The 72089-nt window shown below is 35.5% G+C and overlaps 2 protein-coding genes across 2 annotated transcripts; both read left to right on the top strand.

Moving 5' to 3' along the window:
- The first annotated feature begins 49248 nt into the window (after positions 1 to 49248).
- Positions 49249 to 50403, top strand: LOC145957379 (uncharacterized). Its single transcript, XM_083073624.1, has one exon. The coding sequence runs from the start codon at positions 49249 to 49251 to the stop codon at positions 50401 to 50403; it is 1155 nt and encodes a 384-aa protein (XP_082929750.1).
- A 15438-nt stretch (positions 50404 to 65841) lies between these two features.
- LOC109802004 (F-box/kelch-repeat protein At3g23880) lies at positions 65842 to 67035 on the top strand. The gene has a single exon (XM_020363192.1). The coding sequence runs from the start codon at positions 65842 to 65844 to the stop codon at positions 67033 to 67035; it is 1194 nt and encodes a 397-aa protein (XP_020218781.1).
- Positions 67036 to 72089: the final 5054 nt, after the last annotated feature.

Here is a 72089-nt window from a genome sequence, read left to right as displayed (position 1 = left end):
AAAAAGTTGAATATGAGACAAAGGAGATGGTTGGAATTCCTCAAAGATTATGATTTCCAGTTGAGTTACCATCCTGATAAGGCTAATGTTGTAGCTGATGCTTTAAGTAGAAAATCTTTGAAAGTGTCTTCTTTGATGATTATAGAGCTGCATATGATTGAGGAGTTTAGAGATATGAGCTTAGTGTGTGAGCTAACCCCTAAAGGTATTAAGTTGGGAGCCTTGAGAGTGATTAATAGCTTGATAGATGAGATTAGAGAAGGTCAAAAGGTAGATCCTTTCTTATTAAGTCAAGTAGAGAAGTTGAATCAAGGTGCAGAGAATGAGTTTAGAGTTAGAGTGGATGGAGTGTTGAGATTTAAGAATAGGTTGTGTGTTCTTAGTGTGCCTAAGCTTAAGAGAGAAATCCTAGAAGAAGGTCATAGGAATAACCTTAGTATCCATCCAGGAGTCACCAAGATGTACCAAGACCTTAGGAAGATGTTTTGGTGGCCTAAGATGAAGAAGGAAGTTGAATAATTTTTGTATGCATGCTTAGTTTATCAGAAAGCTAGGGTAGAACATCACAAACCTTCAGGTTTGTTGCAACCCTTAGATATGTACCTATTAGGAAATGAGATAGTATCTCTGTGGATTTTGTTGTTGGATTACCTAGGACAGTGAAGAATCTAGATGCTATATGGGTCATAGATTGACTAAGTCTGCCCATTTTTTTCCATTAATATTAGGTACCCCTTGGAGAGGTTAACCAAGCACTACATAGAGGAGATGGTGAGGTTGCATGGAGTTCCTACTAGTATAGTTTCTGATAGAGATCCTAGGTTCACCTCTAGATTTTGGGAGAGTTTGTATAAGGGTTTGGGTACTAATTAGCTTAGGTTGAGTTCAGCCTACCATCCCCAAACATAAGGCCAAATTGAGAGAACCATACAATCTTTAGAGGACTTGTTGAGGGCTTGCATCTTAGAGCATGGGGGTAGTTGGGACAATTTTCTACCTTTGATAAAATTTACCTACAATAATAGCTACCATTCTAGTATTAGGATGGCACCCTGTGAGACTTTGTATGGTAGAAGATGTGGGACACCCTTATGTTGGGTAGAGCTTGGAGAGAATGCTATATTAAGACCTAAGATAGTTCAACAAACTACTGAAAAGGTTAGAATGATCCAAGAGAGGATGAGAGCAACCCAGAGTAGGCAAAAAAGCTATAGTGACAAGAGAAGAAAAGACCTTGAGTTTAAAGAAAGCCATCATGTATTCCTTAAAGACACTCCTTGTACTAGAGTAGGTAGAGCACTCAAATCCCATAAGCTTACTCCACGTTTCATCAATCCTTATCAAATTCTTAAGAGAATCGGTAATGTAGCCTATTTCTTTACCTCTATCTCTTTCAAACCTCTATAATGTCTTTCATGTTTTCGAACACAGAAAGTATGTCCATGACCCTTCCAAAATCATTGAGTCCGACAACATTTAGTTGAAGGATAATCTTACCTATGAAATAGTCCCTTTGAGGATTGATAACAAGAAGGTGAACACTTGAGAGGGAAGGAAAACCCTTTGCTTAAGGTCGTTTGGGGAGGGAACATTGAAGAAAATGCTACATAGGAATTAGAGAGCAAGATGTATGAAGTCTATTCATTCTTGTTTTCAGGTAAATTTTGGGGATGAAATTTCTAAAAGGGGGGGGGGGGTGGGGAGGAGTTGTAACAACCCGGATTTTGTATCTTATAATAAATAGTATTTTAGAAAATATTTTCATGTTTAATGTATTTATTTTAGAGTTTTGTATATTATTTAATTAGTTATATGAGCTCTATTTTAATTATGAGCCACAATTTGTAATTATGTTTTGTTTAATTAGTGGAGCAAGAGTTATTTTTATGAAATGTATTTTATTATTAATAATTATGTTTAAGTTATCTGATAAAAAGCAAAAGGCATGTTTAATATGATTATTATTATTTATGAGAAGGGGAGGAAGGGCATGTTAGTCTTTTTATTATTATTATTATTATTATTTATTTTATCAAAAGAAGTTATTAGGGGGTTTTTCTATTTAACGCTCCCACTTTTCATTTCTTATTATGTGCTTTGTACTCTATGCTCTAAAGAACAAGAAGAACCAGGAGAAGGAGAACAACCAAATTCTACCTATGCTTCATCTTCTACTCACCAAGGTAAGATGGGGGAGTGAGAAGCCTCACTTGGGGGTATGGGAATTGTAACACCCCGAATTTTTCTACTAATACTATGAATAATTATTATTTATTTTTGTATTTATGAAGATTATTACCTTATAATTATTTTGATTAATTAAATGGGTTTGATTGAATTTTTAAAGGTTTTTAATAATAATCATTTATGAAAAATATTTTGTATAATATTATTAATTATGATATTTTGTTATAATTATTATTTGAAGAAAATCATGTTTTAAATTGTATTGATATTTTATTTTAATTTGATATATATATATATATATATATATATATATATGTTATTTATTTATTCATTAATTAACAATCCTGGATTTTCATAGCTCTGGAACGGGCCGTTCCACTTTGGGAACGAGCCGTTTCGGATGTGTTTTTAAAGGAAAAAGTCTTGACTCAGAACGGGCCATTCTGGGTTTGGAACGGACCGTTCTGACAGAGATTTTTGTACATGTTTTATGTGCCCAGAACGGGCCGTTCCGGATTCAGAAAGGGCCGTTCTGGCCGCGACCTGATGCTTATAAATAGAGCGTTTTGCACTCTTTAAAATTCATTTCTTCATTTTCTAATTTTTTTCTTCCTTCCTCTCTGAAGACGAAGGGGAACCTAGAGGGGGCGACCAACAAGATTCGGCTCCTGCTTATCGAGGTAAGGGGGGAGTGAGAAATCTTGCTCTGGGTGTGGGAATATATGTTGGGTAGTGGGATTGGCCACCAATCCTATGTTTGCTGTATTTTTGTATGCTCACGTATGAGGGGTTTCTCTCAATTGTATCTGTTTTGCTTATTATTTTTCTTATATGCAATTAATTGTATGATTTGAGATCTCTATGGGTTCCTGTGGAAAACCCTATGAGAAATAGGCAAAATATGAATATTTTCTGTTTTGATTTCTGATTGCTCTTTTGTATTCCCTGTTAAATGTAATGTGTAAGTATGTGATTAATTTTGAGAATAAATATGTTTTGATATGATTTAGAGTGCTCCATGGGTTCCTGCGGGAAACCCTATGAGAAATAGGCAAAATATGAATATTTTCTGTTTTGATTTCTGATTGTTCTGTTATATTCCTTGTTTGATGAGATATAAAAATATGTATTTAATTTTATAAATAAACGAGTTTTGATACAAATTAAAGTGCTCTGTGGAGGCTTTGTGAATATGATGAGATAATGTGAAATGTGATTGAGATATGAGATATGAAATGTGATAATGAAATATGATGACGAAATGTGATAATGTGAAATGACCATGGGAAATGATAATGTGATATGAGAATGCATAGAGTCTTGATTGACATGCATCATTTGCATAAGTGTTTTAAGGGTACGATATGGAATACACCGCCAGAGAAGGCCCCCTAGTGTAAAAGCTTTAGGGATTAGTCCTTGGGGATAGCTCGGTTTGGAAGTCCCAGTCTCGCCCATTGTGTGCATGGGATGTATCTTGCGCGGCTTAGCTATCCCGATGAGACTCTAGTAGTATATCCTTCTAGTGAGAGTGCGCAGAGGGTGTGACCCGGCATGTACTCCTAGACTACTCTTCGTGTATTGCTAACGGCAATATGCCATGTGATATTTTACTGGTGCCACATGCATTATAATATGTAGTCCGTGTCCATACTTATGCATTTTTAATGTTATATGATAAAGTGATGGTTTATGTCTTGGATGAGTGTGATGTTCTTATTAACTTATCTATGTTATACTTGTTTTGTTTGTGTTTGGCTATTCGACATACATTTCTACACTATGAGCCAAAGTGAGATGTTTCTCACTCTCTTTTCTCGTGTTGTTTTACTTTGACTATTATACAGGTGATCATCAGCGTGAGGCTGAGGATGTTGGTGATGAAGCTTAGGCTTCTATGTTGGGTTTTGCTCTTATAGGACATGTGACATCGGGACATAGATAGGATTAGTTTAAGATAGTCAGATTAGCTCCTAATCCCTTGCTTGACCCATGCCCTTAGGAACAGACACTTTTTAAATATTTTCTATTTTTATTTTTGATTTTTCTACTATGTTCCATGATGTTTGCTGAGTGTGAATATGTGTTCAATTTTGAAAATAGATAAATTTTGATATGAATTAAAGTGCTTTACGGGTTCCTATGGGAGACATTATGAGGTAAAATTTGGGACATGATCTTTGGTTAAGATTTGAGGTGTTCTTATGTAAAATTGTGCATGCATTCGTGTTTAGGTGATGTTTGAATTGATTTCACTTATTAAATTGAGTAATTATCTTCCTAGTAGTGTAAATTGTAAGAATTCGCAAAGTGAACAAGTGTAGGACCCCACTTGAGTGTCGAGCGCAAATTCATAAGCATGGGAACGAATTTCCTAGGGACTCTCACGTCGGGCGCGTGTTGAGTCCCATCGAGCAAGGGTCCCATGGAGGGCCTACATTGGGCACGTGGAGAGCTACATAGCGGCCTTCTTAGCTTTAGGTGCGACACTTAATTAATTGGGCACGCTCGAGTTTCACCGGCCGTGCTGCTCTACTTTTGGTGTGACGTTGAGTGTGCTGGCTACAAGTTGGGGCACGCCAAGCGCATCCCCTATGATGTTTTGCATGTTTTAAGCTATGTTTGAAGGTGTTAATGGTGTGAGAACTGTGTTATTATTGTGTTAATGCAAGTGATGTGTGTTTATGAGCATGATTAAGATGAGAATCTCTTATATGTGACCTTGTGACTATGAGTATGATAGTGTGATATGAGAACAAGTGACATGATGAGATATGACAAATGAAATATTAAGCCCATGAACATGTGAATGTGTAACATGCATCATATATATGCATCTATGTGACAGGGTACGATATGGAGTACACAGTTAGGGAAGGCCCTACAGCAGAAACATCTCAAAGGAGTCCTAGGGGAATAGTGCAGTTTGGAAGGTCCATTTCTGCCAATTTATATCCATGGGACATATCTTGTGTGGCTTCGCTATCCCAATGAGACCCTAGCAATACATTCTTCTAGTTGAGAGTGTGCAATTGAGCCGACATCACTACAAAAACACTCATTACCGACGGACATTTTCCCATGGATAAATATCCTTCTGAAAAATGACATTACTGATAGATTTTTTCGACGAATATGTGTCCGTTTGAAAGATAAATGATTCCAACGGATATTACCCACAAATTTTTCTATCTGAAATTTCAAATGGATGTTACCCACGGATTTTTTCCGTGGGAAAATTATGATGTTTCAGACAGATATTTCCCACGGATTATCTGTCTCAAACGTTGTTCCTAGAAAATGCAAAAAAAATCGTCGGTAACTTTAAAAAATTTAATGATAAAAGATTAAAAAATTAAATTCTTAAATACTTAACTAATTTTCTCATGCTAATTAATTTTCCATACCAACTATTATATATATATAATTTATAATTAAATGATAGTATAAAATAATAATTTACAATCAATATATTTTAATATTATATAGTTAATTTTATTTAAATTGAGAAATATATAACTAATGAAATGATATTGATGCATGATAGTCTAAAGATAAAAGATAATTTCTTAACATTTATAATAATTTTACTAATTTTGAATTATGTTGCTTTTAATAAAACAAGATTATTATTTAATACAATTTTAAAATGATTTTTTAAAAATATTACCCCGATTTTAGAAGGCTCAAAGCCCAATAAGGGTGATTTAGTAGTCTAGAACGGGTCGTTCCCAAACTGGAACGGACCGTTCCAAAACTACTAAAAAGGCCTATAAATCATAGTTAGGAACTGGTCATTCCAAACATGGCCTTATGAGTTAAAACTCAACTCCAGAACAGGTCATTTTGGTTTAAGAATGGGTCATTCTAGATGCGAATTTAACACATGACGAATGAGTTCAGAACAGACCGTTCTGGATCTGAAACGGGTCGTTCTGGCCACTTTTAACGTCATAAATAGCATACTCAAACACTGCTCTGGGACACGCTCTCTGAAGACCAAGGAGAACCAAGAGATGGAGATCAACCAGATTATGCTCTAGCTTCATCTTCTGCTTATCCAGGTAAAGGGGAAGTGAGAAATCTCACTCGGGGGTGTGGGAATAACTGTTGGGTAACAAGATTGGCCCTCAATCCCTTACCTTATAGGAACTAGCACTTTATGAAAGTTTTCTATTTTTCTTTCTGATTGTTCTATTGCATTCCTTGTGTGATTCTGAGTGTGAATATGCGTTCAATTTCAAGAATAGATATGTTTTGATATAGATTACAGTGCTCTATGGGTTCCTATGAGAAACCCTATGAGAAACAGACAAATTGTGAATGTTTTTTGTTTTGCCTTCTGAGTTTTCTGTTGTGTTCCTTGATGTTTTCTGAGTGTAAATATGTGTTTAATTTTGAAAATAGACAAGTTTTGATATGAATTAGAGTGCTCTGTGGGTTCCTATGGGAAACCTTATGAAGTGAAATTAGGGATATGAGCTTTGGATGAATTTTGAGGCATTATATATAAAATTGATAATGGATTTGTGTTTTGGGTAACATTTGGAGTGTTATGACCTTTATGCTTTGTATGTTATGAATTGCGAATTGATATATATGCCTATGAGAAATTCCTTGTATAAGACTATGTGAATATGATGAGACAATGTGAAAAGTGAATATGAGATATGAGACATGATGATATGTGACAATGAGACATGATGATAAATGACAATAAGACATGATGATATGATGAGGAGGTTAGAAATTTAAGTGTGATGTGTGAACTTACCCTTAGGAGCATTAGATTGAGTATGTTGAAATGACTAGTAAATTAATATATGAGACTAGAGAAGCCTAGGAGTTAGATCCTTTCTTAGTGAACCAAGTGGATAAGATTAGTAGGAGTATAGATAACCCTTTCCAAGTAGGAGTTGATGTTTTCTTAAAATTCAAGAATAAAATTTGGGTGCTTAGTAATCTTGAATTTACGAAGATGATCTTAGAAGAAGGACATACGAGTACTTTTAGTATTCACTCGAGAGCTACTAAGACGTATCTGGACCTTAGGAAGATATTTTGGTGGCCTAAGATGAAGAGAGAAGTAGAGGAGTTTGTGTACTCGTGTTTAGTATACCATAAGTCTAAGTTAGAACTTAGATGTCCCAGTTTGGAAGTGAGATGAAAAGTATCAATGGACTTAGTTGTAGGTTTGTCTAAGATGCTTAAGAAATTTGATTCTATTTGGTTATGGAGGATAGATTCACCAAGGTTGCTCACCTTATCCTTATTGATATTATATATAACTTAGGAAGATTGATAGAGTTGTACATTTGTGAGGTAGTGTGGTTATATAGATTTTCCTACTACTACAGTTTCCAATAGGGAACTAAGGAGAGCATGACTTACGAATTTGAGAGCTAGATGCGAAAGTAAACGATGTTGTTCTTAGCAGGTAAATTTTGAGGATGAAATTTCAAAAAAAGGGAGGGGGGAATTGTAACACCCTGATTTTTCATACTGTATATAGATAAGTTTTGATACGAAATAGACAAATTTTGAACAATTATGTGTTTTGGCTTCTGAGTATTCTATTGTGTTCCTTCATAAATGCTAAGCATGAACATGTGTTTAATTTTGAAATTAAATATGTTTGATAACAAGATTGGCCCCCAATCCTTTGCCTGCCAATGGAAATAGGCACTTTATGAATGTTTTCTATTTTGCTTTTTGACTGTTTTGTTGCGTTCCTTATATGATTCTGAGTATAAATATGTGCTTAATTTTGAAAATAGATAAGTTTGATAGTAGGATTGACCTCCAATTCTTTGCCTAACTATGGAAACAAACACTTTATGAATGTTTTCTATTTTACTTTTTGACTGTTCTATTGGATTCCTTGTATGATTTTGAGTATGAATATATGATTAATTTTGAAAATAGATAAGATTTTATATGAATTAGAGTGCTTTGTGGGTTCTCGTGGGAAACCCTATGAGGAATAATTAAGGACATGATCTTTTGACGAAAACCTTTATGTGCGTGACCTTATGGGATGATTATATAGATGTGAAATGTGACAAGTGAAATGAGATATGATGGGACATGATAATTGAGAAGTTGAGTAAGTGAAATAGTGAATGTGTGACATGCATCATGTGCATATATGACTCTAGGTGTGCCGCTTAGGCCGCATGCGAGTGATGTATTGAAATATTCCAAGTGTGCCACTTGGGCTGCATGTTAGTGATGAAATAATTTATTCTAGATGTGCTGCTTAGGCCGCATGCCAGTGATGTATTGAGCTATTCTAGGTGTACCTTGAGTCACCAGAGATGTATTGAGCTAGTCCAAGTGTACCTTGGGTCACTAGTGATGTATTTATGAATGAACATGCCCCAGGTATGTTGTTGTAGCAGCATACCAGTGATGAGAAATTTGCAACTTTCATATGGCACCACATGCGTGCATTTATGAGTCGAGTCCATGACATTATTGCATAATAAGTGAATCTGTATGTATTCTAATGCATCTATAACTTGAGCATTATGCTTGGTTATGTGTAACTTGTGTGGTATTTGTTATGATTGTGTGTGTTGCCTAACATTTATTTCTACATGTGAACCAGAGTGAGAAGTTTCTCACTCTCTTGTTGCTCTATGTGTATTTTTATGGTGTTGTAGGTGATCATCAACATGAGGATGTTGGTGATGAGGTTTAAGTCTCATTGTGGGGTGTGCTCTGATAGGAAATGTGATATTAGGGTTTAGTTAGGATTGATTTAGAATGCTACTATTGTTTAAATTTCTTAGAAGACCTTGGTTTTATTCGTTTGTAATTTTCGCATTAAACTATGATTTATGATTTATGAATGTGAGCTCTATACCCTTATGTGGTTAGAGACGGATTTTATTTATGAAAGATTTTATTTATCTCTATTTATTGTATAATTATGTATGTGGGGTAAAGGGTGTCACAGGGGGAGCAATCAGGTGTGAGGCTTGGGGATGGTAAAGAGTCTTTTGGTAGCTGCTCTGAGTAATGGCTAAAGCTCTGATAGGACATGTGACACTGGGGAATTAGTTAGGATTTGATTTATGTTATTTAATTTGAATAGTTTAATTTTAATTCCTTTGTAATTTAATATTTTTCCTAAGTCTAGTTTAAGTTAAAATGTGATTCTCTATATACCTATATTTTGAGCTTATCTATTATATTTTAAGTTATTCAATTATTCAATATATTATGTTATATGGCATGAAGGGTAAAGGGTGTCACATACTCGCAAGAGAAAAGCTTGTGTAGGTTATAAGCATGAAATATTCAATTATCCATTTTGAAATAATATATAGACCAAATGTTTGTTGCTAAAAATGATTCTTCTATTTGTGTTGAAGTTACATTGCTTTGTTGAGAGTACTTTCAAAACCTAAAACAAATATAATTTCCTAAATTGATTCATTAGGAATTTTAGACTTGGAATTTCTTCGGTTGTCATAGTGGTGATACATTATTTTTTATGGGATATCTACTATTAAGAGCACCTACTAATTCATGATATAAATTGGAGATCCCATCGATCGATTCCTAAACTTTTAAAACTAAATTTTGTATAAAAATAAATGTTGTAGGACTTCTTATTTAAAATAAATGCAATTAGCTAGTGTTAGTTTTACTTACCAAAAAATTAATCTGAATTATCTAATGGGTCGTAATTATTTGTGTTCTCGTATCTAGTTACGCAATAGAAATTATGATTTAAAGAAGGTTTTATATACAATTTTTTTTATTTTATTAAAAAATTAAATATTGGAAATATAAGTCTTTATGTTTAAACTTTTATTTAAAAAAAAATATTTTTAAAAATATTATTGTGTATGACAAACTACAAGTTATCAACTAATCCTCCTCCCAAGCAAACCTGTAACACCTTATTTTTCAAAAAGGTATTTATTATTATTATTATTATTATAGAGGAAAAATATTTTATATAGTATATGTATTTATTTTATTTAATTCTTTTGGGGAAAGAGAAGCGGGTCAGAAGAGAAGGAAGATGGGTTGGGTTGACCCATCCTAATGAATTATTTTAAGAAAGAGGTTAGGCAGAGTTAATTCTATCTGCCTTATTTAGAGTTTGAAGGGTTAAGAAAGAAAGAGAGGAGAAACAAAGTGCTTTAAGGAAGAGTGCTCAGGAGGTGCTCAGGAACAATCTCAAATTGCATCAAGAGTATCCTAATTAACGCAACCAGGTACGAGGGAAAATGGATTATTAGTATGCAAAGTTATATGAGAGAATTGGGTAGAGGAGGAATCCCTAAGGATTATGGGTAATTTTATAATTATTTCTGTTTGAGGAATTGATGATGCCATTAAATTTGTCATGCATTGAGGATTGGGAATATGCTAACAATTTGTAAAAATGATGATGTGAGAGAGAGAACGAAATTGTAGAAAAGTGCCTGTGAGTTAGGTTTTGGAAAAATTGGGAGTTTTACTATTTGAGTTAAGATTCTATGAAATTAATGATTCAATAAGATTTTATATTTATTTATAAATGTGATTGTTATATTATTTGGTAAAACTGATGATATAGATGATAATTGGATTCATTGAGATGTGCTCTCTAAGTTAGGGTTCTTGTAAATTGATGAACATCCTTAATTATATGAAATGATGAGTAACTGGGAGATTTTTCCTTATGGACGTACCTTAGTAATTTTTTGGTATCTTTATGTGTGATTAACCAAATCAACTTTCATTTGTTGGGTTAGAAAGTAGACACTTGGGGATATAATTTATAGACTCTGGAATCGTGTAAAAATATTAAGAATTGATTGAGTTATGCGAGTTATAAGTTCAGTCTCCATTCAAGGTGACCTTAACGACATTTTTAGGATTTATGTTCTTCACAAACTTTTTAGCTTTTGGTTTTATATTTTTAATGGCTTTGGAATCACTCAAAAAGGATGTATATAACTCTAGATATGGCTGTTTTAGTGAACAGGGATCAAGCTGTCAGCGTGGATTATATTTATTTCGGTTTTTGACATTTTTAGCTAAGTATATGATCTTTTTTATAATTTCTTGTCTTCAAAATAATTGTATATTATCCTCTTATGTTTCTTTTGAGATAGTTTTGAGCTTCTTTGGATGAGTATAACTCTCTGTGTGTTATTTTCTTTGACAGTTGTCAAAGGGAGACGCATGTTGTTTGATGTTCTAAGTTGTTATCATGTGAATTGAAAAGTTGTTTAAAGTAGTATGATACTATGTTGTAGAGTTAGTTCATATATATGTAATGATGATATGTGGACTCATGGTGAATTGCTTGAGGGGTATGTGAACCATTGTTTTTATGGACTTATCTATATTGTGTAGGTGATGTGGAATTGAGTTCTGGACTGGGGTGTGATGTCTTGGCACAAAGGCATACATATTGTATCTACCGTTTTAGTATTGAATTGATAGCATGATGTGGTGAATGGTATGTTATGGCTTAATTGATCAATTAATAATGATGTGAGTATGTTGGCATGAAATGAGATGTTGTGTTGAATGTGAATGTGATATGATTGTAGTTCCTCACACTTATGTCGGCGTGACATGACCTTGGGCAAGAGATGCTACAGGGGTGGCGTGAGTATGGAATAGTGTAAGGCAATTAACACGTATGTCGACGTGGCACGACCTTGGGTAAAAGATGCTACAAGGGTGGCGTGAGCATGACATAGTATTAATTGCAAGATTTGTGTGTGGCAGTTAGTACTTATGTTGGTGTGGCACGACCTTAGGCACGAGATGCTATAGGGATGGCGTGACCTTAACATAGTACAGACTATATTTGTCATGGATTGGTGTGATTGAGAATTGTGATGTAAAGATGATGCAATATTTATAGAATAATGATATATAGAAATAGTTGTAAATATTCCATAATGTAATGAGTTATGATGAGATTACATTGTGGTGTCTCTTTATGTTCTTTACATATAGATGTTTTCTTTTCTCACCATACAATTTGTAGATGGTTTAGATGAGAAAAATTTGGCTATGAGTGGCATCTAGAATGCCAACAGTTGAGTTGTGGATGTGCTCTGATATTGTGACATTGGGGTAGAGGATTTTTAGGACATGGATTTTTTATATGTATTTGAATTTATATTTATATTTTTTAAAACAATTTATAAACTCCTATGTTTTATTGTCCAAGTTTTATTTTCAATTATTTTAGACATTGAAGAACAGTTATGAAGGTTTTTATATGGACCCTTTTACCAATGTTGAAAAATGTATTTCTTTAGTTTATTTACATTATTACAATATATGTGTTGGGGTAGTAAGGGTGTCACAAAACCAATTTTTCTTCCACTTAAAATCCCAAATCCAATTCTCAACTTTCCATTTTCCTATATTTGCTACCTTAATCCTTCACACTTAATCCTCCTTGTGATTTTGGTTTGCAAATCCTTTTCCTCATAACCCATGGGATTTTCCTCCTACCTTCCTCCCCCCACAAGAAATCTCTTTGCAAAGATACTATTTTCTTAACCACACGTCTAGGTATCTTGAAAAAGAAAGATAATATAGAGGTAGTTCCAACAATACAAGATTAATTAGACAGATTCTATGAACCATGGATATTCCACCCAACTAGCTTTTTCTAAATTTTTTTATGACCAGTTTCCATGTGTCCTTCGTCATCGAATTAACCCTTATTAGAATTCCTAGATATAAGAATGGTAAAGCCATTAGTTTACAATTCAAGATACTTGTAACAACTTTTCCAAGTCTTCTTTGTCAACCCCAATTACGCTAAATTTTCTCTTCAAGAAGTTAACTTTTAGGTTGGATGCAAGTTCAAAGTAGTGCACTAGGAACTTAATGATATTCACATTGTTATGGTTGGCCTCACCCGAAAAAACTATATCATCAGCATATTGTTGGAGAGAAACCTCAACCTAATTTTTCCCACCTTGTATCCAAAATATAGATTATTCTCTATTTCCATCATCATCATTCCGCTTAGACCTTATGCCACAACAACAAAAAGAAAGGGGGCAAAGGGGTTTCCTTGTCTAAGATCCTTTTGCACATCAAATTCTGGCATTAGACTACCATTAACAAGCACGAAGACAAAATCAGTAATCAAGCATTTGTACATCCAATCCCTCTATTGTTTGCAAAAACCTAGTCTCTGAAGCATGTATAATAGGAAATCCCATAGAACAAAATTATACACTTTTTCATAGTCCACCTTAAAAAAATATGCATTTCTTTTTTCCTCTTTTCACCTCATCCAAAGCCTCATTCATAGCCAATAATACTTGGAATGACCTTTTATGGTCCATGAAAAAATTTTAGCTAGGATCTTATAGATTCATCCCACTAATGATATTTCCCTAAAGTCATTTAACCCCACAGGATCCATTAATTTTGGCACCAAAGTGATGAATGAGGAATTGCATCCTTTTCATAGTTTCCCATTTACAAAACCTCAGTCATGCACCTTCTTATGTCTCTTTTTACTAAGTCCCAAAATGATTTTATAAAATTGAAATTGTACCCATCTAGCCCTATCACATTCCCAAACAACTTCTTGGGTTTGATTTTAATCAAATTGTGAAATGAGAACATTATTTTGGGTTAGTGTAGTTTGTTGGAAATAAATCCCATCTAGCCTAGTGTTAAGTCAGACGAAGACGAAAGAAATTCCTAGCAAGGTTTTGAATGAGACAAATATAATACGTATTGTTATTTTTAACAAGTGTGTTAGTGTTCTCAATGTAATAACGTTATTAAAAGAAGAATCGAAGAAGAAAAGAAGCATGTAAAAGCAGAGCATGCATGTGTCAGAAAAAAGTGCATTACTTTTTTTAGAAAAGGATAACGGCTATATTGTTGCATGACCAGAAAAAGACAAATAATTTCTAGGTCTTAGATAAAGTCAAAAACTGCTGGCAATAAGATAGAGAAGAATACACGCAATGTCTAAGAACAGGAAGCAACATTTAATGCAAGACCAAATGCATTAAATGAAAGGATCAAACTAGTCATGAACGACTATATTAGCTTCAACGAACATATGAAACAGGCAGATTCACAAGACTATATATAGTTCTCAACATCAAACCTTAAAAGGTTGGTTGTTTGGCCTGAAATGGTGCAAGTGTGAAGAAGAGTGATATCCAACCCATGATGCAATGAAACTAGAGACAGTGCGTATAAAGTCAAAAGTACATTAATGTGTTCGTCTCAATAAACTACAGAATCTCAAATATGTACATCTTAGCATCAAACTGTAGTGAGTGTAGAAACATATGTATCCTCTCCTTGAGAGTAACCCAAACACTCAAACCAAACCTGTCCCGCCAACATTGTAAAGCCTGAAAAAGCTAGGAAAAGAATACTTGTAAAGCCCGGAGGGGCTTGTTAAAGAATACTCACTGCTAGCCAGAAGTGGCTGATAAGATAATACTAGCGCTGGTGAGTGAAGATAGTAGGCCAAGAGTGGTTGAGAATACTTGGAGAACCAGAAGTGGTTTAAGAATACTAGCGCTGGTGAGTGAAGCTGGCGAGCCAGGAGTGGTCGAGAATACTTGGAGAACCAGAAGTGGTTTAAGAATACTAGTGCTGGTGAGTGAAGCTGGCGGGCCAGGAGTGGTCGAGAATACTTGGAGAACCAAAAGTGGTTTAAGAATACTAGCGCTGGTGAGTGAAGCTAGCGAGTCAGGAGTGGTACGTCAAGAATACTTGGAGAACCAGAAGTGGTTTAAGAATACTAGCATTGGTGAGTGAAGCCAATGAGCCAGGAGTGGTCAAGAATACTCAGGTCCAGGAGTGGACGACAGTACTCAAATGTTCTTCATCTTGATATCTAGTGGAACCCTTCAGTTGAAGGAGACTGGATGTAGCTTAGTTGAGCGAACCAATATAAAAATGATTGCACTGTTTTATCTATACTTTAGACGCAAATTCTTCTTAATTGACAAATCATGTTGAAAACTTCGTCTACTATCAATTCTTCTGTTAAACTACTTTTAAGACGAAGACGCAAATTTCATTTAACAAATATATTACATTGAAAAGCTTTATCTACTGCTTATTCTTAAATGAAACTATCTTGAAAAGGAAAATGCAAGAGCTTCAATCATTATTGTTATATGAAATATTTTCCTTCAGTAGACGATAAATCTTTTCAGATGCAATGACCCTGTATGTTAAGCAAAATCTGCATAATTGTCTGGTATTTAAAAGTACATTGGACGAAGAACGTTACTCTTGCGAAAAGTTTCGAAAAATTCTCCTTGTTCACGCACACACATATTCAACCCCCCTTCTATGTGTTTTTCGTGTCTAACTTCACCTAGGTCTTTGCCACTTATCCTCTTGAAATCTTTGTTCAAAAAATTGCTTGACTTCTTCCTTTACCTATCTTGGATCATCTACCCAAATTCCTGCAATGTTCAAACCCCTTAAGCTATTCTTCCTACATTTTCAATTAATTACAATATGGAAATACTTGATGTTAGAATCACCCTCTAAAAGCCACCTTATCCAAGATTTTTTTCTTATGGACTTATTTCTCAATTTCAACTGCCAAAATTGTACTTGTGCATCCCTTTTAGCCAATTGTTCTTCCTCTAATAAATTGTCCCCTTTCCTCCTTCCTATCAACTTCATTTATTTTTTACTCTACTATTTTGAGTTATAACTGAATATAGTCAAACTATCGAACATTCTAGCCTTGCACTTAACCCTCACTACAAGAAAAATGCAAATTATTTACAGATAATTTTTGGTGGAAACAAATCTATTGGAAAATTTATATTTTGACGAATTTTACCAATGAAAAAAATGTAGGAAAAATTATATTACCAGCGGATAATTTCTAACGGATACAAATTTGTCAGAAAATTTATATTTATGAATTTATCGATAGGTACAAATTTGTCGGAAAACTTATGTTTCTGACACATACAAATCTGTTCGAAAATTTCTATTTTCGATGGGAAAAAAATTTGTAGCGAAAGTTATATTACTGATGGAGTATTTTCGATGAATTTATATTTGTCGAAAATGTAATAATTTTTTATGAAAATTTTCTACAAATACTTAAGTCAAAATTTTTCGACAGAATGTTAAATGGATAATGGTTTCTAAAAAATTTGATCTGTCAAAAATGTTTAATAATCTATCAGAAATTACATTCATCATAAATCTTTAATATTCCGTTTGGTAACAATAAAGATGATTAAAATTGACAATAATATATTAAAAAACATTAATAAAATTTTAAATATCATATATTATGATATAATTAGATAAGATTTTAAATTACTATTTTATTAATGATTGATAATTATAAAATAAAACAAGGATAAATACATTTTTTGAATTTTATATCTTAGATTTAAGATAAATAAATATATTAATTTAATTAATAATTTATTTAAAATGTTAAAATTTAATTTATAACTATGTAATAAATAAATATTTATAATTTTATAAAATATATTATCATTATAAATTATAAAAAATAATATTTTAAAATATATAAATTATTATTTAAACTTTTAATTTTATAATAAATAATTTAAATTGTATCATAATATTAATTTTAAATAAAAATAAGTAGATCGTTAATTATAAAAGTAAGTATATACTAATAAATATTAATTAAATATAATATACTAATAATTATTAGTTAATATAATTATTATATATATATATATATATATTATAGTTTTATAACAGTCTATACACATCGGAATGAGAGGGATCTAGAGATAGTACAAGTATGATATTATATTATTGAGGATGACTTAAATGAATTAATTTATACTACTTATACTAAAAAGATGCATCCATTTTTTGTAGCTGATCTTATTAGAACTCCACAGCTAAGCGTGCTTGATTTGGAGTAATTTAGAGATGGGTGACCTTTTGGGAAGTTTCCCAAAAAGTGTGTGAGTAAGGACAAAGCACACTAAAAAATGAAGTGTCGTGAAATGGAGCCCTTGAAAGGTTAAATATATGAGGTGTTACATTAAAAAATTTATTAAAATTAAACAAAAAAATTTCAACAGATTTATCCATTGAAAACACATAAAGATTTTCAAACAATACCGAAAAAATATTCATTGGTAATTTCTGGAAAATAATTACTGACAGATAAATATCCGTCAAAAATTTCTAGCGGATTAAATTGTTCCAACATTTTTTTTTCAATGCCCTTTTTTCTGACAAATTTTCATTTGTCAAAAAATTCCTTTTTTTTGACAAATATTCCTTTACTAATGGATTATGTCTGTCGAAAATTTGCATTTTTCTTATGGTACCTCTTTCCATGATTTTTTAATCTAATTTCCTAAAATTTTTATCTTGCAACCAACAGTTAAGCACCCAGAACATCTTCGGTCCCTTATCTACTACATAATTTTTTACTAGAATGGGGCAATGGTCTGAGGTATTTCTCTCTAGAATATGTTGGGAGCATCCTAGCCGCATCGTTAGCCATTCCTTAGAAATTAAAAATCTATCCAACTTACTTCTCGCAGTTCCATTAGGTCTAAACCAGGTGAAGGCCATCCCCAATGATGGAACATTTTCTAGTTCCATATCAGACATGAATTGATTAAAATCTCTTGTATCAAAAACCTCCCTACTTCAGATCTTGACTCACCTTATCTCTCATGCCTCCTCCTAGTACTATTGAAATCTCCTACCACACACCGCAAACAATTATTATTGTTTGCTCTTTTCTCCCTAAATTAAATTGACATCCTTTTTTTTTTTTTTGCTAGACTACAAGATGCATAAACATTAACAATGGCTACTTAATTGTATACCTTTCTCCTTCCACGTACTGATGGAATCATGCCTAGGAAGGCAAGGGGTGGCAACTTGAAGGATCCAAGAGGAATGGCCTAGACATGAAAGTTTGGGCCAGTCAAGGCTCAATGGGCCTGATGGGCTTGGAAGGCCCAAGTTGAGCTTCACATGGGCCATACCTTGAGATGCTCATTTTCTTCTATTTTGTATATATTATATTAGCTTAAGTTTCATATGTTTTGGTCTTGTATTTTGGTCTACATAGAGTAGCATTTTTGAGCCATAGCCTTATTGGGCTTAGTTTTGGGCTTCATGGGCCTTTGGGCTTTTGCTACCCAATATTGGGCTTATTTTGTTTCTTTTATTATTTCCTTTTATTTGTATATGTTTGGCCATTGTATTTAGGCCATTAGTGTAGGAAATTAAAGGGAATAAGTATTAAGCATGGTTCATGGAAACTTAATTACATTTAGGAGTAATTAGGATTACATTTGAGTCACATGTTTTGTGCCAAGGATGGCTGCACATGTGAAGCCTCAAATGAACTCCAAATTGCACCTAAATGCAATTAAGCTTTCAAGAAGGAAGTGGCTTCACATGTGGACTTGGTGGACGTTCAAAATTTGAATTCAAATTTGAATTTGAATTCAAATTTTGGCGCCACTTTGAAGGCTTATGAGTGGTGCCACCTCACTTGAATCTGTAGCCTATAAATACATTTTCCCTCCATTTTGTAATCACTTTGAATCATAATAGAGATTTCTGAAATTTCATTCAGCCAAGTCTCTCTCAAAGGTTCATAGCCTTAGCCTTAGGAATCCTAAATTCTAGGCTTAGTCCGTGAGCTTTCATTTGAGTTTCTAGCTAGGATACTTCCATCTTAGCTTAGGAATTCTTTCATATTTCATCTCCATTCTACATTCAAGTCCAGAATTTATCATCAAGGAAGAAAGGTCCGTGGGTTTGGAGGAGGCAAGGGAAGATCAAACTTCACTTCACCTACCTACTTCCATCACATACCTACCACCCCGACTTATCCATCCCCTTCAAATCTATTCATCATGTCAAAAACTGAGCCATTATAAATGCAGAAGAGTTTACCAAGTAAAGTATTTGTAGGTTAGTTAAGTCACCAAATCAAAATCACTATCACCCCATAGTGATTGAGCTATTTATCGACTAATATCCCCTTTCTTTGTCTCCTATATACCTAGAAACTGCACTTCCTTTCTACTAACCAAATACCTGATGTACATCAACTTCACCTTCCCCCAACCCTCTTATATTAAATGACACTATCTTCATAAATTACACTTTAGCACTCCCTCTTCTTTATTGAGCTTCTCAGTCCCTTGCTAATCCCTTTTTTCTTACACCTAACAATTTGTCCATAATTTCTTTTTCATTCCCTCCATGTTTTACCCCGAATGACAAGGTCATCTCTGTCGCAACCCGAAAATTTCTGATCTCGCGATTAATGGTTTAGACATCCTTTTAAAAGTCTCATCAATTAAGGAATGCCCGGACACCAGGCTAATCCTTAATTAATGGTTTTGAAAAATGAGTTCATGGAGTCGCCACCAATGTTTTACTCAAAACATTGGAAAAAGAAAAGGTTTTTAAAGAATCCAATAATGGCCTTGATAACCAAAATTGGGTTCGGGGTCGATTACGTGTAGAGAAGGTACTAAGCACCCCTACGACGCCCTTAATCGGTACCCTATGACGAAGTTAACATTATAAACAATAATAATATAAATATTAAGTCCCCTTTTATTAATGATTATTTACATGCTTGAAATTTAAATTATATAATTAATCCTAAAATGTCTACATGATTATTTTTGTTAAAACAATATTTATTATAGAGAAGAAATAAATAAAAAAGGGAGAAAGGGATTAACTGAAATACCTCTTGAACGAGCTCTATTGAATCTTCAAAACGGGAAGATTTTAGGTGCTTTATGGCAACCTTTCACACTACAATGCCTCACAAAATCTCAAGAAATACAAAAAAGAGGGAGAGAGAGAAAAAGAGAGAAATTTCGTGCTCTAAGGAGTCTGGACGAAATTTTGGAGTCTTGAGAAATGAGCCCAAGCTGTCTATTTATAGCCTTCAGAAGGGGTCCAGAACGGCCCGTTCTGGATCTGGCCGTTACGTGTTAATTTAGTGTATTGGAACGGGCCGTTCTGAAATCGGAACGGCCTATTCCAAAGGCGCGTTTAACACATAATTTCCATTCTAAAACGGCCCGTTCCAATTTAAAAATTCAAGCCTTTTTATTATTTGGAACTGCCCGTTCCAATTTGGGAACGGCCCGTTCCAAATGTAAATTTTAGCCTTTTTAAAAGAGCCTGGAACGCCCCGTTCCAATTTTGGAACAGCCCATTCCAATTTAGGGTTTTTGGCCCTTTTAGAAACTTGGAACGGCCCGTTCCAAATTGGGAACAACCCGTTCCAGTCTTCTAAAGTCAGCTTGTTTGGGCTTTTGGGCCCTCTAAAATCCTGTCCCACTGTTTGCATGCCCCCCAGACGAAATTGGGTGTCTACAACTGCCTCTCTTTACTTTTCCTTTGGAATAGCTGTGTTGCTTTTCCAAAGGCAAGTAAAGACGTGGACATTTCATTCGGGTCTTCCTCTCATCTCTATGCTGATGTTTCTACGTTGCTTCCCTTGGATAGGTGTATTTGCTCGTATCATTACCTTTTAGAGTAGCTGAGTGTTGGGTTGGATACTCTATGGGGTAACAAGGATGACAAACTATACACCTGATCTTTAGTCTTCGAGTAGAAGCTTTGTTGTTTCTCTTGTGATAGTGAGGTGAAAACTTAGATCTTCACTCTTGGAGCAAGTGAGTGTTGGGTTGTATGCTCTGTTGGGTGTCAAGGATGGTAAACCGAAACATCTAGGCTTCAAGATCCATGTGAATGCCCCGTGTTACTTTTTGTGTCCGAATCTTCTCCTTTACTCCAGCAGTGTAGATGCCCCCACACCATTTCCTCCGGATAGATGGTGTTTACCCGTATCATTGTCCCTAAGAGAAATTGAGTGTTGGTTTATATGCTCTGTCGAGTGATAAGGATGGTAAACCAAAACATCTAAGCTTCTGCTCTTGATGTAGATGCTTTCTACTTCTCTTGCTTGTCTCATGGTAGTGTGTTTCTTTATTTGTAGCTTGTTAAAGAGGGGGTATTTTCATAGTCTCTCTAGGCCATAGTATTTTCATAGCCTCTTCGGGCCGTAGTATTTTCGTAGTCTCTCCAGGCCGTAGTATTTTCGTAGCCTCTCCAGGCCGTAGTATTTTCGTAGCCTCTCCAGGCCGTAGTATTTTCGTAGCCTCTCCCGGCTGTAGTATTTTCATAGCCTCTCTAGGCCGTAGTATTTTCATAGCCTCTCTAGGCCGTAGTATTTTCGTAGCCTCTCCAGACTGTAGTATTTTCGTAGCCTCTCCAGACTGTAGTATTTTCGTAGCCTCTCCAGGCCGTAGTATTTATGTAGCCTCTCCAGGCCGTAGTATTTTCGTAGCCTCTCTAGGCCGTAGTATTTTCGTAGCCTCTCCAGGTCGTAGTATTTTCGTAGCCTCTCCAGGCCGTAGTATTTTCATAGCCTCTCCAGGCCGTAATATTTTCATAGCCTCTCCAGGCCGTAGTATTTTCATAGCCTCTCCAGGCCGTAGTATTTTCATAGCCTCTCCAGGCCGTAGTATTTTCATAGCCTCTCCAGGCCGTCTGCTGGTGATGATGATGTGATTGCCCCTTGACGAGGATTGCTAGTAGGTGGTGCCCTTGTGTTGGCGGGCAAAGGAGTAGATGATCGACAGGGATTCTGGTGTTGCCCCTGCCATGTGAGTATTGTGATGCCTCTCCAGGCGCTTGCTTGTGGTAGGTTTTTTCTGAATTTCATTTTTGTTTAGCTTCGGCTCTTTCATGTTTGAAGCTTGCCTTTTTTTTGCTATTTTTTTTTAATGCTTCGGCTTTTTCAACATTTACAAAGCTTGCCTTTTTCTCATGTTGTTTTTGCTTTTTTATTGTCATCATTGGTGGAGGGATCTATTTCATGATGATGTTATCTGCTGAATCTTTATTGATGAGTATTATTTTGGAAGCCACTCCTGGCTTTGGTTAGGAAGTCATTCCTGGTCTTGGCATTCTCTTGGATCATCCTTCATTCAATTAAGGAGTAGGGCGCGATGGCCTTTTCATGCTTACAGACTTGCTTGTTTGGTCGATTCTATTCTATTCCACTGTTGATATGTCTTTGCTTAGTGGGCACATAGAATCACTTGGGGTCGTTGTTTGCCACTACTTGGCTCATGGTTGGCTATTTAGCCTGGGCTTCGTCTTGATGACTCCTTCTGACTCATAGCAAGGAGAATGCATGGATGCATGGATGCAATGAAAATGCAAGACAAGAGTGATTTTATTATTATTATTATTTTATTTATTCTTTTTTTTTGTGTAACGCCCTTCCATATACCCCTACCTCATATGCATGCAATGCAGTTTATGCTCATGTGTTTGTTCCTAAATATGCAATTTAATTTTTTTGTCAGGAAATTAACCTGTACGTGTTAAGGTTAATGTTGACGATTTCTTTCTATCCATGGCAATCTTGATTACTGTCGGGATATGTTCTTTTGAACTCAAGGTTTCAATGGCTCCTCAATTATCAATGTGTAGTCAAATGTCTCTAAACTCTGTTAAGGGACATCTTAGTCTTCCCTCTGTGAGTATTCACTGTGCATTTTCCGTGTATCTTTTCGCTACCATTTTAATGCCAAAGGGTCAAAAGAAAAGAAGAAAAGGGATGTTTGTATTTTTTCAAAAGGTTGTTAGAAGGGATATTTTTTCAAAAGGGGTTTTTAGAAGAATGGCTGGCCAAAGTGGGCTTTAGTGTTTATGGCTATTAAACAAAGCATATTTGCTACAAAGAAGCTATCATTGTGTTTAGCTTTTTTGGAAAGTGAAGTGATGACTCGGGGTCGTACTCTAATTGGATGATTTCTCTAAGCCGCCTTTCAATTTTCAGCTCAGGTTGCTGCTTTAACGTCCTAAATTTTGCCTAGGTCACTTGAGATGTGTTCCCTAGCGGACATTTTTCTTTTGATATTTTATTTTGCCTAGGTTACCCATTTTTACTTGTGGGTTGCCTAGTAGATCTTGCCCTAACTTTTGTGCAGCCCCCTTAGTGGGTTTCCTGCCGGGCCTTCATTTTTTTCGCAGCACTCATGAGGTATGGGATGTCTTTATTTTATCAAACCCTAGTCATGTTTGAATTCTTGATTGTTCCTTTGTTATCCTTATTGAGTAACATCTTTGTTGCAAATAGATTTTGTTTGTTAAGGGTTGATGGATGAGGCCTAGAGTGGATATTTTGAGGGAGAAGAGAAACGAAAGAGTGTTATGGCATTTAAAACAGTACTTTCAATTTACGTGTGCCCCTTTAACAAAGCTCGAAGGCCCGAGCATGCCCTGAGTTCGTGATTCATACACAAAGAGATAGACGAAGGTTGCCCCCTAGAAAGTCATGGATGATTTGATAATTTCAAAAAAAACGTTCCACTTGCTTAGACGTCGGTGTTTCGAACTAGGAGTGAAATCTTTATGAATTCTTGCTTTCGAAGGGAATACTCGAGCCACCTTTCAATTTCAACTCAGATAGACATTTTTATATATCCCTAACTTTTGCATAGGACGTATCCTATCGGGATTATGATTCTTTTTTTCTTTACCCTAATTTTTGCCTAGGATGCCCTTTACGAGTTTTCATCCTAGCGGGTTTTTGTCGCGCAATGTCTTTATTCCTCAATTGGATTTTGTCTTGTAATTCCCTAGAAGCAAGGATTCATTCATTCTTGTTTATTCCTCTTATCTCAACAGTTGTCATTTCTGTATGGGGAACTCTCGGTGTCTGAATCGTCAATTTGGGCGTGTTATGCCCCCCAGTCTTCTTGCACAATTACTGGTTTTTAAGGGCTTCCAATTTGATGTATCGAGTTTGCACTTCATTACAAGTGATCTCATTATTTGATTAACACGCACAAGTTAGCTTTCCCTTTTTATTCTTATTTATTATTTACAAGGAAGGCATGTTATCTATATGAAGTGCAAAATAGAATGCAAAGGTGATTGAGAAAATCAACAAATATCATTCTCATTGATTTGTTTGTTTAGAGAACATTCTTTGTACAAATCTTTCGGTGCACTTTGACGATGTTGTAACAGGCTACAGAAGCTAATGCTTGAATGATGTCCCTATAGACATGCTTGCTCGTTCGTTGATTTGCAATTAGTTCTTGTTTCTTCTCAGATTCTCTTCTTGCTATTCCCATCAGAAGTAACCATCAATAAGATCTTCGAGTTCACCACTATTTTGGTGATTGCCAAAATTTTCATCTTTATTGACGAGGTTGATGAGTCAGAGAAGAAAGATGCAATTTGGAGTGATTTTGATAACGAATTGGAGGTGTAAGGGAGCTTATCATCAAAATTTTTTTAAAACTCCCTAGATTCATGATTTCTCGTTCATTAGTGGAGTTTTCTTCAGCTTCCCAAACTGTGTTCTTTTGAAGCAAAATCTTGTTCTCTCTTTTTTTGTTTTTTTTTTGCCTCAATTTCCTTTTTTTTATGTGCCTCCTTTTCGAAATTTCAAATAATCTCCTATTTGAGTTGAGGAATGACATCTTTCTAAATCGGAAGAAGTTTGAGAAGATGTAGACTTTGCCTTCTGTTGAAAGGATGACGAGAGTCTGAAGTCTAGTAGGCCTCCTTAATTAGTATAAGGGCACACGATTCTTGTACTTTAGAATGTTCTCCTTTCTCAAAAATCTTTACATACTATGTGTCTTCCATTTTCTAATGAATGTATATGCTAAACTAAAAGATGCATGATATTTGTTTTATGCCTAAATTTTATCATTTTTTTTATTTTACTAAAGGTTATGATGCATGATTTTTGCTATATATTTTTTTGTTTTTTTTATAAAAAAAAAAATTGTCCTATATGATGCTTTAGAGTTAGGGTATACAGAAGAGTGTTAGTTTTTTTTTATTTTTTTTATTTTTTTATTGGTATTTGTTTATTTGTCTATAATTCTTCTTTATTTGAAATGAACAAAAAGAGAACACAATGAATGCAACACACATATGCTCAAACAAATGTACACCCGCGGACAGTCGCGTTCATATCCTTAGTCTGTGGTCCCTGCATGAAAAGTGCATTGTATAGGACGGTTCTAATTATCCTCACTTTGGTCTTAAGGCCCCCAAGGTGCCCCCATTATAGGGACCCAGTATCTCTGTCGCCGTCACCTGGCAAACTCTAAGGTTTGTCGCAGTATTTCAGGCTAGAGTAACCGGTTATCACCTTGAGTGTGATTTCTGACAAGGCTCGCAGGCTCCAAGGCCAAACTTGGGTCGGTCGTACGTCAACCACTCCCTATGTTTAATACCCTCATGCCCCTGGGTGTAAGGGGACTGTTGTGTGCTATGGTTTGTGTGCAATTTGTTAATTCAAACATGTGCGAAATTTAAACAAGCATACAGATAATAAAGCCAAACAAATAAAGAAAACAAAGTAAAGGGGAAAAATATTTAAATTTTTATTTTTATTTTATTAACTTCATCAATTAAATGGGCCTGACCCTCTTTAAACGTCCCCAGCGGAGTCACCATCTGTCGCAACCCAAAAATTTCCGATCTCGCGACTAATGGTTTAGACATCCTTTTAAAAGTCTCATCAATTAAGGAATGACCGGACACTAGACTAATCCTTAATTAATGGTTTTGAAAAATGAGTTCATGGAGTCGTCACCAATGTTTTACTAAAAACATTGGAAAAAGAAAAGGTTTTTAAAGAATCCAATAATGGCCTTGATAACCAAAATTGGGTTCGGGGGTCGGTTACCTGTAGAGAAGGTATTAAGCACCCCTACAACGCCCTTAATCGGTACCTTATGACGAAGTTAACATTATAAACAATAATAATATAAATATTAAGTCCCCTTTTATTAATGATTATTTACATGCTTGAAATTTAAATTATATAATTAATCCTAAAATGTCTACATGATTATTTTTTTTAAAATAATATTTATTATAAAGAAGAAATAAATAAAAAAGGGAGAAAGAGATTAACTGAAATACCTCTTGAACGAGCTCTATTGAATCTTCAAAACGGGAAGATTTTAGGTGCTTTTTGGCAACCTTTCACACTACAATGCCTCACAAAATCTCAAGAAATACAAAAGAGAGGGAGAGAGAGAAAAAGAGAGAAATTTCGTGCTCTAAGGAGTCTGGACGAAATTTTGGAGTCTTGAGAAATGAGTCCAAGCTGTCTATTTATAGCCTTCAGAAGGGGTCCAGAATGGCCCATTTTGAAATTGGAACGGCCCGTTCTGGATCTCGCCGTTACGTGTTAATTTAGTGTATTGGAACGGGCCGTTCTGAAATCGGAACGGCCCGTTCCAGAGGCGCGTTTAACACATAATTTCCATTCTAGAACGACCCGTTCCAATTTAAAAATTCAAGCCTTTTTTATTATTTGGACCGGCCCGTTCCAATTTGGGAACAGCCCGTTCCAAATGTAAATTTTAGCTTTTTTAAAAGAGCCTGGAACGGCCCGTTCTAATTTTGGAACGCCCCGTTCCAATTTAGGATTTTTGGCCCTTTTAAAAACTTGGAATGGCCCGTTCCAAATTGGGAACGGTCCGTTCCAGTTTTGGAACAGCCCGTTCCAGTCTTCTAAAGTTAGCTTGTTTGGGCTTTTGGGCCCTCTAAAATCCTGTCCCATTGTTTGCATGCCCCCGGACAAAATTGGGTGTCTACAATCTCCCATAGTTTTTTTTACTTCCTTACCCTGATTTTACAACCAGAATATAGTCGAAGAGATAATATAACATGCCATATTAATTCGAATGGTTTCAAGGACTACAACTTTTCAATTTTCTTTTTTGATTATGTTCAAAGCTTAGCTTTGCCATATTGAAATTATGCTATCCTACATTTTGCTTATTTTTATGTTAAATTACATTAGTGGTTTTAGGACCTTGCAATTTAATGTAAGTGGTTGCTCAGTTTGTTTAATTTGTTGGATTATCCTACTTATTGTATTGCTAATGGTTGGATTTCCTTGGATTCTATCATAATTATAATAGTAAATTAGTACATGATCTTCTTCAAAAGAAAGTGATTATCTCTTGTAAACATTTGACTCTTGGGTTGGTTTTCTAAAAGTTTTAAACAAAATGCAAAAAAAAAAAATATTTTGATTCTTCACGTAACAATAATGTCATTTTTTCTATATAATTTCCTTATATACATGAAATATCATAATAGTGATTATCTTGTGTTATTTTGATTACATTGCATTTGTTGAGATCTAATGCTTCTTAATAAAATGAAGTCGTTTGTGTTGTCATAGGTTCTTACAATAGGCAGTTGAGTTAGAGTATGCATAACTTGAACTAGAAAGTTGGTTGTTGTTTTGAAGTTGATAAGAGATTATTTCTAAGCAACACTTTTCATATCTTGGAGCCTAGTAGTCTATAGGTTGCTCAAAATGCACTGAAAACCATGTCTATATTTTTCCTTGTCTTTTGCCCAAGATATTCATATTACTACAATCCTAAGCTTGTTAAAAAGCTAATGCATTTAAGAGAAGCCACCAAAAAAGTCCCTTAAACACTTTTGTATAGTCTTTTTATATGCAAAACAACTATTTTCATGTATATATATATATATGAAGAATAATCCATTTACTCCAAGAGTAAATCTACCTAGACTTAAAGTTCTTAATGCATAGATCAAATCTACAAATTTTTAAAAAATTTGGAAACTATTTTATACTTTGCATCATTAATTCAAAATCAACGTATAAAATGTAACACCCCAGTTTTCAAAAATGTTATTATTATTATTATTATTATTATTATATTTTATTTAATTATTTTGAGGAAAAAGAGAATTGGGTTAGAAGAGAATGAAAATGGGTTGGGTTGACCCAGCCCAATGGATTAATTTTAAGAAAGGAGTCAGGTAGCGTTAACCTTATCTGTCTCATTTGCGTTCTGAAGGGTTAGGGAAAAAAAAAAGAGGAGAAACAAAGAGCTCTAAGGAAGAGTACTCAGGAACGATCTTAGACCACACCAAGACCATTCGTCTTCTGCTCATCCAGGTAAGGGGGAAGTGAGAAACCTTACTCTGGGTGTGAGAATGTATGTTGGGTAGTGGGATTGGCCTCCAATCCTGTGTTTGTTGTATACTCATGTATGAGGAGTTTTCCCCAATTGTATCTGTTTCATCTATTGTTCCTCTTGTATGTAATTAATTGTATAAATTGCTTGAATGAATGATTAATTTCAGTTTTAAAATTGTAATTGTATGATTTGAGTGCTCTGTGAGTTCCTACGGGAAACCCTATGAGAAAACGGGCAAAATATGAATATTTTCTGTGTTTGCCTTCTGATTACTTTGTTGTGTTCCTTAATGTTTGCAGAATGTAAATATGTGTTTAATTTTGCAAATAAATGAGTTTTAATATGGATTAAAGTGCTTTGTGAGAATTGTGAATATAATGTGATGATGTGATAATGTGAATATGACGATGAAATATGATGATGGAATATGAGGATGAAATGTGATGATGAAATGTGATGATGAGATGTGATGATAATAATGTTATATGAGAATGCAAAGAGTCTTGATTGACATGCATCATGTGCATAAATGCTTTTAAGGGTATGATATGGAATACACCGCCAGAGAAGGCCCCCTAGTGTAAAAGCTTTGGGGATAGCTCGGTTTGGAAGTCCCAGTCTCGCCCATTGTGTGCATGGGATGTATCTTTCACGGCTTAGCTATCTCGACGAGACTCTGGTAGTATGTCCTTCTAGTGAGACTGCGCAGAGGGTGTGACCCGACATGTACTCCTAGACTACTCTTCGTGTATTGCTAGCAGCAATATGCCATGTGATGTTTTACTGGCGCCACATGGATGATAAAATGTAGTCCGTGTCCATCCATGTGCATTTTAATGTTATATGATAAATTGATATTTTTATGTCTTGAATGAGTGAGATGTGATATTATTACTAATTTATCTGTGTTATATATGTTTTGTTTGTGTTTGACTATCCGGTGTATATTCCTACACTGTGAGCCAGAGTGAGATGTTTCTCACTCCCTTTTCTTGTGTTGTTTTTCCTTGACTGTCTTACAGGTGATTATCAGCATGAGGCTGAGGATGTTGGTGATGAAGCTTAGGCTTCTATGTTGGGATTTGCTCTGATAGGACATGTGACATCGAGGCGTAGATAGGATTAGATTAGTATGTTGTTTCTGTTAAATTATTTTGAAAATCTTATCCTTATTTCTTTTGTGATTATGTTATTTGTTTAAGTTATGAATGTGGTGCTCTCTATCCGAACATGTTTGGTATATTAAAAAAAATGAAAGACTGTGTTATTTAAGTTTTATTATTTGTATTATGATATGCGGGGTAGAGGGTGTCACATAAAATACTTTTATGATTATTGGTCAATTTAAATTAATGAAATGAACTATCAAATGATTTTCAAATTTCTGAAAAATTTACAAACTTGATCTATGTATTAAGAACTTTAAATATAACAGTTAGATTGTTGAAATTTGACGTAGAACATGAATTATTGAATGAAGTAAATTTAGGTAGCCTTAATCCTTAAATAAATCGATCCCTCGTCTATATATATATATATATATATATATATATATATATATATATATATATATATATATATATATATATATTTATTTATATATATATATATATATATATATATATATATATATATATATATTAAGTGGATTTTCTTTCAAAATAATAAAAATATATCACAATTACTCGATTTATTCATACATCGATCAGATTTGATCAAATTTAAAACAAATGAATATATCTGATATAGATATTATACCAATACCAATTGTTTAAATATGTATTCTTAATTTTATATTTTTTTCATTTATTTACTAACTTAATTTTTTTTATAATATTTAAATAAAATATTAACGAATTCCATAAATATAGATTTAGTGAAATACTATATATGCAAAGTTATTTTTGTCTATAAATCTTATTTCCTTTAAGAATGTAAACATTGCGAAATTAAACCTTTTAGCTTTGTTGAAAAAATAAGTACATTTAGTTATCTTTTTTTTTCATCTTTTTTTTTTTTTTAATTTTGTTATTGTAATTACGATTGATTAAAAAAATCATATAATTGAACTTTTTATAGTATTAAATTATTAAGTTTTTCATACAAAATTTTTAACTAAATTATATTTTTTTTCTAAACTATATAAAAAGTGTAACAACTCGCCTTAGCCGTCACACTACGGAACAACACAACTCACTACTAAAATATATACTCAAATAGTATAATAACAATATTTACAAGACAATTTGTTAAGCAAGCAACCAAAAAATTCAATTATATACAACAAAATATGCTACTATAAGGTAGCTTACAAAAGAAATATCTACTATAGGTGTAACATCCTGAATTTTCTCTAATTTAGTAGCCCAGAACGGGTCGTTCCCAAACTAGAACTGGTCGTTCCAAATTACTAAATAGGCCTATAAACCCTAGTTGAGAATGGGTAGTTCTGGTTTAAAAATGGGTTGTTCCAAACATGGACGTTATGAGTTAAACTCAACTCCAGAAAGAGCCGTTCTAGTTTCAAAACAGATCGTTCTAGATGTGAATTTAACACATGATGAAAAGGATCCAGAACGTGTCGTTCCAGATCCAAAATGGGGCATTCTGGCCACTTTTGACATCTATAAATAGCAGACTCTAGCACTGCTCTTGGACACACTCTTTGAAGACCAAGGAGAACCAAGAGAAGGAGATCAACCAGATTTTGCTCTAGTTTCACCTTCTGCTTATCTAGGTAAGGGGAGAGTGAGAAACCTCGCTTGGGAGTGTGGAAATAATTGTTGGTTAGCAGGATTGACCCCCAATCTCTTGCTTGATGCATGCTTCTAGGAATAGGCAAAATATGAATGTTTTCTATTTTGCATTCTGATTGTTCTGTTGTGTTCCTTGTTGGATGTGATGTATGAATATGTGATTAATTTTGAAAATAAACAAGTTTTGATATGAATTAGAGTGCTCTGTGAGTTCCTGAGAAAACCCCATGAGAAACAAACAAAATATGAATGTTTTCTATTTTGCTTTATGAATGTTCTATTGCATTCCTTGTGTGATGTAGAGTGTAAATATGTGTTTGATTTCAAAATTAGATAAGTTTTGATATGAATTAGAGTGCTATGTGGGTTCCTGTGTGAAACCCTATGAGGAACAATTATGAGTATGACTATGTGAAATGTGAATAAATGACATGAGACATGATGTGAATGATGTGCTATTGTGAACACTATGACTATGAGAATCTGAAACGTGATGAAATGAGATAAGACATGAAATTCCATGACAAGTAAAGCGATGATTCTATGAGTTTGTGAATGTGTGACATGCATAATATGCATTTATGTGACGGGCTACGATATGGAGTACATCGTTAGGGAAGGCCCACCAAATGTGAAACATTTTGGAGGAGTCCTAGGGGATAGTGCAGTTTGGAAGGCCTAGTTCTGCCCGTTTGTGTGCATGGGACGTATCTTGCACGGCTTCGCTATCCTGACGAGACCCTAGCAGTACATCCTTCTAGTTGAGAGTGCACGGTTGAGCCGACATGTACTCTTAGACTACTCCAGGTATGTTGCTTCGGCAGCATACACGTGATATGTGATCGTGAGACACGTGACTGGCGCCATATGCATGCATTTATGAGTCGAGTCCATGACATCATTGCATGATGAATGACTCTGCATGTGTTACTATTGTATGTATAATTTGAATTTGCACCTAATTAATGTGTAGCTACGGCTGTGCTTATTATGATTTGTGTGTGTTACCTAACTGTTATTTTTACACCTGAAACCAAGTGAAATGTTTTCTCACTCCCTTGTTGTTCTTTGTATGTGTTTAAATGTGTTGCAAGTGATCATCAGCATGAGAATGTTGGCGATGAGGCTTAGGCTTCAGTTGGCCATGCTTTGATAGGATAATTGATATCAGGGCATAGCTAGGCTTAGTTTAGGATTTTATTATTGTAATTGTTTTGGAAAGACTTATGTTTCATTTTTCTATAAATTTTGCATTTGACCATGATTTAAGTTTATGAATGTGAATTATCTACTCTTATGTTAATGGAACTATTGTTTTTATTCTAAATATTTTATTTAATCCAAGAATCTGTTTTTATAATTATTGTATATGTATGTTGGGGTAGAGGGTGTCACAATAGGCACCTCTTATGGCCTCTAACAACTATCTCCCAGCCTATCTCTACCTTACTCTCATACATCGTATGATCATTACAGTCCAAACCACATGGAAACATGCAAGGGTAAGCTAGTGAAAATAAACAACACATATATAGGAAAGTAACTTACAACACTAGTAACTTAACATTATTATCATCACCAAATAGTTCAACATACAATACACAACACAGGCAACTTAGCATCACTGTCATCATCTTTATCAACTTGTTCAACATACAACACATAATACTAAAACAACATATGAATATAAAAGCAACCTACAACACAACATCACTACCAACAATAACAACTTATTCATCATGCAACACACAACACATAGACAACACACATCTCGACAACACCTTCACAATACATCAACACATACAACTTATCAACACATATGTGTCGTCACGCATTTCATCTTGGAGATCTCCTACAACATAGGGTGAGCAACTTCAAAAACATCTTCCCTAGTCCTAGTGATCAACAATTCATCATCACAGCACAACAACACATTTATCATCTGATCAGCTCAACTATAAACTCATTTCAACTTTTAAACAACATAGTTATCATCTCATCAACTTAACTATCAACTCATTTCAACTTTAAACAACACAGTTATCATCTCATCAGCTCAACTATCAACTTATTTCAACTTTAAACAATACAGTCAACTTAACATCTCAACAGCTCAATTCACAATTTACAATTCAACCATCAAAAATTAATATCTTTTCAACACATAGTACAACATACAACTTTATAAAAACATATAACTCTCATCTAACAACTTAGCAACATAGTCTACTAATAACTTTTGTATCATCTCAACACATCTACACACTTCACATCATGCTTCTCACAACTCACAACATTATCATCATGCACTTCACAACTCTCAACTAGATCCTCTCATCATATTCCACAAAATAGAAATAGTCAACATATAACATATAAAACAACTTTAACAACTTAATTTCAACATGCTTCAACAATATCATATGTTCAACATATAATAGATCAACACACAACTCATAAACAATCATCAAAACATACAACATATTCAACACATAGTACAACTCACCCATCATGTTTACAACTCATCTATCGTGCCAACTTATACAACATATACAACCTGAATTAACTTACACTAGTGCAAAAAATGCTTTTAAGAACAAGGTTTTAAAATCGGTTAATAGGGGACCGATTTTAAAAAAGATGCAGTGGCATTTTTGTAAATAATGCTACAGTTTTTAAGATCAGTTAAAATTTAACTGATTTTAAAAAGTATATTCTCTGTCTTTTAAAATCGGTTCACAAAGAACTGATTTTGTATAGTCTATACAAAATTGGTTTCTTTTGGAACTGATTTTGTTTTCATCATACAAAATCGGTTCTCAATAAACCAATTTTAAATTCCCTACTCAAATTTGCTCCCTCATATCCTCGCACAGACCTCTCAAACAAATCTGTTCTTTGTCTTCGTTGTAGCTTTTCATCTTCGTTGTAGATTTTAAACCAACGGTGGCCATTCATCGTCATTGTTGTTCATCGCGAGTTCGTCATCTACCATAAGGTGTGTTGTTGTTTGATTATAGTTGGCCACATTAGGGTTCTTTTCAAGCCAAAGAATGGATTATGGGTTTCATTTTCATTTTCATTTTCTGGGATGCAGGAGGGTTGAAGCCACAGGGTTCATTTTTGTTCACCACGTCTTCAGCACCGCTGTTCTCGACGGTGACAACCACCATTGCTTCAATCGTGGGCACTGGGAGCATGACCTTGTCGCCGTCTATGCTTGCCTTTGGTGCTTCTGCGGCTTCTTCTGCTGCTGCGAGTGCTTTCGCGACTCCTGCGAGGGCATCTTCTTCCAGTCTCGTCCACTGCTTCTTCCAAGTTTGAGATGCAAAGGTTAATTCAATTGACTCACACACATATATATAAAAGGCTAAAGTTGTTAAACACTAATGTTTGTCTACAAATGCAAGGTGTTAGTCCATAAGAAATATTACTCAAGTAAATTCCAACTTTTAAATAAGTTGGTTTTTTTTCAAGGTTTACTTGGTTAACTCGAGTTTCTTGAGGTGAATTGAATGCATCGATTTCCTTTAGGGCAAGGATTTCATAGTACCAGAAAACCTGCCATAACTTTTTCAAATTCATTGAAGGCCTTTAATTGCTAGGCCCTCTCTATTGTTGTCCATGTCAAAGAAAATGAAGGTTCTTTATTTATCAAGTGAAGGATTTTCACCACGTAAGTTAGAGAGTATGGGTGAGCAGTGAGCCTTAATATTTTTCTTTTTCCTTTTTATTTTTTCATTGACAAAAACTATGCACTTTGGAGTTCTGCAATCTCAATGACCATGTTTAGAAGAGATCAAAGTCCATGCTAGAATTTAACTTGCAGGCCCTTTCTTGTGTTAATATTTTATTGGTATTTATTTCTTGGTGGAAAAAGAAAGTGGTGAAGTGTTGACAGATTAGACGAACTAGAGTTTCCAGCTGTTGTGGCTGTTTCTCGCCCATACATTTATGTCGTGGAAACGTGAAAATATTTTTGTAGCAAAATTTTGTATAGTGTTAACCCGTAGTTTGTGAAATATCTCCAAAGTACACAAGCTGATAAGGCCTCTCTGACTGTGCCTGTTGTGCCCATTTATTATAAACCAACAAATACTTTCTTGTTGGGCTTTTGAAAGAGATAATAAATTCATCATTTCCCTGCAACCAATTCCTCTTTTTCCCTTTCCTTCTTCATAGTTTCACCTAGCTATAGCTACCAAAATTCACTCTCTCTCTTTCATATCTTTGTCTGACCCTCGTGTTAGTTCAATTCCTATCTGTCTGGGGACCTTGTGAAGTGACAAAAAAGAGATGAACTTTATGTGCCAGTAACATGCATATAAAGGCCAAATATTCTACACTACCTTGTCAAGGAAACAGAAAAAAAAAAAAAGAAAAAGAAAAAAAAAAGATAGTGAATTAAAGATCACCCAAATCTGTCCTATGCCCACTTGTATATTAAAGCTAAAATATGTGGCATTTCCATTGCAAACTATTAAAGCTAGGTAGTGTCGCCACCGGCCCGAAACGGGCTTTCGGCATTCGCGAAGGATGGTTGGACTCGTTTATTTGTTTAAAAATATGGATTGCTAGAATGACGTATTCTCAAACTGAGACCTTGTCAAACGAGCAATTTTATTAAAAGGCTCACCAATCCATATTAATCCCAAACGGGACCCTCCATGGATTAGTGGTTTTCGCAAAAAGGAGGGGTTCGTGGAGTCGCCACCAATGTTTTACTCAAAACATTGGAAAAAGGGATAAGGCAATTGATTTTACAAATCAACTTTGGCCATTACAACCAGAGTTGGGTAAGGGAGTCGGTTACGCGTGGGGAAGGTGTTAGCACCCCACAGCGCCCCTTTCGGGTTCCCTATGACAGATTATTTTCTAAAATAACAGCGTAAAATTACTAAATTACCCCTATTTATTCTAAGCGATTATAAATTAACTATCTACATGATGACAGTTTAAATATGCACACAGAAAGCAGTAAAAGGAAGGATTTAAGAAGAAACCTCTTGAAGCGTGCTTTTATATATTGAGTAAAACTGGGAAGCTTTTTGGCGTTCCCTCGCTCTACAAGCTCGCTCGCTCCTTCCTAAAAACTTTTGACTATGGAAATCCGGAGGATTTCCCTTCGACTAGGTTCGATCCTCAAGCAAAATGGCTCGGGGCTCAAGAACTTTGTCGGATCAACTCTCCGAGTGATTTCTAGGGCAGAACACTGCTCAAAAACCCCAGAATACTCAAGGAGAGGGTTAAAACTATCTGAAAAAGTGTGGAATGACGTCCAATTGACGTCATATTTATAGGGAATAGGCGCAATACGGCCTACAGAAGCAATACGGCCGTATTGAAATTTTTGAACTTCAATACGGCCGTATTGAGTTCAATACGGCCGTATTGAAATTCAGAAATTTCAATACGGCCGTATTGAGTTCAATACGACTGTATTGAAGCTTCAATACGGCCGTATTGATTTCAGTACGGCCGTATTGAAGTTTCAGAAACTTCAATACGCCGTATTGAGTTCACTGCGGCCGTATTGAAGCTTCAATACGGCCGTATTGGGCTTCATTCCCTCCACTTCCTTATTTTGAGCTATTCTAAGACCTCTAGACCTACAGAGAACCCTCCTAGGGCCTTCCAGGAGTCCTTCTGGCTAATCTTCCTTCAGTCTTCGAGAGTCTTCAAGCTTTATTTCCGACCCGGACAATTTTAGGGGTCTACAGCTGCCCCCCCTTTACTTAGTCAAACGGTCTTTTGGTGTACCGGCTGACAAGTAAAGGAGTTGACCCAATTGTCCGGGTGATGTGCCATCCTTCCGACTTGTAGTGTCTTCAGGTGGGAAAATTGTTGAGTAGCCTCTCCAGGTTGGTGCATACCTCCGCGCTTCTAGTCACTTTGGTAGCGTGAGTCTTGCCCTCTCCAGGGTGAGTTTGCCCTCTCCAGGGTGAGTATTAGTCGTCGCCTCTCCAGGCTCGTGCGTGAGTCTTGCCCTCTCCAGGGTGAGTTTGCCCTCTCCAGGGTGAGTTTGCCCTCTTCGGGGTGAGTATTAGTCGTCGCCTCTCCAGACTTGTGCGTGAGTCTTGCCCTCTCCAGGGTGAGTTTGCCCTCTCCGGGGTGAGTATTAGTCGTCGCCTCTCCAGACTTGTGCGTGAGTCTTGCCCTCTCCAGGGTGAGTTTGCCCTCTCCAGGGTGAGTTTGCCCTCTCCGGGGTGAGTATTAGTCGTCGCCTCTCCAGACTTGTGCGTGAGTCTTGCCCTCTCCAGGGTGAGTTTGCCCTCTCCAGGGTCTGCCTCCGTGTTCTTGACGACATTGGCAATGTGAGTTTGCCCTCTCCAGGGATTTGAGATGATTTTTGTCTCCACAGTCCACGATGCTGCTTCGACGGTTTGATTTTGGTGCCACTGAGGGCTGGATAACGCAGGGATCCGTCTAGGGGATGTGCAGTCATTCATAGGTTCCTGTGCCCCAACTTGCATTGCATTGTTGGTACCCATTGAGGAATTTCTGTTTCCTTGGGGTGTAGACACAGATGCTCTTCTTGAATTGAGCGATGCCTTATGTTTGGCTGACGTCCTTTGACGTTGGTGGAGTATCCCGGTTATCTTTATTCGGGTATCTCTTTTGGGTTTTCTGATTTTTGTCGCCTCTGTGTAGGCTGTTATCCGCTGGGGATTCTGTCGTTGATTTTGATTAGCCTCTTCTGTTAGGCGTATCAGCTCGACGTTCAATGATTGGCTAAAAAGCCAAATTCCACTTGGGGAATTGTTATTGATTTTTTTTCTTTTTTTGGGTTTTCCTTTTTGAAGGAGTGCCTCTTGTGTAGGCGACTGGGGATTTGAAGTTCAGTGTTCGGCTGAGTGCCAGATTCCGCTTGGGGAATACTTATTGATATTTTTGATTTTTCTCTTTTTGCAGGGATGCCTCTGAGTAGGCGATTGGGGAATGAGGGATCTTATGTATCCCAGAGTATTATTTAGGAAGCCTCTGCAGGCTTAGCCTCACTCAACACTTGAGTTGGAGAGCTATCTTCACTGAGGAAGTGTTAAGTCCTTTGACTTGTATATACTGTTTGGATGATCGCACTTCCATTGGGGATTGCGTCGATTTTGCTTTGATAGCTCTCGCTGGGGATTTTTCCGTGAGCTTGAGCTGAGGTTCCCTCTGGGGAGTATTATTTCTGCGAGCCTCTCCAGGCTCAGTTATTCTGCATACTGTGGAGGATGTGGAGTATTATTTTGGTAAGCCTCTCCAGGCTTAGTTATTCGGTACAAATTGTTTGTTGGATTTTCTATATCCTTGCCTTTTTTATTTTCGGCTTTTTCTGTATTTTGCCTTTTCTTCTGATTTGGCTTTTTCTGTATTTTGCCTTTTTTATGTTTTTGGCTTTTGCTGTACAGAAATTAAAAGTGCTAAAGAAATTAAATTCAGTTATTATGAGAGAGTATTATTTCGGCAAGCCTCTCCAGGCTCAGTTATTTTGTAGGAGTATTATTTCGGCAAGCCTCTCCAGGCTCAATTATTCTGAAGGAGTATTATTTCGACAAGCCTCTCCAGGCTCAATTATTCTGTACGAGTATTATTTCGGCAAGCCTCTCCAGGCTCAATTATTCTGAGAGAGTATTATTTCGGCGAGCCTCTCCAGGCTCAGTTATTTTGAGAGTATTCTTTCGGCAAGCCTCTCCAGGCTCAGTTATTCTGTATGATGCTGTTGATTTTCTGAATCTTTGTATTTTGCTTGCTGCTGTCATACACAAGCAATTTTCTATTTTTCTATTTTATGCGGTTGCCTCATGATAAGGTCTTTGAATGTGCAACTAATGTGTGTGTGATGCACAAATGCAATACAATTTTTTATTTTTGTTCATTTATTTAGAAAAGTGAGTGGCTCTCCCTATCCTCTTCTTCTTGGAGGACTTTCTGTCATTGACGCGAGGGAGTATTTTTGTGAGCCTTTATGCAGGAGATTATGGATTTTACAGGAACCCCTCCAATTTTCTTTTATTGACCGATTAATAATGGAATTTCATACAATTTTTATGAAAAACCAATTCAGAGGCATAATCACATGGTCAAGAAAGAAAAGAAACAAATGGATATTTTTATTGATATTCACAAGTGTTTTTACAGAAAGATATACAGAAGGAAATTTCTGAAGAATGGCTGGCCAAGGTAGGCTATACATTTTTGGCTTAAACAATTATATCTGTAATTGTCGCTCTTCCCGTTCCCCTAATCGTTTCGGGTGAGATGCCTGAGCCAGGAGTGTAGATACTGCAAGACGCTTGCTTCTAGAAGATTATCACTTGAACCGCCTTTCGGTTTTCGGTTCAAGTGATCGTTGCTTGCTTTGTTTTTATATCTTATTCTTTTGCCCCTAACTTTTGCTTAGGACGTATCCTAACGGGGTAAATTTGCCTTTGTTTTGCCTAGTACCCTTGTACTGGCAGGCTTTTTATTTTGCCCTAACTTTTGCCTAGGATGCCCTTTTTGGGTTTTCATCCTAGCGGGCCTATGCAAGCAACGTCTTCAAGCATAGTACTTCTTTACCACGTCAGCGTTGACTGGGTATCGAAGTTCTTCTCCATCCATGTCTATGAGGATTAATGCTCCTTTTGAGAAAGCTCGCTTTGCCACATACGGTCCTTCGTGATTTGGGGCCCACTTTTCGATTTTGTCCTTTTGAGTTGGTAGTAATTTCTTCATTACCAACTCTCCCTCATGGTAGACTCGAGGGTGGACTTTCTTGTCAAGAGCCTTTTTGATCTTCCTCTGATAGGCTTGACCATGGCATATGGCGTTCAGCCGTTTCTCTTGGATAAGGTTCAACCGGTCGTATCGGCTTTGAACCCTTTCTGCCTCGGAAAGTTTTGCTTCCATGATTACCCTTATATAAGGTTTTTCGACTTCGACGGGTAGAACTGCCTCCTGAAGTCCTATAACCATGAAGAGCAAAGGGTAATATCTCGTGTCAGTCTTTAAATGAGACAACCATCTTTTGCACTATTTTCTTGATGTTCTTTTTGGTTGCCTCGACTGCCCCATTCATCTTTGGCCGATATGGGGAAGAGTTGTGGTGTTGGATCTTGAATTCTTGGCTCAGTTCTTCCACCATTTTGTTGTTCAGATTAGATCCATTATCAGTGATGATTTATTTCTTCATGCTTCCACTAGATTATTCCAAAATCTTTTGGGACAAGAGAGAAAAGAAGGAAGGGATATATTTTCAAAAGTTTGTGTTTTAGAGGGGATTATTTTATTTTTGAAAAATGGATTTTGTAAGAATGTTTGGCCAAGGTGGGCTTATGTGTTTAGGCTTGTTTGATTAAACACTTATGAAGTTAAGAAAATCTTTGTTTATTGACGTTGTGATTTTGACAACTTGGATAGCTTCTCTTGAACCTTTCTTTTTGAATTCGGTTCATGGTACCATCATGGATTTCTTTTGTTTTTTGATTGTCCTTATTTTTGCCTAAAACACCCTTTTGTGGCGTTTTAGCGGACTTTTGTTTTTATTCATTTTTTGCAACCCTAACTTTTGCCTAGGTCACCCTTTCGTGGGATTCCTAGCGGGTTTTTTGCTCTTATTTTTGCGCAGTCCCTTTTTGGGTTTCCTGCCGAGCTTTTTTGTTTTTAGGATTTCTTTTTATCCATGATGGCACTTGTCGAGGCCAAGGGGAGGTGCTCCAAGTTGTCACACACATTTCCACATAAAAATGATGTGGGTTTATTATTATTAAGATGATTTTAACCTCATTCATGTTTATTCAAACAGGGTTAAAAAATGTGGTTTAGAATTTTATTATAAGCAAGAAAAGAAGCAATGAGAAAGAATGATTTTATTATAATCATAGTGGAAACATGTGTCCTTATTTCATCACTGATAAGGGTCCCAGTGTTGACCTCTTTTATCTCTCGGCCATGCCCCAAATTCACAGTCTCCAATTTCTCTTGACGAGTTGGAGTAAGCGAGCTTCTCGTTTTAGCAGTCTTTGCAGATCCGGAGAGATGGTCTCCTCATCACTCTCCAACTCAACCCATTCACTTTTGGATCCCGGTCAGAGCGAACAATTACAGACATAATTATTTTATTGGTTCTGTTTAGGTTTAGAATTTATTAATGTTAATGGGGAAAGAGAGAAAAGAATAAAAAGAGAATAATGTGTGAAATATGCCTCTTTATTGATATATGTATGTAAAACTGTACAAAAACCCTTATTTACATGAAAAGGTTCTCATGATCTTGGGTACTGATCATGAGTCCCTAAAAGAGAAATATGAAGGGGCCCTATCATGGCTTGTTCTTCTCTCTACTCCTGCTTTGGTAGAGGATTCTTGCTCACGTCGGGCGCTGTTGAATCAAAAGTGATCCACCCTGCATCGATAAGGTCTTGGACCTTATTTTTGAGAGCTCTACATTTCTCCGTTGAATGCCCCGATGCCCCCGAATGGTATAGACATTTGTCTTGCGGTTTGTACCAATAGGGGTGAGGTGGATCAATCTTCTTTAGTGGAACGTAAGCTAGAAGTTTGGCTTCTACTAGCTTCGGCAGGAGATCGCTGTAGGTGGTCGGAAGTTTATCAAACTTCTTCACAGGGGTGAATTGCGACTTTCCTGACTTCGAAGTGGAAGAAGATGAAGAAATATTTACGGCATTGACTCCTCCCTCCTTCTTCTTCCCGTAGGTCTTCTTGGCTTCAAATGATTGGGAAAGCCCAGCTAGCTTCCCACTTTTCAGCCCTTGTTCCACTCTTTCGCCAATGGTGATGATGTCCGAGAAGAGTGTTGTCGTGTTCCCTATCATCTTGTCATAATAGGGACCGGTCAACGAGTTTATGAATAGGGACACCGTCTCCTTATCCGACAGCGGGGGCTCTATTTGTGCCGCCAACTCCCTCCATCGTTGGGCGTACGCCTTGAAGGATTCATCATTTGTCTTACTCAAGGCTTGAAGATCGGACCTATCGGGTGTTAGGTCGATGTTATATTTATAGCGCTTGAGAAAGGCGTCGGCCAACTGCCTCCATGTGCACACTTGACTTCCATCCAGCTGCATATACCAATTGAGTGCGGTGTCAGCCAAGCTCTCTTGGAAGCAATGGATCAAGAGCTTTTCATTGGTAGCATATGCAGCCATTTTTCGGCAATACATGGTGAGATGACTTTTGGGGCAAGTCGATCCCACATATTTTGGGAAATCGGGCACTTTGAATTTGGGAGGGAATTGGATGTCCCTCACCAAGCACATGTCAGCGGCATCTTTGATGTCGAAATCATACCCCTCCATAGCCCTTAGCCGATCCTCGAGGGCGTGGAATTGTTCTTTTGAAACTTCAGGCTCTTTAATCATGATTCCAGCCCCAATAGGTATGGCATGTGGAGGATCTTCTTCATGCTCTTCCTCCTCTCCCTCATGATGGGACCCATGGTCACTGTGATGAGATCCATGAATGTTATGGTGACGCATGAGTTCCAACATTTGCGTCATCTGCTCTTTGAGCTGTGAAAGCTCGGTCGTGAGCTTCTTGTTTTGTTCCTCTAGCGCTTCCATTTTCTTGATTTTCTTTGCGCGTGTGAGGACAGAGAGATGACCAGCCACTTTCTAAAATGAATGTTTATTCTAATTAGCTTATTTATGATATGAATACACTCTTGATGTGAGCTTGATAATCTTTCATCTTTGAGGCGCTGCCTTTTTAAGATGAAAGTTTATCACCCTCCCTAGGCTATTATCTCTCCACAACGGAGAACCTCAATAGTCACGGGTCTCTTTCACTCACATCGAGAGGGTATTAGTGAACCTATAAATGATGATGAGGATGCATGAGGTATTATTGATAATGATGCCTATGCTCCTTACTTTTATTATATTTTCACACATGATTTTTCCTCTCATGTCATGGTATTTTCATGCATGGGGATTATTCTTAGACCTTATCACGAGGTTATTTATTAATGCACAAACAATTGCACATAAGCATTTACACAAACAATTCACTCATCCACGAACAGTCACGAGCGAATCACGAGGTAGGGGTCTCCTGCAGAAAAGTGCATATTCAAGGAGGATCTAACTGTTCTCACTTGGTCAAAGTCCCCCAAGGTGCCCCCATTATAGGGACCCAATTCCTCTCATCGTAGGTCGATGGAAAGCTCCAACGCACCGTCGGACTCAAGTTCATGGTTATCACCTTGAGTGATGTTTTCCGACAACGGTCTCGTAGGCTCCTATAGACCCATTCAACCGGCCGTACTAACATCCACTCCCTATGGAATACCACTCATGCCCCCGGGTATAGAGGGAACTGTTGTGTGCAAAGGTTTGTGTGCAATTTTTATTTCAAACAATTGCGGAAATTTAAACAAACAACAGTTATTTAAAGCCAAATATATAAAGCATGTTATCATACAAGCAAGGGGTAATAAAGTAATTTTTAACTATTATTTGTTAAAAATAATCTGTCACTAAATGGGACTGACTCTCGAGGCTTCCCCAGTGGAGTCGCCATCTGTCGCCACCGGCCCGAAACGGGCTTTCGGCATTCGCGAAGGATGGTTGGACTCGTTTATTTGTTTAAAAATATGGATTGCTAGAATGACGTATTCTCAAACTGAGACCTTGTCAAACGAGCAATTTTATTAAAAGGCTCACCAATCCATATTAATCCCAAACGGGACCCTCCATGGATTAGTGGTTTTCGCAAAAAGGAGGGGTTCGTGGAGTCGCCACCAATGTTTTACTCAAAACATTGGAAAAAGGGATAAGGCAATTGATTTTACAAATCAACTTTGGCCATTACAACCAGAGTTGGGTAAGGGAGTCGGTTACGCGTGGGGAAGGTGTTAGCACCCCACAGCGCCCCTTTCGGGTTCCCTATGACAGATTATTTTCTAAAATAACAGCGTAAAATTACTAAATTACCCCTATTTATTCTAAGCGATTATAAATTAACTATCTACATGATGACAGTTTAAATATGCACACAGAAAGCAGTAAAAGGAAGGATTTAAGAAGAAACCTCTTGAAGCGTGCTTTTATATATTGAGTAAAACTGGGAAGCTTTTTGGCGTTCCCTCGCTCTACAAGCTCGCTCGCTCCTTCCTAAAAACTTTTGACTATGGAAATCCGGAGGATTTCCCTTCGACTAGGTTCGATCCTCAAGCAAAATGGCTCGGGGCTCAAGAACTTTGTCGGATCAACTCTCCGAGTGATTTCTAGGGCAGAACACTGCTCAAAAACCCCAGAATACTCAAGGAGAGGGTTAAAACTATCTGAAAAAGTGTGGAATGACGTCCAATTGACGTCATATTTATAGGGAATAGGCGCAATACGGCCTACAGAAGCAATACGGCCGTATTGAAATTTTTGAACTTCAATACGGCCGTATTGAGTTCAATACGGCCGTATTGAAATTCAGAAATTTCAATACGGCCGTATTGAGTTCAATACGGCTGTATTGAAGCTTCAATACGGCCGTATTGATTTCAGTACGGCCGTATTGAAGTTTCAGAAACTTCAATACGCCGTATTGAGTTCACTGCGGCCGTATTGAAGCTTCAATACGGCCGTATTAAGTTCAGTACGGCCGTATTGGGCTTCATTCCCTCCACTTCCTTATTTTGAGCTATTCTAAGACCTCTAGACCTACAGAGAACCCTCCTAGGGCCTTCCAGGAGTCCTTCTGGCTGATCTTCCTTCAGTCTTCGAGAGTCTTCAAGCTTTATTTCCGACCCGGACAATTTTAGGGGTCTACAGGTAGCTGCTAACTGTTACACACATAGAATTATTTTTAATTCTGTCAACTATTTTTCTTCAGCTAAAATATGTGGCATATTGCTCCAAAACTAGCTATTGCTATTATTTACCTGATGATAAAACTTGTATATTTGACCTCTGTTGTGTGTCTTTTATTCATGAATTACACTCAACTTTTGGTATTCTTTTTGGTTAAATTGGAGATATATATATATATATATATATATATATATATATATATATATATATGATATTTTACCCCTAAATGGGAAGAATCAAGTTATATTAAATAGATAGAAGAGTAATAGAAAATTTTTAATGATTTCCCTCCCTTTTTGCAGAAAATTTGAGAAGACAGAGTTCCACAGCCATAGTTGTGGTTCTGGAGCTATAGTTGTGGAAATCTGGGGAGAAATCAGAAGGTCAGAAAGTTGCAGCTATAGTTGTGGTTCTGTAGCTATAGCTGTGGAAATTTAGAATGCTAATTTATGGGTCCAGAGACTTGAAGCTAAATTTGTGGGCTCATAGCTAGAGCCATGGAGCACTAATGATCAAGAGAAAGCACCAGAGAGTCACAACCATAGTTGTGAAATTCACAGCTACAGCGTTGGAGGTTCCTTAAGCTCGAAGGAGTTTCCACAGCTATGGCTATGAAACCACAACTGCAGCGGTGGGATTAAAATCATGTTTTCTCCCCTGTTTTGATGGAGTTAGGTTGAAGCAATGAATGGATTCTTGCTTCTTGTGACCTTCTCCGAATATGAAGACCTTTTCCTTGAGCTTGCTACGGATTAAAGGATGGAAGAAGATGAATGGAATGGTAGGAGAATTCCTAAGCTAAGGATGGAAGCATCCAAGCTAAAGATCCAAATGAAAGCTCACTTTCAAGCTTAGGAATGGAGGTTTTCCTAAGTCTAGGGTTAGTAAGATTTCGATGACTCTTGGAGAGAATTTGGCTGAAGTGAAACTCAAAAATTCTCATTAATCAAAAGTGTTTACAATAGTGAAGGAGTCAAGAATTTAAAGCCACAGAACAAAGGAGTCTTTGGAGCCATCACATGTGCACTCAAAAGTGGCGCCAATTTTGAATTCAAATTTGAATTTAAATTCAAATTGAATGTCCACTTATCCTAACCCATGTGCAGCCCTTCCTTCTAGATTCTTAATTGCATTTAGAGGTAATTTAGGGTTCATTTGAATGTATACATGTGCAGCCACCTTTGGCACAAAACATGTGACTCAAATGAAACTCTAATTACTCCTAAATGTAATTAACATTCTATGGTTCATGATTTAATACTTAATCCTTCTAAATTCCTATTCTAATGGCCTAAATACAATGGCCAAGCAAATACAATGGAAAAGAAAAATTACAAGAATTGAAATGAGTCCAATATTGGGTACCAAAAGCCCAAAGGCCCATGAAGCCCAAAATTAGGCCCAATAAACCTATAGTCTAAAATGCTATCCTAAATGGTCCAAAATACAAGACCCAAAATATAGAAAAACTATACTAACATGATATATACAAGACATAAGGAAAATAGCTAAAACAAGATATGGCCCATGAAAAGCACAACTTGGGCCTTTCAAGCCCATCGGGCCCATTGGGCCTTGACTGACCCAAACCTTCATGTCTAGCCCATTCCTCTTGGCTCTTTCAATGTGTCACCCCTTGCCTTCCTAGGCATGATTCCATCATGTTTGAAGCGAATATAAAAGGGGGATTGAAGGGAGAAAAGAGGAGAACAAAAAAACAGAGCAAAAACAAGATCGGGAGCACACGAAGGGGGAAGAACAGAGTGGGAACGAAGATTTGGAGGCTGGATCACTTGGGAACGAGGATCAACTCCTTTTCTTCATCTCTTCCTTTGTAATTTCTTCTTCTACTCCTTTGATCTTGTAAATGGCCATGAAGGGCTAAACCTTTTGAGGATTGGTCTTGGTGTAACTACTAACTCTTCTATTTCTTAAATCTATATATGCATTTCATCCTCATTACTTGTGCTTGATTCTACTTTTAATGCTTATATCGGCTTGATCACCCGTTGTATGAATTTTTGGTTTTGAATCCTATTGGAAAACGTCTTTGAAAACCCGAACCAAATCTTGCATCTAATCATCTCTTGTTCTAGAGATAGACTTGATATGGTTAGTCACTATTGTTCAAGTCATTGTTCTTAATGTAAAGTGTTAATCTCAAAACATAAAGGAATCATGTTTTAGATTAATTACTTTAGGATTCAACTTTGAGGAATCTTGTTGAATTACTAACTGAACGTGGAAGTCATGAAGTTGAAATCATATTTATTTTAAGGAAATTTAAGGGTTAGCAAGTGCTCCAAGGTCCAATCCTTATTTCATATAATTGTTCTTATAACTTTTACATTACCGTTTTAATTTTGCTTCACATTAGCTCACTTCCAATCATATCAACGTCTTTATATTAATCATTAGATAAGGATTACTAAATTCTCAAATCCTTGAGGACGATACCGTATTTCTACAACGAAACTTGGTCCGCTTGCCAAGTGGAGTGTTATCTAAAATCTCATCAAGTTTCTGGTGCCGTTGCTGGGGATTTGGTGCTATTTAGTAATTCTTGTTCTTGTGATTTTGTAATTGTGTAAATAATTCATTCTGTGAATATTTATAATATATAGATATATTTGTCTTGTTGTGTTTTGTGGACTCACCTATTTGTGCAGACTTCTTGAGTTCTATGCGAGGGAAGACTCCAGCCGAGGAATTACATTTTGACCCTGAAATTGAAAGAATGACAAGGTGGAACAACAGTAGGACAAGAAGGCTTAGACAGTTGGAGAGACTCCAAAAACAACATCAAGATCTTCCGAGTTCTTCTACTTCATCAAATCAACCATTCCTCGAATTAGAGATGGCTGAAGAGGGAATAGGAACTCATAATGGTGGACATGGACCAGCCACGCCTCCAAGAAGCACCCTAGGTGATTATGCACAACAACATGGTCCTAGGCATTTCTCTAGTATTGCAACTCCAAATACTTCTAGAGCTATGGAGATGAAGCTTGCCTTCCTTACTTTGGTTAGCTCACAACAATTTGCTGGCCTTGATCATGAAGACCCATACTCACACCTTTCAAATTTCTACAAACTATGTGGAACAATGGGAATTCCTGAAGGTGATGAGGAAGTTGTATACTTGAGGTTGTTTCCATTTTCTCTGATAGGAAAAGCTAAAGTTTGGTTACAATCTCACCCTAATCAAAGTTTGACAAGTTCGGGTGATGTGGAAAATAAGTTTGTTAATAGATTTTATCCATCATCCAAGTATATTAAGGCTAAATCAGAATTCACAACTTTCAGGCAAGGTGCAGATGAACCATTTGTGAAGCCTGGGAGAGATTTAAGTTATTGCTTAGAAAATGTCCTAACCACAGGTTTGAAGATATAGCTCAACTTAACTTTTTTGTTAATGGAATCAAGCCTGAGGTGAAGATGTTATTAGATGCAGTAGCTGGTGGCACCATGATGACTGTGGGCCCAAATGAAGCTACTTTTATAGAATCTTTGGCATATTTTGATCACCAAGCAGAGCATGGAAGACACCAATCTCATAAAAGAGGAGTTGTTGATCTAAGTACTAGTGATGCAATCCTTGCTCAAAACAAGCTACTAGCTCAACAGATCAAAGCACTAACTAAGCAGATGGCCAAAATACCACAACAGCTTCATGCTATTGCTTCTTTCCCAGCTCAATCAAATGCTTCTTTAAAGTGTGATTTTTGTGGGGGAGAATATCCCAATGGTCACTGTTTTAAGAACTCAAATGAAGAAGAGGTCAACTATGTGGGTAACCAATAGAAAAGAGGTAATTTTAATTCCTATAATTATAATACTAACAATTATATGTAGGGGAATCAAGGTTGGAGAAACAACGACAACCAAGGATATGGATGGAGGAATGAAGGTGGACCATCCAATAGACCACCACAACAACAACAACAATAGCCTATTTATCCTTCTATGCGTTAAAGAACCAGTAAATTAGAGGAGACTCTGAACCAGTTCATGGAGGTGTCTATGAACAACTAGAAAAATACTGAGGCTTCCATCAAGAATTTGGAAGTACAGGTGGGTCAGCTAGCTAAACAATTAACTGACATGTCTGGAGGTCCATTTTCAGCCAACACCAAGACCAACCCCAAGGAGCATTGCCAAGCAATAACAACAAGAAGTGGGAAGGTAGTTGGTGGAGATGTTGGAGTGAGTGACAAAAATGAAAAGAAAGAAAATGTTTAATTGAGGGAGGTTGAGGAAGAGATTGAGAAGAATGAGGAAGAAAACAATAAAAATGAGAGTGTAAATAATGAGAAAATAAAATAGAAGAATGGATTTGAGAAGGAGAAAAATAAAAAGAAGGGCAAGGAAGTCATTTTCACTGTTCCTGTAAGAAACTTACCTTACCCTCATGCTCCTTCTAAGAAAGAAAAAGAAAGGCAGTTCTTGAGATTTTTGGATATCATAAAGAAGTTCTAGATAAATATTCCCTTCACTAAATCCATGGAGAAAATGCCCACTTATGCTAGGTTCATGAAGGAGTTGTTAACTAAGAAGAGAAAAGTCCTTGAAGCAGAGATTGTGGAGCTTAAAGCAAGATGCAGTACTAATATACAGAAGTCTTTACCTCAGAAATCTAGGGATCCAGGCAGTTTCACTCCCCTTGTATCAATTGGTAATTTATCAGTGGGTAAGGCACTATTAGACCTTGGAGCCAATATTAATTTAATGCCATTATCCATGCTAAAGAAGATTGGAGAAGTGGAAGTAAGACCTACAAGAATGACCTTGCAGTTGACAGACAGATCCATCAAGCTTCCACATGGCATAGTGGAAGATATGATAGTGAAAGTTGATAATGTCATGTTTCCTGTTGATTTCGTAGTCATGGACATGGAGAAGGACATTGAGGTTCCTTTAATTTTAGGTAGACCCTTTAGGAAGACAGCTAGAGTTATTATTGACATGGATGATGGAAAGATGAAGGTGAGGGTCCAAGATGAAGAGGTGAATTTCAATGTATTTGAAGCAATGAAGTTCCCTAAGGGCAATAAAGATTGTTTTAGAATTGATGTATTAGATGATGTGTATCTGGAAACTCAAAATAATTTCAAGAATTCATCACCATTGGAGAAAGCTTTGTCTATGCTTGATGAAGAGTTGGATAAAGCCATAGATAAGGAAGTTCAGGATGTGATTGATGCATTGAATAAAGGTGAAAACTCTTATGCCAATGTTCAGTCAAAAGATGAATTGAAGAAGAAAGAAAAAGATCAAACAGTGAAGCTGGAATTGAAGCAGTTGCCACCTCAGTTAAAATATGTCTTTTTAGAAGAGAATGGTGGGAAACCAGTCATAATTAGTAGCCAGCTTTCAAAGGAACAAGAAGGTCAGTTGATTCAAGTGATAAAAGCCAATGAAGGTGTTATTGGTTGGACTCTATCTCATTTGAAGGGGATTAGTCCTTCTTATTGCATGCACAAGATTTATATGGAGCAGGATTATAAACCAGTAGCCCAACCTCAGAGACGCTTGAATCCAACAATGAAAGAGGTGGTGAGCAAAAAGGTGACCAAGCTACTTGAGGCTGGTATGATTTATCTTATTTTTGACAATGCTTGGGTTAGTCCTGTTCAAGTTGTGCCTAAGGATGTATGACTGTGATTTATAATGAGAAGAACGACTTGATTCCCACTCGTACTATGACTGGTGGAGGATGCGTATAGACTACATGAAGTTGAACCAAGCCACAAGGAAAGATCACTACCCATTGCCTTTCATGGATCAAAAGCTTGAAAGGTTAGCACGGCAAGCTTACTATTGTTTTCTGGATGGTTACTCAGGTTACAATCAGATTGTTGTGGATCCGGAAGACCAAGAGAAGATAGCTTTTACTTGTCCCTTTGGTGTATTTGCGTATAGGAAAATGCCATTTGGATTGTGTAATGCACCAGCTACCTTTCACCGTTGCATGTTTGCAATTATTTATGATTTAGTGGAGCAATGCATAGAAATCTTCATGGATGATTTCTCCGTGTTCGGCTCATCCTTTGAAGTTTTCCTTAACAATCTTAACACATTTCTCAAGCGGTGTGTAAAGACTAATTTGGTGCTAAACTAGGAGAAATGTCACTTCATGGTCAGAGAGGGCATTGTTCTTGACTGTAAAGTCTCTCCAAAGGGCATGGAGGTAGATCCAGCCAAGGTAGATATCATTTCAAAGCTGCCACCACCAATCAACATGAAGGGAATCAAAAGCGTCTTGGGGCACGCAGGATTCTACAGAAGATTCATAAAAGATTTCTCCAAGATAGCTAAGCCTGTCAATAACCTTCTTCTTAAAAATAACATGTTTGATTTTGATAATGATTGTTTACAGGCTTTTGAATTGTTAAAAAGTAGCTTGTTTCAGCTCCTATAATCACAACTCCTGATTGGAAACTTGATTTTGAACTAATGTGTGATGCTAGTGATTATGCTATAGGATCTATTTTGGGCCAAAGGAAGGATAAAATTTTTCATGTTACTCACTATGCAAGCCATAGTGTATGCATTAGAAAAATTTCGTTCTTACCTTGTGGGTTCAAAGATCATTGTTTACACTAACCATGCTGCTATCAAGTATTTGTTGACAAAAGCATATTCAAAGCCTAGATTGATCCGGTGGATTCTTCTGTTACAAGATTTTGATTTAGAAATCAAAGACAAAAAGGGATGTGAGAATCATGTTGTTGATCACCTATCAAGACTTGTCAATAAGGAGGTGACTAGTCAAGAAGAAGAAATCTTAGAAGAATTTCTTGATGGACAGTTGTTTGCAGTAGTTGAAAGCCCTTAGTTTACTGACATGGCCAATTATAAAGTAGTTGGGGTTGTTCCGGAAAAGTATAATTGGCAACAAAAGAATAAGTTCTTCATAGATTCTAATTACTATGTCTGGGATGATCCATATATGTTTAAGATAGGTGTTGATGGTCTACTAAGGAGGTGTGTCCATGGGGCTGAGATCAGAGATATTCTTTGGCATTGTCATAATTCACCCTATGGAGGACATTATAATGGAGAAAGAACAGCAGTAAAGGTTCTCCAATATGGATTTTATTGGCCAACCTTGTTCAAAGATGCATATGAACATTGCAAGAGCTACGATAAGTGTCAAAGAACAAGGAAAATTTCTAAGAGACATGAGTTACCCTTGCAAAGTATCTTAGAAGTGGAAGTTTTTGATTGTTGGGGGATTGATTTTGTTGGCCCACTTCCATCTTCATATTCAAATGAATACATACTTGTAGTTATGGATTATGTATCAAAATAGGTTGAAGTAAGTGCTACTCAGAAGGCTAATGCCAAGACTGTAATCAGGTTCTTCAAGAAAAATGTGTTTTGTAGGTTTGGTACTCCCAGGGTGCTTATAAGTGATGGTGGAACTCATTTTTGTAACATTCAACTGAGAAAAGTGCTTGAGCACTATGGAGTAAGGCACAGGGTAGCTATCCCATACCATCCCCAGACCAATGGTCAAGCAGAGGTCTCAAATAGGGAACTAAAAAAGATTTTGAAGAAAACAGTTGCAAGTTCAAGGAAGGATTGGGCAATGAAGTTGGATGATACCTTATGGGCTTACAGGACAGCATTCAAGACTTCAATTGCATTAACTCCATTTCAACTTGTTTATGGAAAAGCTTGTCACTTACCTATGGAGTTGGAGCACAAGGAATTTTGGGCTTTGAAAGCCTTGAATTTTGATATGAAGGTAGCTGGTCAGAAGAGAAAAATTCAATTGCAGGAATTGGAAGAAATGAGGTTGCAGGCCTATGAGAACAATAAATTATATAAGAGAAAAGTGAAGGCCTATCATGACAAGAAAATTCTGAACAGGAACTTCCAACCTGGCCAACAAGTACTATTGTTCAATTCCAGGTTAAAACTTTTCCCTGGGAAACTCAAATCTAATTGGTCAGGCCCTTGCTTAATCAAGTCAGTAAATCATATGGGGCTATTAAACTTGAAGATTCTGCCTTTGGAAGGACGTGGTTAGTCAATGGTCAAAGGCTTAAACACTATTTGGGTGGCGAGGTTAAAAGACTCACTACCACCACTCAATTGAAGGAGCCATGACCATACATGAATTGTCAAGCTAAAGACATTAAATTAGCATGTTTTTATTTAATTCATGTTTTTAAGTTTGGATTTGTGTGCTAAGTAGTATGTAGATAAAATTTTTGTTCATAGATATGCTTAATTTTATAATGCATGTTAATTAGTGTTTTGGATGTTTTCTGATGTGTTGAATTGGTGCGACCATGCTAATTGCTTGTTAAGTATGTAAGGTGTCATTTTGATGATGGTTTACAGCATTATATGCAGTTAATAGGGTGTGATATTTGTTATGATAGGAAGTTCAAGAGAAAAAAGATTATTAATTTGGTTTCTAGGAAGGGTGTTTTTGTTAGAAAAGAATGGCTCAATCTAAGAGGGGGTGAATTGGATTCTATGACACTTTTAAAAAAATTTCAGAGTATTTAGGATCTTTATTTCAATTAAACTTTTCTAAAGATGAATTTTCAATGAAGTTTCTTAAAGACTTGTTATTAAAGAATGAATCCTATATGCTTTCTTGATTAACCAATAGAACAATATGTAATACTCAGTTCAAACCAATGTTACTCATGCAAACATGTTAATCAAGAACAATATTTTCAGTATACAATCAAGATGTTACACAAAGTAAAAGATAAGGGTAAGAGAAGATTGTACAAGTCTTTTATCCTGGTTCAGCCACTCCACATGTGACCTACATCCAGTCCTCAATCATAACCTGATCAAGATTTGTTCCACTATCTTAATGAAGAAGGTTTACAAGCATACCACACATGCATACACTCCTACATTCAAGATAACCACTTTCTTGACCTCAAGAAAGCACCCCTTGTAGAAACCCACTACAAGAATTCCTTACCACTTGAGAAATCTACTCAAGATTTACAAGTATTCACAAAGAATTAAGGAACGAATTCACCTGGAATTCAGAAGCAAATCTTAATCTTTTTCCTTTCAAGAATGTGATGATGATGATCTTTTCTCAAAGCTTTTCAAAAACGTTTTTCCTTCTTGGTTTCACAAAGAAAACTCCCAAGAATGTCACAAAGACTTCACAAACATGTTTTTCTAATTTTGATTCTCAATTCTAACTCTGTTCTAAAGTTTCAAAATGGTCAAACTATTTATAAGATTTTCAGAACCAGATAATTGATTATTTTAAAGAATATTCAATTATTTTGTTCTTCAGATTTTCTGGAAATCAACCAAGAACAATTTAATCGATTATTTTGCTGGATAATCGATTATTCCAGAGAGTCATTTCTGGGATAATCGATTATTTCACAAATAATCGATTATTGCAGCAAGGCATCCTTTTTTGCCTGTTGCTGGAATAATCGATTATATTTAATGATAATCGATTATTTTGAGTTAGTTTTCAAAACTCTTATTTTAATTCTCAAAATAACTTCTTAACCTTTTAAACTCATCATCATACACTCCTAATCAGATTAGACACAGATTAGCTTATGCACAAAGCACACACATAAGATAAACTCAATCAAAGCAATCTAAAAGTTATTCCTATTACATAACATTTTCCTTTGACTTTGTTTTTGACTTCTAAGCTATTGATGTCCTTCGTCAACTTTGTTCCACACATTTGTTATCATCAAAACTTTTGTTATCATTAAAACTTTTAATCTTCAGAGGTGATCTCATCAATCTCAGGCTCCCCCAATCTCAACAATCTCCCCCTTTTTGATGATGACAAACCAATCTAAGCTTAAGCCATTTTGTTCATTTTTCTTTTGCCTTTTCTTTCACATTCAAAACCTGCAAAACAACCAAAACAAAACCTTTCTCCCCCTTTGGACATCATCAAAAACAAATCAAGTTATGTATGTCCACAACACACTGTATAAGCTTTATGCATACTCCTTATATGCTCAGAACAATACCAAAAACTGATTTAACACAACATAGGTATTGGTCAACAAAAACTTTGTGAACTTGAACCATAATATTCAAGTTATAATCATCAGATCAGCAACATGAATTGTTCAACCAAAATCACAAGATACAATCCACAATTTAGAATTCAGAATCAAAAACATTATCAAATATGCCAACCAAACATCAAAGAACCATATAATAATGTTCAAAACAAAACATCACACCATCAATCAATGTTCAATCACAGAACATCATACAACCAATCAGCCAAATCACAATATATCAGAATTTAACCTTCAAATTTCACCTGAAATCAAATTGTTCAACAACATAAAGCAATAAAATTATTCCGAAATTAAAATGATTACAACCCGATCAAAATTGAAATTAAAAAAACCAAAAATTAAACTTCAAAAAAAATAGAACAAAACAGAACACTAATCAATCTGAGTCTTCAGGCATCCCAAGGTGAGTCTTAAGTCGGTTAATTTCATGATCAAGGGTATCAAACCGATCAAGAATACCCGAATATATTGACTCATGCATTTAGACATCTCCATAACAGCATCAAGCTTATTAATCATAATTTGCTCGAAAGGAGAGAATGGCTTAGGCTCCGCCTCTTGCTCTCTGTCAGGTTCAGCTTCGACCTGTGGTGGCTGGTCCTCATCATGAGATGGAACGCTATCCTCATCTGTTGCCGGTTCAGGGGTTGGAGGTACATCTCCTTTGAATACCCACTTATCTTCTTGTTTGAGCATCCCCATGTGATGCAAGGAAGATTTCTCAATTTTGTTAGAAGCATGGAGAATAATTTTCTTCTCCTCTATCAAATCTACCCCTGCATTCTCAAAAATTTTAGACAGCAACAAGGCATAAGGAATTGGACCATCCTTTTTCCTTCTCGCCTTCCACATGTAGTCATTCACCACTGATACACAATCAATCTTGATTTTCTTTTTAATCACATGCATTAGCAAAATGTCATCCCTTGACATTTGATCATGGTTGTGCAAACGCGGTTTAATCATCCAAGCAATAATAAAAGAAATCAAATGGAAATTTTTCTTCATACCTCCCGCCAAGCACTTGTTGTAGTTGGTGTTCTCAGGATTCCTCTAACAATCTCTGAAGGTCGTCAGCTCCTCAAAATCACCAAAGTTGAAGGGTTGGGGTTTGGAACTCCCATTGCCGCTCAGCCCGGTAGTCACCTTCAAGGTTGGTCCATCAAGCTTTATCAGCTTGCCCTTCACAACAGATTGCATTATCCCTTCATTGTTGGTAACAAAGCAGAGAAATAGTCTGATCAGCTCAGGATAGTAGGGTCCTTCCAGTTCCAAGAATTTCCCAAGGTCTTGGTGCTCTAGCAGAGTTGGAAAGCTAAACCCTTCATTTTTGAACCACTCCAACTTCAGGGTTTTGGGAGGGATGATTCTCTGACCCGCATACCACTCGAAGTAATACTCCTGGGTTTTCTCATCCGCAAACCACTTTGAAATTAGTTGCCTTGAGGGCAGAGGACGCTTGCTCCCCCTCACTTCTAGCTTCTTGGGTCTTTTGGAGGAAGAAGCCATGGATGGGTTTTGGTGGAGAAGAAGAGAATAAGAGAAATGAAGAGGTTAAGGTTTAAGAGTTTGAGAGAATGTGAGAATATGGAGAAATGAGAGAGTTTGGAGGTTCTTATGCCTTAGCACATTTCTGAGTGGGGAGAGGTTTCTTAACTGAAGAGTAATGGGAAGTTAAGGGTTTGGCGCTCATATAAACCGTTCAAAATGCTTCATAAAAACCAAACGTCACACAGATAATCGATTATTTTTACAAATAATCGATTATTTGTACCAGTAAAACCTTCAAAAACCCTGTCTGCACTAAATAATCGATTATTTTTAGAATAATCGATTATTCCAGAGGGCTGTTTTTCTCAACTTTGCCTAGATAATCGATTATTTCCAAGATAATCGATTATTCCAGAGGCTTTTCATATTCTTCTTCCCAGATAATCGATTATTGCCCCAAATAATCGATTATTATAGAGGCTCTTGGAATTCTTCATCTCCTAGATAATCGATTATTACCCAAATAATCGATTATTATTATGGGCTCACTTGAAATAATCGATTAAATTTTAAGATAATCGATTATTCCAGAGAAGTTTTGTTTCTCAGAAATTTATCTTTTCAAATTTCTCCAAGTCTAATCCACTTCTTGAACACTCTCTTTTATGCATCAATGTTTCATACTTATTCCAAACAATCATACAATCACTCTCAAATCACAATCAATTCAAACAACATTCATTGACTATCCCTAGTTCAATTCTTAATTAATTAAATCTTTCCCTTGGTAGAGGTTTTGTAAATATGTCAGCTAATTGCTTACTAGTCTCAACAAAATCTACAACACAATCATTTCTTTGAACATGATCTCTCAAAAAGTGGTGTCTTATCTCTATATGTTTTGTCCTAGAGTACAAAATTGGGTTTTTGGTCAAATTTATTGCACTTGTATTGTCATATCTCAGAGGTATTTTATTTAACTCAATTTCATAGTCTCTTAGTTGTTGTTTCATCCAAAGAATTTGAGCACAACAACTCCCAGCTACTATATACTCAGCCTCAGCTGTACTTAAAGCAACACAAGCTTGCTTTTTACTATGCCATGAGACAAGTGCACTACCTAGTAGGTGACAAGTACCACTTGTGCTTTTTCTATCTAGTCTACACCCATCATAGTCTGAATCTGAGTAGCCTATCAGACTTAGTGAGACTCCCTTTGGATACCACAAACCTACATTAGTTGTACCTTTCAGATATTTAAGAATTCTCTTTACACATTTCATGTGAGACTCTTTTAGATTTGCCTAAAATCTTGCACACAAGCACACAACAAACATTATATCAGGCCTACTAGCTGTCAAGTATAAGAGTGATCCAATGATACCTCTATACTTTGAGTTATCAACAACTATGCCTTTCTCATCCAAGTCAAGATTGCAAGTGTTTGATATTGGTGTTGCAGCCTCCTTACACCCTTCCATACCAAACTTTTTCAATAGTTCATTGCAATACTTGCTTTGACTTATGAAGATTCCATTACTCATTTGTTTGATTTGCAACCCCAAAAAGAATGTAAGCTCCCCCATCATTGACATTTCAAATTCTCCTTGCATGGTCTTAGCAAATTCTTTGCATAGAGAGATATTAGTAGATCCAAATACAATATCATCCACATAGATTTGAACATACATTGTATCATTTTTAAATTTATTCACAAACAATGTATTATCTACTTTTCCTCTTATATAGTCATTCTCAATCAAAAATTTGCTCAACCTATCATACCATGATCTTGGAGCTTGCTTCAAGCCATAGAGTGCCTTTTTAAGTTTGTACACATGATTAGGATTTTTAAAATCCACAAAACCTGGTGGTTGCTCCACATACACTTCCTCTTGTATCAATCCATTGAGAAAAGCACTTTTCACATCCATTTGATAAAGCTTGAAATTCGTTATAGAGGAATAAGCAAGAAGTAATCTAATGGCTTCTATCCTTGCTACAGGGGAAAAGGTTTCATCATAGTCAATTCCCTCTTCTTGATTATACCCCTTAGCCACTAGTCTTGCCTTATTTCTTATAATTATTCCTGATTCATCAAGCTTATTTCTAAAAACCCACTTGGTTCCTATAATTGGATAATTAGTTGGTATTGGCACTAAATCCCATACTTCATTTCTTTCAAACTAATTTAGTTCCTCTTGCATGGCCATTAACCAATGTTCATCTTTTAGTGCTTCATCAATACTCTTAGGTTTAACTTGTGACACAAAAGCCATAGTATTATAAATATTCTTAATGCCACTTCTAGTTGAAACTCCTTTACCAATATTTCCAATTATATTATCCATTGATAAGTCCCTAGAAGTTTTCCATTCCTTAGGCAATTGTTCACTTGTATCCTTAGTGGTTTCATGTGATTTACTCTCTTTAGGCTTTTCATTAGGTTCACTCTCCAAGAGGTTGATCAAGCAAATCAGTCAAGTCCTCTATTTCAGTTTGCTTTGTCTCTTGTTTGTTTGTCTCATCAAATACAACATGGACTGATTCTTCAACAACTAGATTTCTCTTGTTATAGATTCTATAGGCTTTGCTATTTGTAGAATATCCTAAAAAGATTGCCTCATCAGCCTTTGCATCAAATTTTCCAAGTTGCTCTTTCCCATTGTTCAGCACAAAGCACTTACACCCAAACACTCTAAAGTATGAAATATTGGGCTTCCTTCCGTTGTAAATTTCATAGGGTGTTTTCTTTAATATGGGCCGAATCAGAACTTTGTTTAACAAATGACAAGTTGTGTTAATAGCATCAGCCGAAAAATATTTTGGCAATTTTGTCTCATTCAACATAGTCCTAGCTAGTTCTTCAAGAGACCTATTTTTCCTCTCAACAACCCCATTTTGTTGAGGTATCCTAGGTGCTGAGAAATCATGGTTTATACCATGCTCCTCACAGAATTTTTGGAACAAAATGTTTTGGAATTCACCTCCATGGTCACTTCTTATAGAGGTAATGTTTGAATTCTTTTCATTTTGAACAAGCTTGGCAAATTTTCTAAAGGCATTAAAAGCATCATTTTTATTTGCAAGAAACATAACCCATGTGAATCTTGAGTAGTCATCTACAATAACTAACCCATAGTAGTTCCCACCTAGACTCATGGTTCTTGAAGGACCAAACAAATCCATGTGAATCAATTGCAAAGGTCTAGTTGTGGAAATCTGATTTTTTCTTTTAAAGCTAGCCTTCACTTGCTTGCCCTTTTGACAAGCATCACATAGTTTGTCCTTACTAAACTTGAGTTTAGGTAATCCTACCACTAATTCCTTCCTACTCAGTTTATTTAAATGATCCATGTGAATATGTGCAGCTCTCCTATGCCAAAGCCAAATATTGTCTTCTTTGGTTATTAAGCACTTAGTATTAGAAATTGATGTTGAGTGTTCTAAGTCAAGCATGTATATGTTGTCAATTCTCTTTCCAATGAATCTGATTTCCTTTGTCTTTTTATCACATATCAGGCAACATGTATTATCAAATTTAATTTTAAAACCTTTGTCACTTAGTTGACTTATACTCAGCAAATTATGTTTCAGCCCATCAACAAGCAATACATTCTCAATCAATGTTTGAGAGGAGGAGTTACCAATATTACCATGACCAAGAATTCTCCCTTTTTTGTTGTCACCATAGGTAACATATCCTTCATTCTTCAATTTCAGACTTGAGAATTTTTAAGGATCTCCAGTCATATGCCTTGAGCGGCCACTATCAAGATACCATAGTAAGTTCTTGGCCCTCAAACATTCCTACAACAAAGATTCAGAGAAAAAATTTAGGTACCCATGTGAAGGGTCCTTGTTGGTTAGTTCTCAGCCTTTGGCTCTTTTCAATCCAAACCATTTTTCCATTTGGAACTCTATATTTCCTAGAGTAGCAATTTCTTATTGTGTGACCTCTCTTACAACAATAATAGCAAGTTGTTTGTCTAGAGAAATTGCTTTTAAATTTTATGAAATCTTGGTTTTTCTTAAAAGCTCATTTCTTTGACTTGAATGGCATGCTCATGCTTTGATTAAAACCAAGTCCACTCCTATCAAAAGTGTTTCTTTGTTTTCCCAAAAGGATATTCAAATTTGCATTTCTATTTGTGAACTTTGCAAGAGTGGTTTTTAAATCAGCATTTTCTTTTTCAAAAGTCTTGCAATTTTCACAAACATCTTTTGAGGAGGAGGAGGTTTCACAATGAGCTTCACTAAAGTTGAAAATAGTTTTGAAGATTTTCATGCTCATGTTTCAAATCCTCAAGCTCTTGTTCAGCTTTAATTAAAGCATTTTCATACCATTTCAACTTGTTTTTAAGCTTTGAGTTTAAGGCATCTAATTTCATAGCCTCTTTATGAATTTGTATAAAAGCTTCTTGGAGTTGATCATAGTCTGGATTAGATTCAAGGCCAGAGTCACTTACAATTGTGTCTTGTTCATCTCCAGCCATCAAACACAAGTTGTTTTCTTCAAATTCAGATTCATCACTTGTTGTGCTTGAGTCATTATCTTCCCAAGCAATGTAGGCTCTCTTCCCTTTGCCATTTTTCTTCATTTTCTTCTCCTCTTGTTGCTTCTTCAAGAGGATTGGACACTCAGCTTTTATATGTCCCGATTTTCCACACTCAAAGCAATTGTAGGAGGATGTACTTGCTTCCTCTTTCTTATTAGTCTTTTTATTGAACTTGTAGGGGGAATTCCTCTTTTTCCTTAAGAATTTTCTGAACTTCTTCACCAGCAAGTTGAAGTTCTCAGTTTCGGAATCATCGGAGCTTGATTCTACACACACATCTTTGCCTTTGGCAGATTTCAAGGCCTTTAGTGACACTCCTTTGCCCTTCTTGTCCTGCTGTTCGTTTTCCTCAAATATGTGCAGCTTTTGCTCATGCTCTCTTAGCTTCCCAAAGAGAGTAGCAAGGGTCAAAGAGGTCAAGTATTTTGATTCTTCTATGGCTGTCACCTTTGCTTGCCATGATCTGTCCAAGCATTGCAGCACTTTCATATTCAACTCTTCTTTTTCAAATTTCCTGCCAAGGTCAACAAGGTGATTTATCAAGTGTGTAAATCTCCTTTGAAAGTCATAAATAGATTCACCATTGTTCATTCTAAACAATTCATATTCTCTTATGAGAGTATGCTTTCTAGATCTCTTTACATCACTTGTTCCTTCATGAGTGACTTGCAAAGTATCCCACATTTCTTTAGCAAATTTGCATTGTGATATTCTAAAGAATTCATCAATAGACAATGCAGATGTAATAATGTTTTTGGCTCTATAGTCATATTGGGCTCTTTTTCTTTCATCATCACTCCACTCACTCCAATGTTTTTTTCTCTTCTCATCATCATCTTTTGTCATTGGGATATAGGGTCCATTTTCAATTGCATCCCATACAGCAATATCAATTGCTTCAATGAAAATTCTCATCCTAATTTTCCAGTAGACATAGTTTTCACCATTGAAAACAGGAGGTCTATGAATAGACACACCCTCACCATAGGGTAGGTTGCTATTGGCCATTTTTGAAATCTTGAATAACTCTCAAGAACCTTGCTCTAGATACCAATTGTTAGAAAAGAATGGTTCAATCCAAGAGGGGGGTGAATTGGATTCTATGACACTTTTAAAAAAATTTCAGAGTATTTAGGATCTTTATTTCAATTAAACTTTTCTAAAGATGAATTTTCAATGAAGTTTCTTAAAGACTTGTTATTGAAGAATGAATCCTATATGCTTTCTTGATTAACCAATAGAACAATATGTAATACTCAGTTCAAACCAATGTTACTCATGCAAACATGTTAATTAAGAACAATTTTTTCAGTATACAATCAAGATGTTACACAAAGTAAAAGATAAGGGTAAGAGAAGATTGCACAAGTCTTTTATCCTGGTTCAGCCACTCCACATGTAACCTACATCCAATCCTCAATCATAACCTAATCAAGATTTGTTCCACTATCTTAATGAAAAAGGTTTACAAGCATACCACACATGCATACACTCATACATTCAAGATAGCCACTTTCTTGACCTCAAGAAAGCACCCCTTGTAGAAACCCACTACAAGAATTCCTTACCACTTGAGAAACCTACTCAAGATTTACAAGTATTCACAAAGAATTAAGGAACGAATTCACCTGGAATTCAGAAGCAAATCTTAATCTCTTTCCTTTCAAGAATGTGATGATGATGATCTTTTCTCAAAGCTTTTCAAAAACGTTTTTCCTTCTTGGTTTCACAAAGAAAACTCCCAAGAATGTCACAAAGACTTCACAAACACGTTTTTCTAATTTTGATTCTCAATTCTAACTCTGTTCTGAAGTTTCAAAATGGTCAAACTATTTATAAGATTTTCAGAACCAGATAATCGATTATTTTAAAGAATAATCGATTATTTTGTTCTTTAGATTTTCTGGAAATCAACCAAAAACAATTTGATCGATTATTTTGCTGGATAATCGATTATTCCAGAGATTCATTTATGGGATAATCGATTATTTCACAAATAATCAATTATTGTAGCAAGGCATCCTTTTTTGCCTGTTGCTGGAATAATCGATTATATTTAATGATAATCGATTATTTTGAGTTAGTTTTCAAAACTCTTATTTTAATTCTCAAAATAACTTCTTAACCTTTTAAACTCATCTCATACACTCCTAATCAGATTAGACACAGATTAGCTTATGCACAAAGCACACACACAAGATAAACTCAATCAAAGCAATCTAAAAGTTATTCCTATTACATAACATTTTCCTTTGACTTTGTTTTTGACTTCTAAGTTGTTGATGTCCTTGGTCAACTTTGTTCCACACATTTGTTATCATCAAAACTTTTGTTATCATCAAAACTTTTAATCTTCAGAGGTGATCTCATCAATCTCAAGCTCCCCAAATCTCAACAGTTTTACGTATATTTGTTAGGAAGTTCATATGGTGTAAATATAATTTTGGCATGAAGTTTTAAGGGCACTTTGTTGTTTAATATACTGAATCAATTCATGGGAATGGGAGCTTGAAGGAGAATTGGTTGTTTATGATGTCTGAAAGCTTAGAATTCTAATTCTAAGTTCCAAAGCTATACCGCCAAAATGAGCGTTAGGGCTATAACTCTCTGCCTAGCATTTTTGTGTGTCGTAAGTCTCATCACCACAGCGCCAGGCTCACAGCCATAGCGCCAACTTGCTGCCAAGGGCTCTCATGTGGAAAACAATTTCACAGCTCAAGCGTCAGGCTCACAGCCTTGGCAGCAACTCACTATGGTGTAAGAAATTTTCACAACTGTAGCGCCAAACCCACAGCCAAAGTGCCCACTCTCGGGTAAATGTGTTTATGTTAAAAACTTTCACCGTTGCAGCGCCAATATTCACGGCCATAGCGCCAACTTTCTGGAACTCACTTTTAAATTCAAAAATCTCCATCGCTCCAGCACTAGTGTCACAGCCATGGCGCTAACTTTCGGCCTAGGCTTTTCACCTTTTTAAATATCCACAACTGAAGCACTTAATTGACAGCCATGGCTATGGGGCTCGAAGCAACTTTAAATGAGAGAAGTTGGAACAGTTTCAGTCAGTTTCAAAACTGACCCTCTCCCTCTTCATTTTCACTCTCGTTTCTCTCGTGCTCCTTCTTTTCTCCCCACGTCTTTCCTTCCCCGTTCACTCCTTCTCTATAAAGCTTTCATTTTTCATCATTCAACACACACTTAAACATCAAAGCACTCACCTTTTACTTGGGTTTCAAGGTAAAGTCTCCATCTTCATACCTCCTTCTACATTGCATGAAACATTTGCTTGTTTTTTTTTTCAACTCTTTTGAACCCTAAGCATGATTTTGTTACTCTTTGAGTTCTTTAAAGCATGATGATGACATCATTTGTGATGTATTTCATTTTTGGAATGGAACGCTTGAACTTGGGTGTTTGATCCTTTAATATTGCACATGCATGTTCCTTCTTATTTTCTGCATGTTTTGTATTCGAAGAAATGTCTGAATGAGTGGAGTATCTAATTTGAACACATTGAACGCTTTGAGAAAAACTAATCAATGAAATGTTCCATTTTTCTGAAGAAATGTAAACCTTGCATGGCAAGAATTCACATGCATTTTGCTTCTCTTTCTTATGTCCACCAGGTTTTTGGTTAAATGCTTGAGTGAATATGTGTTCTTTATTTAAAGTGTAAAATCATTGTGGTTAGTTGATCATGGGAGCTAGTAGGAAATATTTTCCTGTTCATTGGTGGCTTTGAAATACCTTTAGCGTTTCACATGTTAAAATGTTTATTGATCATTCCTTATGCCCCATGAAGAATTGTGTTTGTTTCTATGATCAACATGTGGATTAACTTGGTTGCAAGAATGGTTTTAATTTTTCAGATGGCACGCTCAAGAGGTGGTGGTTCTCGACCAACACATGAAATTCTGACTGATCGTAAATGAAAGAAGGTGGAAGCCTATACCCATGGCCGACACCAAAACAATTTGATGAAGCAATTATGTCGCTTGGGGACAGCCCGATATTTTTTGGAGGGGGTGGAGATCAAGGTGAACACCCTCATGCTGGGGAGCAGGAGCATGGGCAGGCAATACATTCGGAAGAAGAATCTGAAGAAGGAGAAGGCAATGAGAAGGAAGGAGTCAACGAAGAAGGAGAGGATAGAGGGTCATTGTCACCCTCGTTGTGAGGAAGAGGAGTTCCACTTTAATTTTATGCCATTTTATATCTCTGAATGGTTGCTAGTATAAAAAATATTTCGGTAATAAATTTTTTTAATGAAAATTAACAAATCTTTAATGAAATATTTTTAAAAAATGGATAGTGTATTTTATATGTATATATATATATATAACGCGACTTCTGCTTTTAAAAAAATGAAATTTTTTTTTTAATTGACGCGCGGAAAAAAACAGCCTAAGAGAAAAAACCTCGGAGATAAAATGTAGAGGTTATATCTATCTTAACTAGCAAGGAAAAAAATGTAAAACTATATAAAAACTCTCAAGGTTCACATTAAGACATAATTCATAACCTACTAATTTATCCACCACTTTATTGATTTCTTGGTACATAATGAAAGTCATATTTCGAATTATGACTTTTTAATATATATATATATATATATATATATATATATTATTTTAACATTAAAAATTTTAAATTTGAAACACAACTTTTTTTCAAGAAAAAAATTACGAAACTAGCTAGTCGCTAAAAAAAGAAAAAAGAATTAAAAGTGTTTTCACTCATTTTAGGAAAATTTAAAAATTCTATCACTTGAGTGAATTTCTTAAAAAAATTACAATGGAAGGTAAATAAATAAATAAGATGTATAGTATTTCCACAAAGAAAGTAGTAAAATCCATGTAAAAATTAAATAGTGGTTAGGGGTCGTGAAGTGACCACATACAAAGACTACTTTGAAATTTGAAGAGTGAAGGCAGTGTTATTGTTGACCAGGGATTGAGAAGCGCAATATCATGCAACGAACAAAGATGAAGAAAGAAATGCTCTTTTATGTTCCAGAACTCCCTCAAGAACTCATCTTGGAAATCCTGTCATGGCTTCCGGTGAAGGATCTCATGCGATTCAGGTGCCTTTCTAAGACCTGGACTACCCTTATGTTTCATCATGCATTCGTTAAATTGCACCTCCAAAGATCTTCCAAGAACAAGCATGTTCTATTATCTTTCTACCAATATGACAACACTGTGGGTGATTGGAATGATGCAAGTGTTGCTGTTGCACCCTGTTCTATACATGGTTTACTTGAGAACCCAACTTCCACCATAAATAATTGTATCCGCCGTTTCAGTAAAACTAACATTGTTATAGGTGCATGCAATGGCTTAGTTTGCATATGTGGTTATTTTGATGATACAGATGATTATATGAAATACTGGGTCCGGCTTTGGAACCCCGCCACGAGAATCATGTCCCAAGATTCGCCACACATAGTTCTTTTTGCGTCTGATTATGAAAATGAACCCTGTTATCTGGGATTTGGATTTGGGTGTGATGATTCGAGTGGCAATTATAAGGTGGTGGTGATTCTTTTGGATGTTCAGTCACATAAAAGGGAGACGAGAGTTCTCACCTTGGGTGATTCTAGCTGGAAGAAGACTTTAACTTGCCCCCTTTTTCCCTTGCTAAATCAAGTTGTTGGTCAGTTAGTAAGTGGCACTCTTAATTGGTTAGCACTTAGCAGGTTCGGTTATGGGCCTTATGGTTATGAATGGGATACTGTTACAATTGATGAGTTAGTTATATTTTCGTATGATCTAAAGAATGATACGTGCAGATTTTTGTTGATGCCTCATGGTCTTCTTGAAGTCCCTCCTTGTGAGCCTTATCTAGGGGTTTTGAAAGGATGTCTGTGTCTTTCTCTTGATTACAAGAATACCCATTTTGTTGTTTGGCTAATGAGGGAGTTTGGAATTCAAAAATCTTGGACTCAGATTCTTAATGTTAGTTACGACCATCATCAACCAAGACATTGCTTTCCACTTAAATTCATGCCTTTGTTGATGTCTGAAAATGAAGATATCCTGCTTTTGGCAGACGAAGGTTCACAATTTGTTGTCTATAATCTGAGAGATAATAGAATAGATCATACTCATGGTTTCAATGTCCAATCATATTTCTATGTCTCTTATGATTATGTTCAAAGCTTGACTTTGCCATACTGAACTTTTGTTATCTTACATTTGGTTATTTGTTTCTCAGTGGTTTCAGAACCTTACCATTTAAAGTAAGTGGTTGTTTAGCTTGTTTAATTTGTTGGATTATCCTATCGGCTGTAGCTAAATTCTAATTGTTGAATTTCCTTGCATTCTGTTATAAATAATAGTAAGCTAGCAAATGATCTTCTTCAAAAGAAATTGATTCTCCTTTTCAAATATTTTATTTGGGTTGGTTCGTTAAAAGTTTTAAACAAAATGAGTGGAAAAAATATTTGTTATTTTGATTCTTCACGTAACAATGATGTTATTTGTTCTATAATTTCCTTGTATACCAGAAATACCATTATTTTGTGTTATATGTGTAATCACAGTTTGATTGCATTGCATTTGTTGAGATATAAGATTTCTTTATACAATGAAGTTGGTTGTGTTGTCATAAGTTCTTATAATGGACAGATGACTTAGAATCTGCAAAACTTGAAATAGAAAAGTCTGTTGTGGTTTTGAAGCTAATATGAAATGGTTTCTAACGGATAAATTTCATAATTTTGGAGCCTACAGATTGCTCACAATGCACTGAAACTCTTTCCTCTGTTGCCTAGCAATTTCATATTCCTACAATCTTAAGCTTGTTAAGAAGCTAATGCATTTAAGAGTCATTCCCTGTTATATTAGATTGACACTGACATAGCTTTATTCAATGTAAGTTTCTGCTTTTATTGAGAAACATGAAATCTGCCTTACTTGAGTTTTACTAACCCAAAATGGGTCTTAGTGGCAATAAAATATTTATCGAATGTATTTTCCAGAATCAAAATTTTAGCTCCCAATTCAAAATGAGTTTAGTACGGTGCATTTTCTAAAGATTGGACTTTGTTTTGTCAATTAGGAGTAGTGATCTTGGCAAAAGTAGCACCGCATAATATAATATAGACTTTTGGGTTCGGTGCATACATAAATTTCAATTAGGAGTAGTGATCTTGGCAAAGTAACACCGCATATTATAATATTATCACCACATATCATTAATATATACTATACTGTATTTTAGTTATTTATCTTATTTTTAAAATTTATTTTGAATTGAATTGCTTCAAAAAAAAATTATTTTGAATTTTTATCTCTTAATTTTAGTCAATTTAATTCTTTTAAAACAATAATTATTTTTAATTATGAAATTAATATGATTTTGAATTCTTTTTTGATTAATTATATGACATACTACTACTCCAAAATGCTTTAACATGTTAATACTAAGAAAGTATTCTTCTTTCAAAATTAAATAAAACTTTTCATACACAGTAAAACGATTCATGTCTTATTTTGCAAAATAAAATTGGGTTTACTTTAATAATAATAAAGATTCTAGGAAAAAGAAATAATTAGGCACTATCGTCTTAACAAGCTTTCAAAAGAAACTAAAAGCAACCAACATAATAAAACTCTAATTTTGAAATTAAGATTCTCAAAATAAACATGAGTAAAGAAAAACATAAAATATTCATTAGCTCTGAATGTCACGCTAATCAAAGTAATTCCCATCAAAATATAAAAATAGAAGAGCTTCGTTTCCCACAAGCTCAAACACATCTACTTGATAAACACTTGAAAATGACATTCAACCCAAACAAGAAAATAACACATAAATAGTAGTGAGAATAAATCTCACGCAAGTATAGGCACGTGTAAGAATATGAATATTATCTAAAACACCACACAGCGACATCTCATGTCCACTAAAAACACCCATATCTCAATCTAAAAATACTTCATTAAAAACATCAATCTTAAATGACATACTTTCATTTCTCAAGGACTTATGTAGACTAGTTGACTTAATTCTTTATGCATGTGGTATCATTCAAATTCTCACAAGGCACTTAAAGTCAAAACAGTCAAGGAACACATGGACAAGACACAAGGTCACTTCACAATAGGCACCTATCTCAATGGTCCATTCTTACTAGATGGAATTATATAGTGGGCCAATGAGGGCATTACAATTGGTTACGGTTATTTCCCTACAATGTTAGAGGTTACCCACCATAACACCCTCAAGGCCAAAGAAGAAGACCATATATATATACCCTCTTGCATAAAAATCCATATGCTTCCAAACAAGCTTTACATGTATGCATGGACTCAAATCACATCACACCAAACATACAACAAATGCAAATGCACAAAGTGCCTTTTCATCTCCATCACACTATCAGACCTTTGTGCTTAGACTTCTCAAATGACCAAGCCTTGCTTGGATTTTCTCATTGTTAAGTCTTTGCCTAGACTTCCTCATATCACACATCATCATCTCACATCTCATCATTCATCAACATCTCAAATGTTGCACACATCATTCTCAATTCAACCATAACATATCACACATCATACATCTCATATGTCTTAATATATAACATCTCTTAAACTCTTATCTTATTCATAATTATTATCATTCTCATTCTTTTTCCCTAATTACTTTCCTCTTCTTCTATTCATTAAATACTCAACTCTTTCATACTCTTAAACTACCATCGCTATGCTTGACGAGATGTCCCTTGTGCCCAGCGTAGAGAGGTTAGGAACCTATTTGTCATGTTCGTGCCCAACATGGCAAAGTCCACGCCCAATGAGACTAACCACAAGAAAAATCAACATCAAATGGCACCCAACAAGACATCACTCTTGCCCAACATCAAGATGTCAAAGACCTTTTTGTGGCTCCTATACCCAACATGGCACTTCCCACCCTAGCATAGAGAGGATAAAGCCTTTATGTCCTCATCATGCATAACACCATGATCATGTACCTGGTGTGATCACAAATTCTACACTTTATAGAATCACGATTTGGTATGACAAACAACAAATTATTATTATAACGACCTGAAAGATCACCAGATTGGTACAACGCATCACATGGGCAACAAAGAAATCATCTACCCTACTACGTTTGTAACACCCCAATTTTCATACATTTTATTGAGGATGATTTAGTCATTTTCATAAAATTTATTTAGGGTGTTGTAGTAGCCCAGAACGGGTCGTCCCAAGCTATTAAAAAGTTTGATATTTAGTAGCCCAGAACGGGCTGTTCCTAAACTGGAACGAGTCATTCCAAACTACTAAATACACTACAAGAAAAATGATGATTTCCGACAGAAATTTCTGACAGAAACAAGTAAATTTCTGACGGATCTTTTTTCCGACGGATTTAAATCCGTCGAAAAAAGTGGCGTCGAAAAAAAAATCCGTCAGAAATAATTTTTTTGGTCGAAAAATTCCGTCAAAAATTATATTTTTTTAATTTTAATAAATTTATTAATGTAACAACCCTCATATTTGGTCTCTTAAGGGTTCTATTTCACGATATTTTACTGTATAGCGTGTTTTATCCTTACTTGTGCAATTTCTGGGAAACTTCCCAAAAGGTCACCCATTCCTGTACTACTTCATGTCAAGCACGCTTAACTGTGAAGTCCTAATGAGTAAGCTACCGAAATGTATATGTATGTTATCAGTATAACTTGTACAAATTAATTCATTTAAGTCATCCTCAAATATACAATCTCATACTTGTACTATAATAATAATATATAATAATTTTATATTACGAATAATAATAATAATATATTTAATTACTTTATTTATATGTACTTACTTTTATAATTAACATCTACTTATTTCTATTTAAAATTATAATTTAAATTATTTAATTTTATAATTTATAATGATAATATAATTTATAAAACTATAAATATTTATTTATTACATACTTATAAATTAAATTTTAACATTTTAAATAAATTATTAATTAATTTAATATATTTATTTACCTTAAATCAAACATATAAAATTCAAAAAATGTATTTATCCTTGTTTTATTTTCTAATTATCAACCATTAATAAAATAATAACTTAAAATCTTATCTAATTATATCATAATATTCTCATATCAAATTTAAAATCAGATATTAGTTATACAAAAATATTAAGATCATATAGTAAATTGTCAATAAGATTTTAGTTAAATAATTTAAAATAATTAACGTTTCAATTATATTTTTAATTAGCAAATAATTTATTCCAAATCTAATTAATATTTTTTATATTAATTATTAGTAAAATTTAATAACTTGTAATTTAACAATTAATTGGATCGATAAATTTAACACACACCATGAGTTATTGAGCGAAATAATTTTACAAAGAGTTATTTTGTAAGTTATCTTAAATCAAACATATAAAATTCTAAAAAATGTATTTATCCTTGTTCTATTTTTTTAATTATCAACCATTAATAAAATACTAACTTAAAATCTTATCTAATTATATCATATAATATTTTCATATCAAATTTAAAACTAGTTCTTACATTTTCGACAAATATAAATTTGTCTAAAATATTCCATCAATAATATAGCTTTTCCTACAAAATTTTTCTCATCGAAAATATAAATTTTCCGAAAAAATTTAATTTTGTTTTATAAGAAATCATCTTCGATTAATATAACATTTTGTATATAATATAAAGTTATTGAGCGGTGTAATACTTAGTAAAAGTCACATTTAATATATATATATATATATATATATATATATATATATATATATATATATATATATTAAATGTGACTTTTACTAAGTATTACACCGCTCAATAACTTTATATTAAATGTGAATTTAGTAAATCCAACCGTTAGATTGAAAGTTCATATCTCTTAGATTATATATACCAAATTTTATATTAATCCAAGATGATTTGATACTTCATTTTTATGAAACAAAATTGATGTAATGTATTCATTTCAAAATACACTAAAATATGAACACTTTGATTACCTTCCGGTTGTTGTTCAATTTTAACAAAATTTGATATACACGTATAAAGTGATATGAACTTTCAATTTAACGGTTGGATTTATAAAATTCACATTTAATATAAAGTTATTGAGCGGCTTAATACTTAGTAAAAGTTACACCGGTATAATTATAACATCCTATATTTTATATATATATATATATATATATATATATATATATATATATGTCTGTGTGTGTGT

The sequence above is a fragment of the Cajanus cajan genome, chromosome 4 (assembly GCF_000230855.2).
Source record: "Cajanus cajan strain Asha chromosome 4, NIPB_CcT2T_4, whole genome shotgun sequence".
NCBI lineage: Eukaryota > Viridiplantae > Streptophyta > Magnoliopsida > Fabales > Fabaceae > Cajanus > Cajanus cajan.
This window is presented reverse-complemented; position numbering and strand designations above follow the sequence as displayed.

Excerpts from the sequence above, each read along its gene's own strand:
- LOC145957379 (XM_083073624.1), top strand. The coding sequence starts at position 49,249 with ATGGAGAAAATGCCCACTTATGCTAGGTTCATGAAGGAGTTGTTAACT.
- LOC109802004 (XM_020363192.1), top strand. The coding sequence starts at position 65,842 with ATGAAGAAAGAAATGCTCTTTTATGTTCCAGAACTCCCTCAAGAACTC.